At 41.8% G+C, this 72,089-nt stretch overlaps 4 protein-coding genes and 2 non-coding genes across 8 annotated transcripts; 2 read left to right on the top strand and 4 right to left on the bottom strand.

Moving 5' to 3' along the window:
- Positions 1-1,136: 1,136 nt before the first annotated feature.
- LOC120049352 (40S ribosomal protein S17-like) lies at positions 1,137-5,762 on the bottom strand (the record flags this gene model as incomplete). Its single annotated transcript, XM_038995619.1, has 4 exons — positions 1,137-2,642; positions 3,160-3,225; positions 3,735-3,840; positions 5,596-5,762. Coding segments are annotated over 4 exons (417 nt in total), but the record flags the coding sequence as incomplete, so codon positions are not given.
- On the bottom strand, positions 3,313-3,440 carry LOC120057263. The gene has a single exon (XR_005477892.1). It is a non-coding gene; the product is annotated as a small nucleolar RNA SNORA71 (small nucleolar RNA).
- A 15,253-nt stretch (positions 5,763-21,015) lies between the features above and the next one.
- Positions 21,016-24,263, top strand: LOC120049347 (40S ribosomal protein S17-like; the record flags this gene model as incomplete). The annotated part of the gene is made up of 4 exons (XM_038995604.1): positions 21,016-21,182; positions 22,948-23,053; positions 23,561-23,626; positions 24,144-24,263. Coding segments are annotated over 4 exons (417 nt in total), but the record flags the coding sequence as incomplete, so codon positions are not given.
- On the top strand, positions 23,346-23,473 carry LOC120057256. The gene has a single exon (XR_005477891.1). It is a non-coding gene; the product is annotated as a small nucleolar RNA SNORA71 (small nucleolar RNA).
- A 7,849-nt stretch (positions 24,264-32,112) lies between the features above and the next one.
- Positions 32,113-43,335, bottom strand: LOC120049316 (cytoplasmic polyadenylation element-binding protein 1-like). Of its 2 annotated transcripts, XM_038995568.1 has the most exons (12): positions 42,956-43,335; positions 42,465-42,636; positions 40,335-40,571; positions 38,585-38,817; positions 38,053-38,317; positions 37,852-37,965; positions 37,596-37,685; positions 37,028-37,164; positions 35,091-35,289; positions 34,484-34,578; positions 33,972-34,052; positions 32,113-33,742 (listed from the first exon to the last, which is right to left on the bottom strand). In XM_038995568.1, the coding sequence occupies exons 1-12, from the start codon at positions 42,968-42,970 to the stop codon at positions 33,632-33,634; spliced, it is 1,749 nt and encodes a 582-aa protein (XP_038851496.1). In that variant the 5' UTR covers positions 42,971-43,335; the 3' UTR covers positions 32,113-33,631. The 2 variants fall into 2 exon arrangements, with proteins under 2 accessions (XP_038851496.1, XP_038851504.1); XM_038995576.1 differs by lacking the exons at positions 40,335-40,571; positions 42,465-42,636; positions 42,956-43,335 and adding an exon at positions 38,993-40,114.
- On the bottom strand, positions 40,467-62,232 carry LOC120049334 (RNA-binding protein with multiple splicing 2-like). Of its 2 annotated transcripts, none has more exons than XM_038995593.1 (8): positions 61,806-62,232; positions 58,430-58,507; positions 57,008-57,046; positions 56,486-56,548; positions 55,121-55,271; positions 54,286-54,434; positions 52,000-52,072; positions 40,467-40,571 (listed from the first exon to the last, which is right to left on the bottom strand). In XM_038995593.1, the coding sequence occupies exons 1-7, from the start codon at positions 61,863-61,865 to the stop codon at positions 52,007-52,009; spliced, it is 606 nt and encodes a 201-aa protein (XP_038851521.1). In that variant the 5' UTR covers positions 61,866-62,232; the 3' UTR covers positions 40,467-40,571; positions 52,000-52,006. The 2 variants fall into 2 exon arrangements, with proteins under 2 accessions (XP_038851521.1, XP_038851515.1); XM_038995587.1 differs by lacking the exon at positions 40,467-40,571 and adding an exon at positions 50,864-51,891.
- Positions 62,233-72,089: the final 9,857 nt, after the last annotated feature.

Genomic DNA, 72,089 nt, shown 5'->3' with positions numbered 1-72,089 from the left:
CTTCCCTTGCCTTCAATGTTATAGGTGGCAAAAATGTCAGACTCGTTTGTCTCTACTTATAGGCCAGCTATCTGATCGAGTGGCACTTCTTCAGCCTCTTGTGAATTGAAGGAAAATGATGAAAAAGAGCAAAGATACATTTTATTTTTATTGGTAAATTTTTGGGGAAGCCTGGCATCACTTGGTATCCATGACTATTACACAAGAGCTGTGCTTGGTTTTGGAGCTTTGCATTGAGGCCTAAGTGTTACATTGCTAGTCTCAGACCAGTCTTTTGCCTTATGAGCTGTCTTTCATGTGCCTTTTTGGAAACCAAGCGTATGGTCATGTGCCTTTTTCTCAGGAGTGACTTGTCTGGTCACTCTCCCATCAAGCCCAGATTGGTCAAGTGCTGTAGACTTGTTCTCCCATCTCAGCCAAGGAACTCTGTAGTGTTGTCATTGGGTTGTTGGTTACCTCACTGACCAAGATCCTCCTTGCCCGGTTGCTCAGTTTGGTCGGACGGCTAGGCAGTCTGAGTAGTTCTATTTTTTTTCAATTTCCCAATTATGGAGAACACTGCTCTTGGAAACTTTCAACAACAGAAATTGTTTTATACCTTTCCCCAGATATGACTATTCACAATTCTCTCAGATCTAGGGACTTGGACTTCACTGTAGTTTCTGCTCTGACATGCGCTGTCAACTGTGGGACCTTATACTGTACAGACAGAGGTGTTACTTTCTAAATCATGTCAAAACAATTGCATTGGCTACAGGTGGAATCCAATCAAGTTGTAGAAACAGCTCAACTATGATCAAAGGATTGGATGCTCAATTTGGAGTGTCATAGTAAAGGGGTGTGAATATATTTCTGAAAACGTTTTCACTGTCATTATTAGTTAGTGTGTAGATGGGTGAGGGGAAACTTTTAATTTAATTCAGGCTGTAACAATGTGGATTAAGTCTGAAGGCCCATCCTCTTCTAGATAATGAGATGGATCCTCTGAGGGTGTTTTCAGTCCTCTTCAGAGGACTGAGATCAGTTCTTTTAAAGTGAACTCTTGAGGGGGATTTTTTTGGGGGAAAATAGCTGTTCTCTGTATTCACACTGCCCTTGACATTGAATTAGGACAACTCTTTTGCCAGTTCACTTTATTTTTTTTTAGGTCAGTCCTCTTTGCATTCACACTGCTATGTTTAGAAAGGAACATCCACTCGTGGTTTTTACAAAGTGCAGGTCAAGTCATTCCATCAGAACGTGTTATCGGACAGCTATATATAAACCTACTTATATGTTGCATGCTAATAGATTCCAATCAGAAGATACTATTAACATTGGCAACAATAAATAGAATAACTGCAGATGCTGTAATTTGGGTATACAATTTTCAATCTAGGCTACTGCCCCTTTAAGAGCTAGAATTGATTTTGTAGCCTGTTCTGATTCTCACCAAATATGTTGTCTTCTCACACTACTCAAACCCCACAATCTAATCAGCTTATGAAGCTCTCAGCCAATAGATCAAATATTCAAACCATTTTGGACAACAATTCTGCGTGTGAGGGGAAGCAGTGTTGTAGTAGTCTATTCCCACACCACCCACTAATGACAAGCCAACCTGGTGAGCTTTGTGTTCACATTGCCCTAAAAAAGGGAACTGGACTGAGGAATTCAAGATGGTCTCAGTTCGGTTAACTTTTGAGAGGTCGGAGTTCCTTTGGCGTGTTCACACTGGACAAAAAAATTAAGGGAACAGGCAGAGTTCACAAATTGTCTGAAAGGGACCCAGTGTGAAAACACCCTTAGACAATATTGAGATGGAGGCAGGTAGTGTGATTGTTTTAGCCTGGGATTCAATCCGATCACAGGTAATAGACATTGCAGCTTTTAGGTAATGTAACCACGGTAAACGCTGCATAGTTCAATTGGAAATTGCCTGTAAAAGCTGCAACGTCTATTACCCACAATCGGATTGCATCCTGACCCCTAGGGCTGTATTCAATCAGATCCGCTTTAGCCGACATCCACATAGCGGTTGTTTTGGCGGTGTCGGAAGTGGAACTGCTTTAGAGCTGTCAAATCCACAAGCGGCTCCTGGCATTACACCTAAAGCGGACATTGCTATTGGCCTGTACGGAGTCGAATTAACAGAGATCCCATGAATCCAAATTTTCAATGTGAGTAATTATTTCTATGTATCCTACACTTTCTCGTTCTGAACTTAACGACAGTGGGGCGAAGCGTGACGATTGCAAGAGCAGCTGCTCAATGATTTGACGGCTCCAACACACTTCTTCCTCCCGACCACTATTTCTATTATGAGTCATTTAACAGACACTTATCCTGAGCATAATGATTTGTTTTCCCTTTTCATACTAGTCCTGTGTGGGAATCAAACCCACAACCCTGGCATGGCAAGCACCATGCTCTACCAACTGAGCCACAAGGGAGGTCTGCTATTGCTGGTTAACATTTGTTCTGATTGAATCCCAGCCTTAGAGTAAGATATTGTGACCTTGCAAAAGAGACCGCTACAGTGCTTCCTTTCCACTTCTCTTTATTGACAGAGATATGAAACGTGTCTAAACTCCCCTGGGTGTTTTGAAGTTCATTCCAACGGTAGGCTGGGTGACCTGCAGGTTCGACAGGTTGCCGAAGTCCTAACAGAGGAAAGATTTCAGATTTAGTCAAACAATTCCTCACCTAGCTCTAATGAGCATTACATTCTGAGGTCTATCATAGGAAGGTAACACTGACTGTGCACAGCAAAGACGGGAAAGCTTTCCAGTGCTCTACTTAGTATTGGGAAAGCTACCAATTACTTGGCAGCAGAAGAAGTTGAGCTACAGCAATATTAGACACTATCAGAGAAACAGTGCTTAACTAAAGTAGCTCACTACATCAAAACTACAGCGTGAATAATGATCATATCTAATAGATGCATTTCTATTGGCCACAGACGATCTTGTAGTGGTGTTAACTCAGCTACAACAGAAAATTCAGACAAAGTAGTTTTTAGGTCAGTGTGTTTACATTCTGCTCTGTTAAGTTATGCCCAGTGTGAGATAGGAGGCTACATCATTGCTGGATGAAGTCAGAGTACTCAAACCACAAGCACACATCTCGTTTAGACTGTAGATAGGCAGTGAGATCTGAGAGGGAAGGTTTTGAACATACCAACAGCTTCAGCATCTCCTTGGTGTCGGGATCCACCTCAATGATCTCCTGGTCCAGAGCAGACACCTACAGACACAAAGACCATCAGCTTTACAGTGGATCTCATAGGAACCTATCAGGAGCCAGTGTTCTCAAGATAGACCCGAGCACGAGTGTCTGAAAGATACAGGGTTTGAGAGGGATAGACGGCCCAACAAACACAGGGAAAATCTGTCAGTTCCATCTTCCTGCATTATCAATGACCTGGCAACAACCATGCCACAGCCACTTTCGATACAGGTAGGCACCAAATTACAACCTTATAGATATCATCACAATCAGCAAGGACATTTCTCAAGTTATCTGAAGCAAGATGAAGGACCAAACTGCAAGGTAAATCTGAGCCATATATTCAGAGAGTTGGGCCAACTGCTCTTAATTGTAGACATTCAGTTAGATAGTATTGTTTAAACATCCCTCATGTAATATTATTAAAGCAGAGGCTAACGTGGCTACCATAGAATGTTGTAAATGCATCGTAACGCAGGAATCTAAATGCACGGCTCGGAGGTAAACCACCGAGGAACCCCACTGACCTCTGGGACATAGTTGTCCCTCCTCTCCCTCTCCTCCTCCTGCAGCTTGATGGAGATGCCTCTGACGGGGCCCCTCTGGATACGCTTCATCAGATGGGTCACATACCTAGGGAGGGGACACACATGGGAGAATACAGACCATATAAAAGGGGCATTTTACACAGACAATACAGTGAGATTTGGGCTCATATATGACTATTTATGCGTGGGAAAAGATTTCCTAAATAAAAAAATCACTCTGGTGATTTATGTCCAACAATGACAGAGATAAGCACTTGAGGGTGTACTGTACACAGATGGGTACTCAGAACAGTATAGAGTAGACGGAGGTCAGTAAACCAGCGCATGGATTTAAGCATATTTTTTATTTTAACTTTATTTAACAATGCAAGTCAGTTAAGAACAAATTCTTATTTACAATGACGGTCTAACAAAAAAGGGATGGGGGTTGGGGGCTAGGATTAAAAATAAAAATATAGGACAAAACACACATCACGACAACACTACATAAAGAGACCTAAGACGACAACACAGCTTAACTCCTGGCCTTGAAAACAATACAACATCTGACTCTAATAAACCCTTAATCATAGTTTGACGAGTGACATAACTAAGACCCGAGTCCGTAAAACAACCTGAACATGTTTCATGATGTTTGATTAGACAGGGAGGCGTTGCAGTGGTTTACTGACATTGTATCAATCAGCTTTGAAAATAATCTGATGTGAAAAAGACCAATTAGTGGCAAAAAGATCAGAATTGGGTTGCCCAAGTGGGCACCAACAGACACTACAATTTGAGCGTCTCTTTCCAATCCCTTTTATTGGTAAGTGGCAAAGATCACTGACTATGGTCAACAACCACTAGGTCTACACCTACAGCACAGGGACAGTTCTCAAGCAGATGAGGAATGAGGAAGGGGCTCATGTTGTCCAGACAACCTCTCACCCCAGAAGCAGGCTGGGTCAATTTGAGAAAACAAACAAAACAATGCCACAAACACTCAGATAATCAGAAAAAGACTTCAATCAGAAAGGCTTTTACCTACTTGTATATTTGCAACAAGAAAAAAGCCAATTTCTACATGATGGCTCAGGAAGCAAATAACCTACATTGGGATCAGACAATTATTAAATGTGCAACAAGCCCAATATTGAAACACCACTTGTCTACAGTCAGGCCAAATATCTCCAACTTTGACATGGAGACTAGAGGTCAACGGTCATTGAGAATGAACTGAGCACAAGTGTTCAACTATTGAGCCAATACTAGTCCTTTAAATAACAGGACTATACTTTTAACAGCTTAAACCACTGAACAACCGATGTGCACAAACATACAGGAACACAACACATCTATTACAAAGAGTTCTTCAAAGTAGTTCACAACGAGAATATTATGTTTAAGATATCCATGCAGGAACTGAATCCACAACCTTGACATTGCCAGCGTCACGCTCCAGCTCCAACCAACTGAACCAAGAATAGGAGCTTACCCTTTCTTTACATTATTCTATCTGTAAGACAAAGCAAAAAAAGCCCCTGATTTAACAGACAGGAATGTTGGACGTGGAGCTAAGAAGCCTGCCGTGGTTCAGCAACACAAGCTCCTTGAAGCGACAAAATAGTAAGCCTTCATTTGGTCAGACTTGCACCCTTCTAAAAGTACTGAGCGTAGCCGTACTGCACTGGCCTGGTTATGGATACGCCACAGACGCTGGAACCATGCTGGAAACTACAATGTGTTAAGAAAATATCTGAGCAAGCACAGTATGATTTGGGTCAGCACGATCATGTGACAGAGGTATTGGGTGGTCTGAGGCCTGAAAGTGACCCAAGCTTGTATTGGTGCATTCACTCACCCAGAAATCTTGTTGCGCAGCTTCTTGCTGGGGATGATGGCTATCTCCTCACACACCCTCTTGTTGACGTGGAAGTCACTGCCCAGCCGGGTGTAGTACTTCTCAATGATGACCCTGGCGGCCTTTTTTACCGTCTTGGTCCTGACTCGTCCCTGTTGGGAAGACCATCAGCTTGTTAACGGCAGAATCACACCAGTTTCTTTAGACAATACCTCTAAATTGCCAACATTCTCTCACATATCTGTAATTACTACACATCACTGCAATTATTCATGTTCACTTGGAATTGTTTCAACCTCTGACAACTGGTAGTTTAATGCAAACTAGCCGCGCAAAGCACAACTACAGGAACAATATTCAACAGAATATGCATAGCTAGTTAGCTAGATGCATAGTGCCAACTGTTTCTTCTTGACAGCAGATAGCTAGAACTCCTTGAGTGACAAGTAACTGAATTTGACATCAACCAACATTAATTCCTGGCTGGCTAGCAGACCACCACAAGACCATTGACATAAAATAACGTTAGTTAACTACACTGGTCTGGATGGCAAGATAGCTAGCTAAGCAGCTAGTTAGCTAATAACATTTCTAGCTAAACAATCTTAGCTATATCATTCTTACCAGACGCGAGGAACAGATGAACTACGTACTACACGACCCGTAAACACAACTAGCCAGCTAGTTGATATTGTGGTCCGCTCGATAGCAGACCAGTGACAAGATTGAAAGATCTTGTGCTAGCTACCGGCAAGCTAGCTTGCTACATTCACAACATAGCTAGGGAAACGACACAATAAACTGGTAAATAAAATGCAACAAATCACAAATAAATATCTGTGAAAATGTGTCGTATTTGAATTAATATTTGATATGCTTGTAGACGTGTCTGGAACTGATAAAAGGCAAGGATTGAAACAGATTGTGATGTATTCAATTTGGTAAAATACCCACCATGTTGGCTTGGGCTGGCGGAAAAGAACTGGGGAAGTTGTGACCGGAAGTTTATCTACGAAGCAGGAAGAAAATGCTGCAGACATTTGTTTTTGTAGCTTTGCAACACTGCCCGCTACTGGTTGTCTACCTTTGACACACTAAAAACATTTGGTGCATTGAATTTTATACAAAAGGTACTGATCCAGTCCACTTCGTAGTACAATAGGCTCCCGAGTGGCACCTCTAGCATCTCAGTGCTACTACAAGACCCTGTTTCGATTCTGGGCAGTATCACAACCGGCCGTTTAACGCCAGTCCCATAGGGCGGCGCACGATTGGCACAGCGTCGTCCGGGTTAGGGGAGGATTTGGCAGCGGTAGGACGTCATTGTAAAATAATAATTTGTTCTTAACCGACTTGCCTAGTTAAATTACATTAAAACAAATTTGATTTAAAATTCACTGAGTGTAACAATGTATTCTTACTGGTGTGGAAGAAGTAGGCTGGCTATACATTATGTTCAACGTTTTGTCAACACTTAATAATTACGTGAATCACATGTGGTTGTTTCCTCACGTTTAGGCCTACATAGCATGACATTGCAGGAACTTTTGCAAAAATGTATTGTATTAAATTATACAGTTTAGTAGTAATGTATGATCAAGGGTACGGCCCACGAAACCTTGAAAACTGAAGCAGTGCAGCTGCAACCTAGCAGGGAAAAGTCACAGGGAGATCAATTGTGAGTCCTCTCTCCTCGCCTCCTCAAACCCCATTGAAGAAAGTCGGAGGGGATGAACTCTGGCTCTCTCTCATCCAATAGGTTTTAGAGGAGACGAGAGGATGTAAGGAGTACCCAATTGAGATTCTCCCATAGGTTGAACGTGACCTGAGAAGATGTGACCATAAAAATATCATTTTCTATGGGTGACATGCTTTCTCAGCAATTCTAAGATGGCTCATTATAATGTAATGTGACACTGTACGGGAATAAAAACAGACCCATACTCACAAGAAAAGGTTAAGAGATTTTTTTTTATTTTTTCCAAAAAAAAGGGTGAAAACTTGTGTTTCCCCTTTAAAGCGTGGAGGGAATAAAAAGTGAATTTTTAAGGATACATGTGACACGTCTCACATGAATCCCTAGGAAAATAGGCCTTCAGATAAAAGTCTGGTGTCATTATCTTTCTGTACTAAAAATTAAATTATAATAAAAGAAAGAAATCAAAAGATGGGTCCTTCATTCATGAAGCCCTTAACTAGGGTAAACCATTCAAATAGATTTGAAGTAACATTCATATTTCAACACAATATTCATAATACAGTTGTAGGATTCATTTCTTAAATCATAGCTTTGAAAATATTGCCAGAGCAAGAGTAGGGGAATAAACTTGTGGTACTGTACAATTCTACTTTCCACAGTTTGAAAGAAAAAACATCTTTATATTCTTTAACAGAATCCAACTGACAAAAACAAAAAAATATATAATGGTGAACTCTGTAAAACTTAAAAGAATTAAAACATTGCAGTCATGTGTCACACCCAACTTCTCTCCCAGACATATTATACAACCAACCCAAGACAACTCTACAAGAAAAACGACAGGAAGAAAGTGCCGAAGAACCCCCCTCCCCCAAAAAAGACTCGCCATCTCTTTCCATTCATTCTCCTCTACGCTGCTATAAGGATTTACATGCCATTTGGACATGCAGGAAATAAAATGGTGATTAACACAGACCACAAGTCAATTGAAAGCAATGAGGTCTGACTGACAGGCAAGGTGTAGTACTGTATAAGCAATGAACACCTGAAATTGGAATGTGCTCTGGGTAGGACTTATCAAGCCAATGGGAGGACTTTGTAGAGCTCCATTATGGCCAAGAGAATAACTTTTTACGGGTGGCTTAGCTTCATACATCCACCTCAGGAAGCCTTGCCATTAAACAGGCAGACATCTGCTCCAATAAGCCATGCAAATACACACTATAGCAAATATCCCTCATTCAGACAGGCCGTGGAAAGGCTTGAGGAAACTAGAATGCACATATCAATTTGTAGTATTCATGTTGATCAGCTGTAAAGCCAAAATTGCAGGAAGGAAATGAATTTCAACAGTGATACAACACCTGCATTAAGAAGACCACTGTTAACAGTAGGATACAGATACATCAAAGTATACAAGTGACGTTCCACTCCAAAATAAAACGTTCCACTGAAATGGAAATGTACGGTTGAGGAGTGAAAGTTAATTAAAACAATTAGTAATTGACAAGTGGTTCAATATTATGGTATTACTCTCAACCACCTTAAGAACACAATATAGACTTTAATCGCAAAGTTCTCTTTCAACATTACAGGTGGGTGAAACAAATATAAAAAAAAGGGCAGTGGGACACGAGGTGGAATTCCATCAGAGTTCTAGTTGACACTTTCCTGGCACAGGTGACGGCGGCGGATAGTAGTCCATAGGATGGCATTAGGAACAGAAGGGACCATTCAAGGCCATTCTCTGGATGTCTGTCTCACTTGGTTCAACAATACCTTACACTTTCAAAGTGAACTGGTATGTCACAGTGTAACTGTAATGGCTAGTCCACTGTGGGTCAATTAAAAGTAGTGCTTCTCAAAACATCCTCAGGAGACAGCCAGGGATGCACATTATTGTTCCAGCCCTGCACTAACACAAAATGACTCCAATATTCAAGGAGTTAGTGATTGGCTGAATGAGGTGTTAGCGCTGGGCTACAACACCCCACCCCGAGAACAGACTGAGCAACACTGGATTGAACTCCTGACAAAAAGCCTTCATACACCCAGCAGGTGGAGCCATTCTGCTGACATGTTTGACATGAACCCCGACCCTGTTGTGCAGCAGCGACTGATGTCCCTGAAAGACAGAATGCCAATCCAACCCTAGGCTAACCACAAACCCAGAGACATCCAACAGAGGCAAGCTGGACAGCAATGCCAAATCCCTCCCTCAAAACACCCATTCAAGAGGCACTATGAGGAATACCCGTCATTCAAAAACACCTTTTCCTCACCAGTCGTACTGACCTCTAAAATGTAAAAGACAACAGAAGAAGTCCAATAGATGTATCATATTCGAGTACTCTCACACAATAACTTAGACCCCAGAGGACTAGTTCAAGTCACAATGGGGAAAAAGAAAACATAAAAATATACAATATCATTATGCACATACAAGCATGCCTGCTCATAGAGGTCTGTTGAGCCGTTTGGCGTCCCCTCAGGATTGTGCCTCCATATGGGACGACCAACCTGGGTCATGTTCAGCAGGGAGAAAAAAAGTTTCCAAAACGGAGGAGTACTACCTGACCTTGTACAATAACACAGTTTATTGATTACAGTTGCAAAACGTTTGGCAACAGTGTGCCCTACTGAACACAACCATGGTCACCAGGACATCAGTATCCACACCCCACCACCAGGAGGCGACATCCCATCATACATTAATGTCTAGGGTGTGCATGTCTGTGTGGGTTTACATAGTCATGGCACAGGGGTTAAACGAGGGGGGGGGGGGGGGTTAAAGCCAGAATTGTTTAAGTGTATTGTTAGAACAAACTAGCACACAAGGCCGCTACAATTAAGTATATTGAGCACATCCATCAATACAGTACGGGGAAAGCAAGGTCTTAGGTCATAACAGTGGGTCAACAAATGTAGTGCAGTCAAAAGTCTAGCTTTTGTCCCTCTGTCCGTTTCTCATACTTCATGGCTATTTGAAAGAGAAAAATACATTTGCTCACATTTGAAATTCACATTAGCTATATATTTAACAAAAAATCTACATAATTACATAAAACCCAAAAGTCACTCCTATGGAATTAATGCTGTGAAGAGGATAGGCATGGTGACATTGTCGACGTCCAGTTTGTTGTTCAAGGCAATCCTCCATGACACTTGCAAGGAAAAACAAAGAGATATTGAAAAAAACACCATATAGACAGATTTTCACCAGGTACTTCTTCTTAATATCCTTTTGAGGCAATCCATGTTTTCCATTTGGGACTTGGCATTTGGTCATCATCATTAATGGTCTCACAGATGATGCTTTGCAGCACAGGGCATATACACTGGAAACAGAGGGGCAGAAAATGTGAAAGAGCATTCCCTCAACGACACAGAACATGAGATCATTGTAAGAGACCAGGGGCTTACACAGTGTGTTGCACCGTTATGAACATTGCAGATAGAGACTGAACGCACAAAGCTGACATGGCACTAAAATTTACATGACGGTTCACTGACAAACATCCAAATTAACCTTAAGTGTTGCCCCTAGTCGACATTATTTCTGAACCACCTATTCTACAGATACTGTACCACCAGTGGGGAACTGAACTCCACATGGGTGGTATGTTATGTCATTACATTAAGCAGGGACCATAGATATCCTCTCAGTATGGAGAGCCTGGCCTCCTGTATCACCCTCTCCTGGCTCTGTGGGGTGCTGGTTTGGTTAAGGCATTGGACAGTAGCAGTAAAGACGACACTCAAGCCACCACCTCCCTCTCTTCTCTCCTTAGCGTGCAGTGTGAAGGAAAGCCCACTCGGTTGCTACCATGTGGACATTGTTACGCTGAAGTCCAAAGCGTTTATAGAAGTGTATCAGTTCCAACTGATATTGGTCCATTATTTACATGTAGTCAGTCAGTAGCCAACAAGCTTTCCTCTCCCAGGACTTGTCCCATCTACTAAATTCTCGCATAGACATTTAACTTCCCGCCCATACATTCAGTGTGTGTTTATGAAAGAGCAGGAGGCTGACAGACAGTCTGTTGTGTTTCCATTGTCCAGCTCATCAATCAAGCTTAAACTAATTGCAAAAGCCAAGATCCCAATCCCGGCAACAACGGGGCCCGCCAAATATTCCCAAGCATCGTGGAGGAAAAACGACTCAATTCAAAAAGGAATTCCCATCGACAAACAGCCACACTTGTTTGTGTTTGTGTGTATGTGTGTGTGCGCGCACATCGCCTCTCATCACTCTCCCGTGGTCTTCTTCGTTGGTCTGAATGGGACTTCATTGATTTTCTCGATTAAGAACCTTATCGAGCAAGACTTTGAGCGATCTAGGCGTGCTGCTGATCATTTGTGTCGCGGGGTGTTCTTCTTCCGTTTTCTTTTGAAGAAGCAACAGCACCTTTAGATGGGGAGAGAGACTGGTTAGAAGCAAGCCAACACCGGATACTATGACTGGGTCATGTCCATTAGGCACCAAACGGAAGAAAACAGACTAAAGCAGTGATGGGTCTAACCTAAACTTGTACAAAACTTTGTTTTAAAACGTGCCCGAATGAACACCACCCTGGTAAACTGTTAAAGTGAGAAGTAATTTCATTTCAACATCTAGAGGACAAGAGAAGAAATGTGTCACACACTAGCTGTGTTTACACAGGCAGCCCAATTCTGATCTTTTGCCCAATTATTGGCAAAATATCTGATCTGATTGGTCAAAAGACCAATTAGTGGCAAAATATCAGAATTGGGCTACCTGTGTAAAGGCAGCCAATGACCATCAGTGTACACAGATTATACTGGCCTCAAGGGTTAGCAACAATAGCCAGGTCCCATGCCTGTATGTGCCGTCTTCTGACTAGCCTTGCCATGCCTGTATGTGCTGTCTGTCTTCTGACTAGCCTTGCCATGCCTGTATGTGCTGTCTTCTGACTAGCCTTGCCATGCCTGTATGTGCTGTCTTCTGACTAGCCTTGCCATGCCTGTATGTGCTGTCTTCTGACTAGCCTTGCCATGCCTGTATGTGCTGTCTTCTGACTAGCCTTGCCTGAATGGAACACTGCAAATGGCATCGCTAGACAGAGGAACTGACCTGAAGCCAGGTTACAAGAACATAGATGAGTAAATGGATGCCATGAGATGTTAATTTGTTAGATCCGTTCCTTCTAACCAACATCAGAACATCTCTAGGAGTAGAATCAACATGAAGAGACTGACTCGGGGCATTAGAATAAATAAGAACTTCGGTGATGGTAGAAGAAAAACACATTATGCCAAGATCCCTGACAGAGTGGAGTCAAAACAGTTCTAAGAAGAACCTACAGAGGGCATCTGAGGTAAAAGGACAAGTGTGTTTAGTACAGTGGTGTGATTAACAACAGTGGTGGAGACACAGAGCACAGGACAGAGTGAGCCTAATGAGATGATTATTACAGCATGCAGCGAGTGGCCATAGGTCAGCCACTGCTCTACAAACAACACAGTGACTGGCTACAAAGAAAAAACAAGGATGTCTTTTTAAAAGGCACAGCGTTGAGATGAACCCTAAGGAAGTCATTTGCTATTCTCAGGTGCCCTGTCAGTAGGTTTTAGTAGATATTAAAAGGTGCCCTGTCAGTAGGTTTTAGTAGATATTAAAAGGTGTCCTGCTAGCTAGTAGGTTTTAGTAAATATTTAAGGTGCCCTGCTAGCTAGTAGGTTTTAGTAAATATTAAACAAGTTGCCCTGCTAGCTAGTAGGTTTTAGTAAATATTTAAGGTGTCCTGCTAGCTAGTAGGTTTTAGTAAATATTTAAGGTGCCCTGCTAGCTAGTAGGTTTTAGTAAATATTAAACAAGTTGCCCTGCTAACTAGTAGGTTTTAGTAAATATTTAAGGTGCCCTGCTAGCTAGTAGGTTTTAGTAAATATTTAATGTGCCCTGCTAGCTAGTAGGTTTTAGTAAATATTTAAGGTGTCCTGCTAGCTAGTAGGTTTTAGTAAATATTTAAGGTGCCCTGCTAACTAGTAGGTTTTAGTAAATATTTAAGGTGCCCTGCTAGCTAGTAGGTTTTAGTAAATATTTAAGGTGCCCTGCTAGCTAGTAGGTTTTAGTAAATATTTAAAGCCTCTATTAGAGGGTTAAATATTTATACCTGCTACTAGTAGGTTAAAATATTTAAGGTCTCTAGCTAGTAGGTTTAGTAATATTTATAACTGCTAGTTAGAGGTAGTAAATATTTAAAGGTGCCTCTAGCTAGTAGGTTTTAGTAATATTTAAACCTGCTAGCTAGTAGGATTTTAGTAAATATTTAAAGGTGCCTCTAGCTAGTAGGTTATGTTTAATATAGTTAGAGCATGTTAATATTTATAACCTTCTAGCTAGTAGGTTTTAGTAAATATTTAAACGTCTGCTAGCTAGGTATTTTAGTAAATATTTACAAAAGGTGCCCTCTAGCTAGAATACATGGCAACTTGTTTACTATTACTAACCTACCTAGCTAGCAGGGCCACCTTAATTTACTAAAACCTACTAGCAGCAGGACACCTTATTTATAACCTATAGCTAGCAGGACATTAATCTCTAAACCTACGACAGGGCACCTTTTAATTCTACTAAAACCTACTGACACGGGCATCCTGAGAATAGCAAATGACTTCCTTAGGGTTACATCTCAACCTGTGCTTTTAAAAAGACATCCTTGTTTTTTTCTTGTAGCCAGTCACTGTGTTGGTGGTAGAGCGTGGCTGACCTATGGCCCATCGCTGCCATGCTGTAATAATCATCTCATTAGCTCACTCTGTCCCTTGCTCTGTGTCTCCACCACTGTTGTTAATCACACCACTGTACTAAACACAGCTTGTCCTTTTACCTCAGATGTGCCCTCTGTAGGTTTCTTCTAGAACTGTTTTTGACTCCCACTCTGGTCAGGGATCTTGGCATAATGTGTTTTTCTTCTACATCACCGAGTTCTTATTTATTCTAATGCCCCTGAGGCCAGTCTCTTCATGTTGATTCTACTCCTAGAATGTTCTGATGTTTGGTTAGAAGGAACGGATCTAAAATTAACATCGTCATGGCATCCATTTACTCATCTATGTTCTTGTAACCTGGCTTCAGGTCGTTCCCTCTGTCAGCGATGCCATTTGCAGTGTTCCATTCAGCAAGGCTAGTCAGAAGCAGCACATACGCATGGCAAGGCAGTCTGGAAGACGCACATACAGGCATGGCAAGGCTAGTCCAGAAGACAGCACATACCGGCATGGCAAGCTGTCGAGACAAATAGGCATTGCTAGCTAGTAGAAGCAGACAGCACATACAGGCATGGCAAGGCTATGGTCAGAAGACGGCACATACAGGCTGGACCTGCTATTGTTGCTAACCCTTGAGGCCATATAATCTTGTACACTGATGGTCATTGGATGCCTTTACACAGGTTAGCCCAATTCTGATATTTTGCCACTATTGGTCGTTTTGACCAATCGAATCAAATTTTTGCCAATATTGGGCAAAAGATCAGAATTGGGCTGCCTGTGTAACACAGCTAGTGGTGTGACACATTTCTTCCTCTTGTCCTCTAATTTATAATGAAATTACTTCTCACTTTTAACAGTTGTACCATGGTGGTGTTCATTCGGGCACGTTTTTAAACAAAGTTTTGTACAAGTTTAGGTTAGACCCATCACTGCTTTAGTCTGTTTTTTCCGTTTGGTGCCTAATGGACATCTACCCATCATGTATCCGGTGTTGCTTGCATTTGAACCAGTTCCCTCTTCTCCCCATCTAAAGTGCTGTTGCTTCTTCAAAAGAAAAACGAAAGAAACACACCCCGCGACACAATGATCATCAGCACTCCTAGATCGCTCAAAGTCTTGCTCGATAGGGTTCTTAATCGAGAAAATCAATGAGAGTCCATTCGATCCACGAAGAAGACCACGGGAAGAGTGTGAAGCGAATGTGCGCGCACACACACTACACACAACACAAACAAGTGTGGCTGTGTTGTCGATGGGAATTCCTTTTTTGAATTGAGTCCGTTTTTCCTCCACGATGCTTGGAATATTGCGGCCCCGTTTGTTGCCGGGATTGGATCTTGGCTTTTGCAATTAGTTTAAGCTGATTGATGCTGACAATGAAACACACAACTGTCTGTCAGCCTCCTGCTCTTTCATAAACACACACTGAATGTATGGGCGGGAAGTTAAATGTCTATGCGAGAATTTAGTAGATGGGACAAGTCCTGGGAGAGGAAAGCTTGTTGGCTACTGACTGACTACATGTAAATAATGGACCAATATCAGTTGGAACTGATACACTTCTATAAACGCTTTGGACTTCAGCGTAACAATGTCCACATGGTAGCAACCGAGTGGGCTTTCCTTCACACTGCACGCTAAGGAGAGAAGAGAGGGAGGTGGTGGCTTGAGTGTCGTCTTTACTGCTACTGTCCAATGCCTTAACCAAACCAGCACCCCACAGAGCCAGGAGAGGGTGATACAGGAGGCCAGGCTCTCCATACTGAGAGGATATCTATGGTCCCTGCTTAATGTAATGACATAACATACCACCCAATGTGGAGTTCAGTTCCCCACTGGTGGTACAGTATCTGTAGAATAGGTGGTTCAGAAATAATGTCGACTAGGGGCAACACTTAAGGTTAATTTGGATGTTTGTCAGTGAACCGTCATGTAAATTTTAGTGCCATGTCAGCTTTGTGCGTTCAGTCTCTATCTGCAATGTTCATAACGGTGCAACACACTGTGTAAGCCCCTGGTCTCTTACAATGATCTCATGTTCTGTGTCGTTGAGGGAATGCTCTTTCACATTTTCTGCCCCTCTGTTTCCAGTGTATATGCCCTGTGCTGCAAAGCATCATCTGTGAGACCATTAATGATGATTGATCCCAAATGCCAAGTCCCAAATGGAAAACATGGGATTGCCTCAAAAGGATATTAAGAAGAAGTACCTGGTGAAAATCTGTCTATATGGTGTTTTTTTCAATATCTCTTTGTTTTTCCTTGCAAGTGTCATGGAGGATTGCCTTGAACCAACAAACTGGACGTCGACAATGTCACCATGCCTATCCTCTTCACAGCATTAATTCCATAGGAGTGACTTTTGGGTTTTATGTAATTATGTAGATTTTTTGTTAAATATATAGCTAATGTGAATTTCAAATGTGAGCAAATGTATTTTTCTCTTTCAAATAGCCATGAAGTATGAGAAACGGACAGAGGGACAAAAAGCTAGACTTTTGACTGCACTACATTTGTTGACCCACTGTTATTGACCTAAGACCTTGCTTTCCCCGTACTGTATTGATGGATGTGCTCAATATACTTAATTGTAGCGGCCTTGTGTGCTAGTTCTGTTCTAACAATACACTTAAACAATTCTGGCTTTAACCCCCCCCCCCCCCTCGTTTAACCCCTGTGCCATGACTATGTAAACCCACACAGACATGCACACCCTAGACATTAATGTATGATGGGATGTCGCCTCCTGGTGGGGTGTTGGATACTGATGTCCTGGTGACCATGGTTGTGTTCAGTAGGGCACACTGTTGCCAAACGTTTTGCAACTGTAATCAATAAACTGTGTTATTGTACAAGGTCAGGTAGTACCTCCTCCGTTTTGGAAACTTTTTTTCTCCCTGCTGAACATGACCCAGGTTGGTCGTCCCATATGGAGGCACAATGCCTGAGGGGACGCCAACCGGCTCAACAGACCTCTATGAGCAGGCATGCTTGTATGTGCATAATGATATTGTATATTTTTATGTTTTCTTTTTTCCCACCATTGTGACTTGAACTAGTTCCTCTGGGGTCTAAGTTATTGTGTTGAGAGTACTCGAATATGATACATCTATTGGACTTCTTCTGTTGTCTTTTACATTTTAGAGGTCAGTACGACTGGTGAGGAAAAGGTGTTTTTGAATGACGGGTATTCCTCATAGTGCCTCTTGAATGGGTGTTTTGAGGGAGGGATTTGGCATTGCTGTCCAGCTTGCCTCTGTTGGATGTCTCTGGGTTTGTGGTTTAGCCTAGGGTTGGATTGGCATTCTGTCTTTCAGGGACATCAGTCGCTGCTGCACAACAGGGTCGGGGGTTCATGTCAAACATGTCAGCAGAATGGCTCCACCTGCTGGGTGTATGAAGGCTTTTCTGTCAGGAGTTCAATCCAGTGTTGCTCAGTCTGTTCTCGGGGTGGGGTGTTGTAGCCCAGCGCTAACACCTCATTCAGCCAATCACTAACTCCTTGAATATTGGAGTCATTGTGTGTTAGTGCAGGGCTGGAACAATAATGTGCATCCTCTGGCTGTCTCCTGAGGATGTTTTGAGAAGCACTACTTTTAATTGACCCACAGTGGACTAGCCATTACAGTTACACTGTGACATACCAGTTCACTTTGAAAGTGTAAGGTATTGTTGAACCAAGTGAGACAGACATCCAGAGAATGGCCTTGAATGGTCCCTTCTGTTCCTAATGCCATCCTATGGACTACTATCCGCCGCCGTCACCTGTGCCAGGAAAGTGTCAACTAGAACTCTGATGGAATTCCACCCCGTGTCCCACTGCCCTTTTTTTTTATATTTGTTTCACCCACCTGTAATGTTGAAAGAGAACTTTGCGATTTAAAGTCTATATTGTGTTCTTAAGGTGGTTGAGAGTAATACCATAATTATTGAACCACTTGTCAATTACTAATTGTTTTAATTAACTTTCACTCCTCAACCGTACATTTCCATTTCAGTGGACCGTTTTATTTTGGAGTGGAACGTCACTTGTATACTTTGATGTATCTGTATCCTACTGTTAACAGTGGTCTTCTTAATGCAGGTGTTGTATCACTGTTGAAATTCATTTCCTTCCTGCAATTTTGGCTTTACAGCTGATCAACATGAATACTACAAATTGATATGTGCATTCTAGTTTCCTCAAGCCTTTCCACGGCCTGTCTAGAATGAGGGATATTTGCTATAGTGTGTATTTGCATGGCTTATCTGGAGCAGATGTCTGCCTGTTTTAATGGCAAGGCTTCCTGAGGTGGATGTATGAAGCTAAGCCACCCGTACAAAGTTATTCTCTCTGGCCATAATGGAGCTCTACAAAGTCCTCCCATTGGCTTGATAAGTCCTACCCAGAGCACATTCCAATTTCAGGTGTCATTGCTTATACAGTACTACACCTTGCCTGTCAGTCAGACCTCATTGCTTTCAATTGACTTGTGTCTTGTGTTAATCACCATTTTATTTCCTGCATGTCCAAATGGCATGTAAATCCTTATAGCAGCGTAGAGGAGAATGAATGGAAAGAGATGGCGAGTCTTTTTTGGGGGGAGGGGGGTTCTCTGGCACTTTCTTCCTGTCGTTGTACTGTAGAGTTGTCTTGGGTTGGTTGTATAATATGTCTGGGAGAGAAGTTGGGTGTGACACATGACTGCAATGTTTTAATTCTTTTAAGTTTTACAGAGTTCACCATTATATATTTTTTTGTTTTTGTCAGTTGGATTCTGTTAAAGAATATAAAGATGTTTTTTCTTTCAAACTGTGGAAAGTAGAATTGTACAGTACCACAAGTTTATCCCCCTACTCTTGCTCTGGCAATTATTTTCAAAGCTATGATTTAAGAAATGAATCCTACAACTGTATTATGAATATTGTGTTGAAATATGAATGTTACTTCAAATCTATTTGAATGGTTTACCCTAGTTAAGGGCTTCATGAATGAAGGACCCATCTTTTGATTTCTTTCTTTTTATTATAATTTAATTTTTAAGTACAGAAAGATAAATGACCAGACTTTTTATCTGAAAGGCCTATTTTCCTAGGGATTCATGTGAGACGTGTCACATGTATCCTTAAAAATTCACTTTTTATTCCCTCCACGCTTTAAAGGGGAAACACAAGTTTTCACCCTTTTTTTTGGAAAAAATAAAAACAATCTCTTAACCTTTTCTTGTGAGTATGGGTCTGTTTTTATTCCCGTACAGTGTCACATTACATTATAATGAGCCATCTTAGAATTGCTGAGAAAGCATGTCACCCATAGAAAATGATATTTTTATGGTCACATCTTCTCAGGTCACGTTCAACCTATGGGAGAATCTCAATTGGGTACTCCTTACATCCTCTCGTCTCCTCTAAAACCTATTGGATGAGAGAGAGCCAGAGTTCATCCCCTCCGACTTTCTTCAATGGGGTTTGAGGAGGCGAGGAGAGAGGACTCACAATTGATCTCCCTGTGACTTTTCCCTGCTAGGTTGCAGCTGCACTGCTTCAGTTTTCAAGGTTTCGTGGGCCGTACCCTTGATCATACATTACTACTAAACTGTATAATTTAATACAATACATTTTTGCAAAAGTTCCTGCAATGTCATGCTATGTAGGCCTAAACGTGAGGAAACAACCTTATGTGATTCACGTAATTATTAAGTGTTGACAAAACGTTGAACATAATGTATAGCCAGCCTACTTCTTCCACACCAGTAAGAATACATTGTTACACTCAGTGAATTTTCAATCAAATTTGTTTTAATGTAATTTAACTAGGCAAGTCGGTTAAGAACAAATTATTATTTTACAATGACGTCCTACCGCTGCCAAATCCTCCCCTAACCCGGACGACGCTGTGCCAATCGTGCGCCGCCCTATGGGACTGGCGTTAAACGGCCGGTTGTGATACTGCCCAGAATCGAAACAGGGTCTTGTAGTAGCACTGAGATGCTAGAGGTGCCACTCGGGAGCCTATTGTACTACGAAGTGGACTGGATCAGTACCTTTTGTATAAAATTCAATGCACCAAATGTTTTTAGTGTGTCAAAGGTAGACAACCAGTAGCGGGCAGTGTTGCAAAGCTACAAAAACAAATGTCTGCAGCATTTTCTTCCTGCTTCGTAGATAAACTTCCGGTCACAACTTCCCCAGTTCTTTTCCGCCAGCCCAAGCCAACATGGTGGGTATTTTACCAATTTGAATACATCACAATCTGTTTCAATCCTTGCCTTTTATCAGTTCCAGACACGTCTACAAGCATATCAAATATTAATTCAAATACGACACATTTTCACAGATATTTATTTGTGATTTGTTGCATTTTATTTACCAGTTTATTGTGTCGTTTCCCTAGCTATGTTGTGAATGTAGCAAGCTAGCTTGCCGGTAGCTAGCACAAGATCTTTCAATCTTGTCACTGGTCTGCTATCGAGCGGACCACAATATCAACTAGCTGGCTAGTTGTGTTTACGGGTCGTGTAGTACGTAGTTCATCTGTTCCTCGCGTCTGGTAAGAATGATATAGCTAAGATTGTTTAGCTAGAAATGTTATTAGCTAACTAGCTGCTTAGCTAGCTATCTTGCCATCCAGACCAGTGTAGTTAACTAACGTTATTTTATGTCAATGGTCTTGTGGTGGTCTGCTAGCCAGCCAGGAATTAATGTTGGTTGATGTCAAATTCAGTTACTTGTCACTCAAGGAGTTCTAGCTATCTGCTGTCAAGAAGAAACAGTTGGCACTATGCATCTAGCTAACTAGCTATGCATATTCTGTTGAATATTGTTCCTGTAGTTGTGCTTTGCGCGGCTAGTTTGCATTAAACTACCAGTTGTCAGAGGTTGAAACAATTCCAAGTGAACATGAATAATTGCAGTGATGTGTAGTAATTACAGATATGTGAGAGAATGTTGGCAATTTAGAGGTATTGTCTAAAGAAACTGGTGTGATTCTGCCGTTAACAAGCTGATGGTCTTCCCAACAGGGACGAGTCAGGACCAAGACGGTAAAAAAGGCCGCCAGGGTCATCATTGAGAAGTACTACACCCGGCTGGGCAGTGACTTCCACGTCAACAAGAGGGTGTGTGAGGAGATAGCCATCATCCCCAGCAAGAAGCTGCGCAACAAGATTTCTGGGTGAGTGAATGCACCAATACAAGCTTGGGTCACTTTCAGGCCTCAGACCACCCAATACCTCTGTCACATGATCGTGCTGACCCAAATCATACTGTGCTTGCTCAGATATTTTCTTAACACATTGTAGTTTCCAGCATGGTTCCAGCGTCTGTGGCGTATCCATAACCAGGCCAGTGCAGTACGGCTACGCTCAGTACTTTTAGAAGGGTGCAAGTCTGACCAAATGAAGGCTTACTATTTTGTCGCTTCAAGGAGCTTGTGTTGCTGAACCACGGCAGGCTTCTTAGCTCCACGTCCAACATTCCTGTCTGTTAAATCAGGGGCTTTTTTTGCTTTGTCTTACAGATAGAATAATGTAAAGAAAGGGTAAGCTCCTATTCTTGGTTCAGTTGGTTGGAGCTGGAGCGTGACGCTGGCAATGTCAAGGTTGTGGATTCAGTTCCTGCATGGATATCTTAAACATAATATTCTCGTTGTGAACTACTTTGAAGAACTCTTTGTAATAGATGTGTTGTGTTCCTGTATGTTTGTGCACATCGGTTGTTCAGTGGTTTAAGCTGTTAAAAGTATAGTCCTGTTATTTAAAGGACTAGTATTGGCTCAATAGTTGAACACTTGTGCTCAGTTCATTCTCAATGACCGTTGACCTCTAGTCTCCATGTCAAAGTTGGAGATATTTGGCCTGACTGTAGACAAGTGGTGTTTCAATATTGGGCTTGTTGCACATTTAATAATTGTCTGATCCCAATGTAGGTTATTTGCTTCCTGAGCCATCATGCAGAAATTGGCTTTTTTCTTGTTGCAAATATACAAGTAGGTAAAAGCCTTTCTGATTGAAGTCTTTTTCTGATTATCTGAGTGTTTGTGGCATTGTTTTGTTTGTTTTCTCAAATTGACCCAGCCTGCTTCTGGGGTGAGAGGTTGTCTGGACAACATGAGCCCCTTCCTCATTCCTCATCTGCTTGAGAACTGTCCCTGTGCTGTAGGTGTAGACCTAGTGGTTGTTGACCATAGTCAGTGATCTTTGCCACTTACCAATAAAAGGGATTGGAAAGAGACGCTCAAATTGTAGTGTCTGTTGGTGCCCACTTGGGCAACCCAATTCTGATCTTTTTGCCACTAATTGGTCTTTTTCACATCAGATTATTTTCAAAGCTGATTGATACAATGTCAGTAAACCACTGCAACGCCTCCCTGTCTAATCAAACATCATGAAACATGTTCAGGTTGTTTTACGGACTCGGGTCTTAGTTATGTCACTCGTCAAACTATGATTAAGGGTTTATTAGAGTCAGATGTTGTATTGTTTTCAAGGCCAGGAGTTAAGCTGTGTTGTCGTCTTAGGTCTCTTTATGTAGTGTTGTCGTGATGTGTGTTTTGTCCTATATTTTTATTTTTAATCCTAGCCCCCAACCCCCATCCCTTTTTTGTTTTTTGGTAGACTGTCATTGTAAATAAGAATTTGTTCTTAACTGACTTGCATTGTTAAATAAAGTTAAAATAAAAAATATGCTTAAATCCATGCGCTGGTTTACTGACCTCCGTCTACTCTATACTGTTCTGAGTACCCATCTGTGTACAGTACACCCTCAAGTGCTTATCTCTGTCATTGTTGGACATAAATCACCAGAGTGATTATTTTTATTTAGGAAATCTTTTCCCACGCATAAATAGAGTCATATATGAGCCCAAATCTCACTGTATTGTCTGTGTAAAATGCCCCTTTTATATGGTCTGTATTCTCCCATGTGTGTCCCCTCCCTAGGTATGTGACCCATCTGATGAAGCGTATCCAGAGGGGCCCCGTCAGAGGCATCTCCATCAAGCTGCAGGAGGAGGAGAGGGAGAGGAGGGACAACTATGTCCCAGAGGTCAGTGGGGTTCCTCGGTGGTTTACCTCCGAGCCGTGCATTTAGATTCCTGCGTTACGATGCATTTACAACATTCTATGGTAGCCACGTTAGCCTCTGATTTAATAATATTACATGAGGGATGTTTAAACAATACTATCTTACAATGTCTACAATTAAGAGCAGTTGGCCCAACTCTCTGAATATATGGCTCAGATTTACCTTGCAGTTTGGTCCTTCATCTTGCTTCAGATAACTTGAGAAATGTCCTTGCTGATTGTGATGATATCTATAAGGTTGTAATTTGGTGCCTACCTGTATCGAAAGTGGCTGTGGCATGGTTGTTGCCAGGTCATTGATAATGCAGGAAGATGGAACTGACAGATTTTCCCTGTGTTTGTTGGGCCGTCTATCCCTCTCAAACCCTGTATCTTTCAGACACTCGTGCTAGGGTCTATCTTGAGAACACTGGCTCCTGATAGGTTCCTATGAGATCCACTGTAAAGCTGATGGTCTTTGTGTCTGTAGGTGTCTGCTCTGGACCAGGAGATCATTGAGGTGGATCCCGACACCAAGGAGATGCTGAAGCTGTTGGTATGTTCAAAACCTTCCCTCTCAGATCTCACTGCCTATCTACAGTCTAAACGAGATGTGTGCTTGTGGTTTGAGTACTCTGACTTCATCCAGCAATGATGTAGCCTCCTATCTCACACTGGGCATAACTTAACAGAGCAGAATGTAAACACACTGACCTAAAAACTACTTTGTCTGAATTTTCTGTTGTAGCTGAGTTAACACCACTACAAGATCGTCTGTGGCCAATAGAAATGCATCTATTAGATATGATCATTATTCACGCTGTAGTTTTGATGTAGTGAGCTACTTTAGTTAAGCACTGTTTCTGTGATAGTGTCTAATATTGCTGTAGCTCAACTTCTTCTGCTGCCAAGTAATTGGTAGCTTTCCCAATACTAAGTAGAGCACTGGAAAGCTTTCCCGTCTTTGCTGTGCACAGTCAGTGTTACCTTCCTATGATGGACCTCAGAATGTAATGCTCATTAGAGCTAGGTGAGGAATTGTTTGACTAAATCTGAAATGTTTCCTCTGTTAGGACTTCGGCAACCTGTCGAACCTGCAGGTCACCCAGCCTACCGTTGGAATGAACTTCAAAACACCCAGGGGAGTTTAGACACGTTTCATATCTCTGTCAATAAAGAGAAGTGGAAAGGAAGCACTGTAGCGGTCTCTTTTGCAAGGTCACAATATCTTACTCTAAGGCTGGGATTCAATCAGAACAAATGTTAACCAGCAATAGCAGACCTCCCTTGTGGCTCAGTTGGTAGAGCATGGTGCTTGCCATGCCAGGGTTGTGGGTTTGATTCCCACACAGGACTAGTATGAAAAGGGAAAACAAATCATTATGCTCAGGATAAGTGTCTGTTAAATGACTCATAATAGAAATAGTGGTCGGGAGGAAGAAGTGTGTTGGAGCCGTCAAATCATTGAGCAGCTGCTCTTGCAATCGTCACGCTTCGCCCCACTGTCGTTAAGTTCAGAACGAGAAAGTGTAGGATACATAGAAATTACTCACATTGAAAATTAGGATTCAAAGAATCTCTTAATTCGACTCCGTACAGGCCAATAGCAATGTCCGCTTTAGGTGTAATGCCAGGAGCCGCTTGTGGATTTGACAGCTCTAAAGCAGTTCCACTTCCGACACCGCCAAAACAACCGCTATGTGGATGTCGGCTAAAGCGGATCTGATTGAATACAGCCCTAGGGGTCAGGATGCAATCCGATTGTGGGTAATAGACGTTGCAGCTTTTACAGGCAATTTCCAATTGAACTATGCAGCGTTTACCGTGGTTACATTACCTAAAAGCTGCAATGTCTATTACCTGTGATCGGATTGAATCCCAGGCTAAAACAATCACACTACCTGCCTCCATCTCAATATTGTCTAAGGGTGTTTTCACACTGGGTCCCTTTCAGACAATTTGTGAACTCTGCCTGTTCCCTTAATTTTTTTGTCCAGTGTGAACACGCCAAAGGAACTCCGACCTCTCAAAAGTTAACCGAACTGAGACCATCTCGAGTTCGGTTCGCTTGAATTCCTCAGTCCAGTTCCCTTTTTTAGGGCAATGTGAACACAAAGCTCACCAGGTTGGCTTGTCATTAGTGGGTGGTGTGGGAATAGACTACTACAACACTGCTTCCCCTCACACGCAGAATTGTTGTCCAAAATGGTTATAATATTTGATCTATTGGCTGAGAGCTTCATAAGCTGATTAGATTGTGGGGTTTGAGTAGTGTGAGAAGACAACATATTTGGTGAGAATCAGAACAGGCTACAAAATCAATTCTAGCTCTTAAAGGGGCAGTAGCCTAGATTGAAAATGGTATACCCAAATTACAGCATCTGCAGTTATTCTATTTATTGTTGCCAATGTTAATAGTATCTTCTGATTGGAATCTATTAGCATGCAACATATAAGTAGGTTTATATACAGCTGTCCGATAACAAGTTCTGATGGAATGACTTGACCTGCACTTTGTAAAAACCACGAGTGGATGTTCCTTTCTAAACATAGCAGTGTGAATGCAAAGAGGACTGACCTAAAAAAAATATAAAGTGAACTGGCAAAAGAGTTGAGTCCTAATTCAATGTCAATGGCAGTGTGAATACAGAGAACAGCTATTTTCCCCCCCAAAAATCCCCCTCAAGAGTTCACTTTAAAAGAACTGATCTCAGTCCTCTGAAGAGGACTGAAAACACCCTCAGAGGATCCATCTCATTATCTAGAAGAGGATGGGCCTTCAGACTTAATCCACACTGTTACAGCCTGAATTAAATTAAAAGTTTCCCCTCACCCATCTACACACTAACTAATAATGACAGTGAAAACGTTTTCAGAAATATATTCACACCCCTTTACTATGACACTCCAAATTGAGCATCCAATTTCCTTTGATCATAGTTGAGCTGTTTCTACAACTTGATTGGATTCCACCTGTAGCCAATGCAATTGTTTTGACATGATTTAGAAAGTAACACCTCTGTCTGTACAGTATAAGGTCCCACAGTTGACAGCGCATGTCAGAGCAGAAACTACAGTGAAGTCCAAGTCCCTAGATCTGAGAGAATTGTGAATAGTCATATCTGGGGAAAGGTATAAAACAATTTCTGTTGTTGAAAGTTTCCAAGAGCAGTGTTCTCCATAATTGGGAAATTGAAAAAAAATAGAACTACTCAGACTGCCTAGCCGTCCGACCAAACTGAGCAACCGGGCAAGGAGGATCTTGGTCAGTGAGGTAACCAACAACCCAATGACAACACTACAGAGTTCCTTGGCTGAGATGGGAGAACAAGTCTACAGCACTTGACCAATCTGGGCTTGATGGGAGAGTGACCAGACAAGTCACTCCTGAGAAAAAGGCACATGACCACACGCTTGGTTTGCAAAAAGGCACATGAAAGACAGCTCATAAGGCAAAAGACTGGTCTGAGACTAGCAATGTAACACTTAGGCCTCAATGCAAAGCTCCAAAACCAAGCACAGCTCTTGTGTAGTAGTCATGGATACCAAGTGATGCCAGGCTTCCCCAAAAATTTACCAATAAAAATAAAATGTATCTTTGCTCTTTTTCATCATTTTCCTTCAATTCACAAGAGGCTGAAGAAGTGCCACTCGATCAGATAGCTGGCCTATAAGTAGAGACAAACGAGTCTGACATTTTTGCCACCTATAACATTGAAGGCAAGGGAAGCCAGCGAGTATCTGGCCTTACTTGACAATAATTTTTATTTTTAAACCAATCAGCATGGAGCTAAACTGAGCGAGCTCAACTATGAATGGTCCTAGGGCATCAAAAAAAAGTGTCATGGAAAACCATCTTGGATATGGCGTCACTCGTCAAATCCCATTAAGAGCATACGTCACTGACATTACTTGAATTTTGCATCTCGTTGTGTTGTTTAGATTACATTTCCATGTCTGAATTTCTCTGCAATCCAGTCCCTGTCTACTAAACAAGACGCCACGCTCTCCAAAGTGTCCATCATAGAGCGGGCTACCGAAGCAACATCAAAGAAGATCGATAATTTGGCAGCAACACAAAATTGTGAGCGAGAACAAGGAAAAGAACGTTCCTAGAGAATGAGTTGAAGTAACTGCAATCCCAAAATAATGAGCTGTGTGAGAATGTAGCTGAACTTCAAAGGTACTCTCGCAGGTGGAATCTGAAAATCCAAGGTGTAAAAGAGGGAGAGGATATTAGGGAAGCAGTCATTAATATCCTGGGAAAGGTGGCTCCGTGCATCAAAGACAAGCTAAGAGACGTGATCGACTTGGGAAACGAAGTCGCAATATCATTTTGCGCTTAACTATGCGCCATTACAGGGACATCTGGAAAGTGTCCACGGGTAACGTTTCTGGACGAGAAGCTCAGCATCAAAGAAGCTTTGATACCGCAGGATCAGACTGCCAGGGAGAAACTGTGGCCGCGTATACGGAAGGCACGACAAGAGGGAAAGAAGGCTGGGTTCAAGGGCCCACACGCGTTTATCGAAGGAAGAATGATTACTGGGTAACTGTTGACATTAATCAAACGGGAACTGTGAGTACTGCCACGAGTTAATGTACCGTTCGAACTACAACTGATGAACACTTGCCAACTAAAAAAAAATAGATTTGTCATACTGTTAACCACCGCTACCTCAGCTGTGCGTAGTTTTCCGTCGGAGTAATCCTCAAGGTTCACTGTTTGTTTTGTTCACGTTACTACTTCTGTTATCTAATTTGTGTTCTTTTTCATGCAGGAGTTCGTTTTCAACTCACTCAATATCGTCAGTCTGAATGCTAGGAGTTTGAGAGTTCTTACGAAAAGGAAAGTTATTTTTATATTGTGAACGCAGTAATGCAGATTTTGTCCTTCAGGAAACTCATTCGGGTGAAAGTGATTTGAAATTTTGGAAATCACAATGGGGAGACATGGCCTATTTCAGTCATGGATCAAATCATTCTGCTGGTGTTTTGACACTTATTCACAAGTTTAAAGGTGACATTCTAGAATCCACATCTTCACAAGATGGGAGATGGGTCATAGTAACTGTTAAACTTGACAATGCTATTTTCATCATTTGTAATGTATAGCGACAACTCACATGCTCCAAATTAGACCCGTTTTACCCAATTTACCAGGAAAGTACAGGATTTAAGCAACAAATACTCAAAGGCTTTTCTAATTATTTGAGGGTATTTTAATGAAACACCTGATGCATATGTTGATCGTTTTCCTCCTAGAACGAGTCAAAGCCTTAAATAGCAATATCATCACTACATTATGCAAGGATCTCTGTTGATGATGCCTGGCGTTATTTCAATCCAGATGCAAAGGGTTATACCTGGACCAACAAAACTGTCAGGTAAATCTAGAATGGATTTATTCCTAATTTCCCCCATTTTGTTACAATTTGTTATAGATGTAGATAATCAGTTGGCTCCCCTTTCTGATCACTTAATTTTCCTGAATTTACAAGCTACTAAAAAAAATCAAGGTACTCGAGGATATTGGAAATTAAACACTTCTCAAAGATCCTACTCTCATTGGAAACATCAAATCGTTAGCCAAAGATATTCATGGAAGTAGATGGGAATTTTTCAAATATAAAGTCAAGAGTTAGCCATTAGCCATTAAACATGCCAAAGAGCTGATGCACTTAAAGAACCTTAGAGAAAAAGAGTTGATGAGCAAGCGTGACAGTTTTCTAAAGAAAGATAATCTGAAGAAGTCTATTTAAGTCTTTACAACTATAATTAGAACAGCTTTACACAGATCTGGCAAAGGGTGCCTTTGTAAGGTCAAGAGCAAAATGGATTGAAGAGGGGGAAAGAAACACTAGTTACTTTTTTGCACTTGAAAAGAAACGACAAAAGAAAATCTATAACTGCACTCAAAATTAACAATGTTTTATGCAAAGATCCCATTACAATAACATCCTTTGTCAATTCCTTTTATGAAAACCTTTACATCTCTCAATTTCAGGAAGATGGTTGTGAAAGCTACATTTGCCACATTCGGAATTATGTCCCTGTAATTGAGGATGATTTCCACTCAGTTTGCGATTCACCGGTGTCAATTGAAGAGGCTCTGAATTCAATGAAAAAAATGGAAATCACCTGGCCCTGATGGCCTGTCAGTTGAATTCTAGACAGTTTTGGGAGTTACTAGAAGAACCGATTTAATATGTTTCAAGATTGCATCAAAAGTGGGGAAATGGTCTCCACTATGAAACAGGGCCTTATTTCATTGATTCCGAAGCCCGATAAAGACCCCTCTCTCATTCACAATGAGACATATTACTTTATTAAATATTGATTACAAATTGATTGCTCTGGTTTATGCCAAAAGATGGAAGATACCATTATAAATGAGACTCAAACAGGATTTATGAAGGGCCGTCACATAAGCTCTAACATTCGTTTAGTCTTAGACCTTATAGATTATTCAGATGCAATTGACTGATGCAGTTGTCTTATTTTTGGACTTCTGTAAAGCCTTTGACATAATTGAACATGAATTTCTCTTTAGGTCACTTAAACTTCTTGGATTTGGTGAAAATGTTGAAATCTTTTGCATGTTCTACAAAGATATAAATAGTTGGGTTACTAAACCTTAATACTTCCAAATGATTCAGTATCAACAGAAGTGTACGACAGGGATGCCCAATTATGGCTTAACCATTTTTAACCAAGAAATCAAAATTTCCCAACTGGCTGATGATACTACTCTTTTCTTAAGAGACAAAGACCAGGTCGCCCATGCCCTTAATGCTATAACATCAGGATTAAAACGGAAGGTTTCTAAGTCTGACATCTTGTTTATTTGACTGATGATAAATAGAAAATATTCCTGTAAAGGACTGTTAAATATTTAGGAATACATCTGTCAAAAAACCACAGTCAGACATTAATTTCTCTCCTAAAATTTAGAAAACCAAACATATAATAATTGGCTACAAAGAGATCTTTCTATACTTGGGAGAGTTCTTCTGTCAAAGGCAGAGGGACTGTCTCGTTTTGTATATCCCTCATCTTTATTTGTAAATCCTGCTACTTGTAAAGAGATCAATAAGACCTTTCTTGACTTCATCTGGAAAAATGAGTCTCAAACTAAAAAAGTCAGTCCTTTCTAATAAAAGCTGAAAGTCTGGAAGTGTTGGACTTTGTTGACATAACTTAAGATCAACTGGTTGAAAAGATGTTTGATTTATACTAAATCAATATGGTATTTAATTCCAAATAATGTTTAATAAGTTGGGAGGTCTTCAATTTTTACTGAAATGTAATTATATTCCTGAAAGATTACCCGCTAAATTGGTTAGGCGCGCAACCATATTAGCCAGGTAGCCTAGGACAAATAAAAATAATTGTGTACTGTATGACAGTGATAAACCGTTTAGACATGGCATTGGCGTTTCTCTACAAGTAGGGTGGGTCATGTTTTTCTACTTGCATGAACTGAAATCAACCATGGACAGCCACATTTAGCTTACGTTGATTAGACTAAATAGTTTACGGTATCTTTTACTTGTCACTATTAGACTGATTTGATGTTGAAATGGTGATGGAAGCTCCTGTTTTCTTTGAGACTTGCAGTAACTCATTCTAATTCAAGTTGTTTAGTGGTCTGAAAATGTCAAACATTAACTTGCTTGACCATGCTGTAGGTCATGTAACTCTTACTATACATGCAATCTGCTTTGTGGACTACACTGAACAGAGGTTGCTATCCGGTTTTGTGGTTAAAACAAAGCTGGTATTCTGCCACATCGCTGGCATTAGAGGCATATATCACGGTCGCAAGGCATATGAACAGGTTCGCGCAAACGCAATTATCACAACACCGATTATATGGCTTTTTTGGGGGGAGGGCCTTGGCTTCCTCAGTGATTTTACCCACGCACCGCTACTGCACAGCTCACCCATCTAACAAGATCCCTACCCCATGTATGGTGGTGGCAGCATCATGCTATGGGGATGCTGTTCTGCAGCAGGGACTGGTACGGACAAAGGGAACAATGAGCCAAATCCCTGACTTGAAGCTGCTTCAGAGTGCAAAATGACCGACTGGTGCGAAGATTTACGTTCCCGGAACAATGACAAACCTACAACCAAGGCAACAAAATGTGAAAGTCCAAGAGCCCCAGCCAAAGCCCAGACTTGAATCCCATTGAAAAATCTGAAAGATTATCATTCACCACAACTCCATACAATTTTCTCAAGCTCTTAAATTCGAAGAAAATTCGCAAATCAAGATGTGCAAAGCGGATTACATACCCAAGACAACTCAACGCTGTAGTTGCTGCCAAAGGTGCTTCTACAAAGTATTGACTCAATGGTGTGAACACATGTAAGATATCTATATTTCAATTAATAAATGTACAAACATATTCTCAATGTCATTATGAGGTAGTGTATAGACTGGTCAGAATCTACTTTTTTTTTTACCCATTTGTGGTATCCAATTGGTAGTTAGTCTTGTCTCATTGCTGCAACTCCCGGACTTGGGTGAGGGGAAGGTCGAGAGCCGTGCATCCTCCGAAACAACCCAACCACACTGTTTCTTGACATGGGTCTCCCAGTCGTGGCCGGCTGCGACAGAGCCTGGACTCAAACCCAGAATCTCTAGTGGCACAGCTAGCACTGCGCCACTTGGGAGGCCGAGAATCTACTTAACCAAAAGAATGTGGAATAAGGGGTATGAAAACTTTAACAATCATTGTTATACCTGATGAAAACCTCTTGTCTGTCAAAACGTTGGTTATTAAATTATTGCATCTGAGCTCCTACTGTGTGCGGCTCTCCTTCAGCTTGTAATGGCTCATTGTTACGCTACTTGCATCATGAAACAGCTGGGGGTGGTGATCTGAGGTAAATGATTGCCTTGAAAAAGAACTTCAAGAAAGTGCTCCATCCCTTTAAATCTACTTATTTCTAAGGTCATATCATCCAAGAGCTATGCACACATTCATGAAATCACCACAAGATTAGTGTACAAGTAAGACCAGAAGCAACAGGTAATGCTTAAACACCTTTATTGTGCCCAATCTGAACATTATCCACATCAGTAAGTAGCAGCAAAGAGACCACAGTGAGGTAGACTTTCAAAACTCTAAAAAGCAGCTGGGCTAAGACAAGCTCAGCATGAGTAACTTGATGGGGGAAAGACACTTAGTCTTTGGCACACAGCTTAATATGCATATATCCAACAGGAACAAGGAAGGCGATGGAGTAAGAAAGCACAGGGAAAGCTGTGTTAGGTCTACTCAAGCTCTTGGTACGGTTTTAGCAAAGTGGAAGTTCTACATTCAACAGGAAACAAGCAGCGGTTCATATCTGGGCTCAGATCTGAGCTCTGTTGATGTACAAAAACAGTGATTACAAATCACTGCCACCCTCTCCTAAAGTGCAAATTAAAAAGTGCAACAATAAAACTATGTAACTTACAATCAAAACGTCAATGTCCGTTCGTCTCAGTAAAGATCCATCCAATTGATTGAAAAACATGGAAACCCAGTTGAAGCAGTGTCCAGTAACGTTGGGCTTTATGAACTTGCCCAACAATACAAGAAAAGTAATGCTTCAACACCTTAATCTGTGCCCATTCAGTAGAACAGGGGGAAGGCAACCCTGGTCCTGGAGTGCCACATGCACTTCATGTTATACATTTTAACCAACCTGGAAGACCAGGTGTTGAATTTAGGAAATCACTGAACAGATCAATTGGTCAGGTGTGGTGCCTAGTTGGAACAAAATCCTGCAGACCTTGCGACACTCCAGGAACAGGGTTGCATACCCCTGCAGTAGAACATCGTAGGGAGAACAAATCTACCACCAGCCCCAGACTAATACTTCGGGGTGAGGAAAAACCAAGGGGAGGGGAAAAAATTAAAAAGCCGCCAGGTAGAATTCGGTTCCAAATTTCCTTGTCATGACTTAAAACCGTTTGTGTACAAATTAGTAAAAAACTGCGTAAAAATGTCTGAAATGCGACTGGTTAAATGAAGCCCAACTCATCTTCCAAAGTAAAAAACACCAGCTGGCTTGCACAGGAAAAACAGTAAGCCAACTGGGGGTGGGGGGGAAGGGGTGGAACTATTTGAAGGCACTGTATGGTATCTACCAACGAAAGGCAATGAGACGTGCATGCTCTCTCAATATGCAACGCATGTAAAACAAAATCAAAAAACTTAAGGATAAGAAGGAAAAAAAAATCAAGGCGTTTTCATCTACTTCTGAACCCTGGCCTGAATCATCCTCGTCTGGCCACAAGTCAGGGAAACTGCATAAGGAAGTGTGGGGCCCCTGACTATCCCAACAAGGTCACTGTGCATAGTGCCAACGTGAACAAGTAAACAGCAAAAAGTAGCAAGTGCAGCAGTAGACTTCTCTACAGTGTTTCTCCCCCAATCCTGGTGGGAGTGCCATGGTGCCCCTGGTGTCGGGGCAGCTGGACACTCGTGCTCTGCGGACGCCCGCTGTGTGTCCTCACCCGTGAGGTGTGGGGTTCTCCGCCCCCTCGCTGGACTCCTCTGCTCTAGCTGGACTCCCTGTTCTTCTGGTTGCGCATCAGGGGCCGGTGGTTGCTCAGAAGGTCCATGGAGTGCTGCCAGTGCCAGCAGGAGCGGCAGTAGTACTTAAAGCAGGCCTGAGGAGAACACAGGTAGTAGTGAGCTTACCTTGTGCACTGTGGTTAACATACATGTGTGTATCATTGATGTGCCTAAACATTAATACCATAAAACTTAATTTACACAAATGTTTGCTTCTTGAATAAAGGCTTAGTAGGAGGCCTTAGTGGATAGATACATACTTGAACATGATTAGACCAGATAGTTGTAATCCTAGATTCACATCAACCCAATGTCATAACACACCTGGTCCCTGCAGAAGAACGGCCCGGGTTGGCGACTGCACACTTGGCACATGGAGTCCTCCAGGTAGGGGTCAATCTGAACCTGAGAAGGGACATCACAGTGCTTATATTCAGACCATTGAGAGAAGGGCAGAATTACCCTTCATTACAATTCCTCAATGAAACGTGTTGGTCCCATGTTTCATGAGCTGAAATAAAAGATGGCAGATATTTTCCATACCCACAAAAAGCTTCTCATTTTGGCCACAAATTTGTTTACATCCCTGTTAGTGAGCATTTCTCCTTTGCAAAGATAATCTTTCAATGCACAAAAATATTGTGACGAGATCCAGATTTTTTTAAAGGTTTCTGACCAACAGACTCATCTGTATTCCCAGTCATGTGAAATCCATAGATTAGGGCCTCGTGAACTAACTCAGTAAAATCTTTGAAATTGTTGCATTTATATTTTTAGTTCACTATAGTTGAAAGCAGTCAATGCTGGTCACGTGTTTAAAACCAGACGGCTCTTACCTTCTTTGTAAACTTGGGGGTTTTGATCTCTACAAACGCTGCACACACAGCCTTCAGGTAACTGCGCTGGTTGTTGAAGGTGACGCGCCCAGAACCTGTACATCATGAGATTAAGGACGAAAAGGATTGATACCATTACACCTCTACAGGACCCAGCCAGTCTACAGGACCCAGCCAGTCTACAGGACCCAGCCAGTCTACAGGACCCAGCCAGTCTACAGGACCCAGCCAGTCTACAGGACCCAGCCAGTCTACAGGACCCAGCCAGTCTACAGGACCCAGCCAGTCTACAGGACCCAGCCAGTCTACAGGACCCAGCCAGTCTACAATGTAAGGTCAAACCCAGACAGCAATAGGCTACTTCTCAAATTTGTTAAAATCTTTACCTCCACAGTTATCGCTAAATGCTCTACAGATACCCAGCCGAAAACTCAAATGGCAAGCAATGCAGAGGCAGTGCCTGTCAACGTACATTAGACCCTTAATGACTGCTGCATTTCAGACAGTTACAGAACACACCCCATACATTCACAATAAAGCTACATTCACCAATATAATTCCACAGTCATGGCTAGTCGCCGCCAGTCTTTCAACAGTAATATCTCACCTATCGGGTACTTATGCTTGTCGGTGTCAATCCCAGCGTACATCACGCCGCCGAACAGGTCATTCATGATGCTGGCCAGGGCCTCTGCGTTGAGCATGCCGTGCAAAGCGCCCACAAAGACAGTCTTGCTGGGGTCCAGGCGCTGGGAGGGGCAGCGCACATAGTTACTGTCAGAGATCACCCAGGGGATCACCTGCACCTGTGAGATCAGAGAGGAGGGTCAAGGGGTGTGTCGCAATAGTCTAGCAGTGTTCTTTCTTTAACCTCTTTCAGCTAGGGGGCACTATTTTTATGTTTGGAAAAAATAACATTCCCAAGGTAAACTGACTATTTCTCATGCCCAGATGCTAGAATATGCATATAATTGACAGATTAGGATAGAAAACTCTAAAGTTCCCAAAACTGTCAAAATATTGTCTGTGAGTATAACATAACTGATTTTGCAGGCGAAAACCTGAGGAAATCCAACCCGGAAGTGCCTTTTATTTGGAAAAATCCCTGTTCCATTGCCTGCCCCTCCATTTAAAGGGGTATCAACCAGATTCCTTTTCCAATGGCTTCCTCAGGCTGTGACCAGGCTTTAGACAGTTTCAAGCCTTTATTTTGATTTATCAAAACGCTTCAGGTGTCCTTTGATTAGTTCATGCGCCCGAGAGTGGTAGCTCGACATTTTCTCTGTAGTATTGAATAGTTTACCGTCCGGTTGAAATATTATCGATTATGTATGTTAAAAACAACCTGAGGATTGATTATAAAAACATTTGACATGTTTCTGCGAACATTACGGATACTTTTTGGAATTTGTCTGCCTTTCAGGACCGGAACGAGCCTGTGGTTTTCTGAACATAACTCGCAAACCAAATGGCGGTTTTTGGTTATAAAACTAATCTTTATCGAAAAAATAACATTTGTGTAACTGGGAGTCTCGTGAGTACAAACATCCAAAGATTATCAAAGGTAAGCGATTAATTATATATTTTCTGGCTTTCGTGACCAAGCTAATTTGCGGCTAGCTGTTCTTACTGTTTTGTCTAGTGACTGAAACTCAAACGCTTTGATTGCTTTCGCTGTAAAGCATATTTTCAAAGTCTGACACAATAGGTAGATTAACAACAAGCTAAGCTGTGTTTTGGTATATTTCACTTGAGATTTCATGATAAAAAAAAAAAAAAATTATTTGGCGCTCTGCAATTCAGCTGTTTACGGAAATGATCCCGCTAAAGGGATCCGTGCGTCAAGAAGTTAACATTTCAGATATGTTAAACGTTTGTGGATATCCTGTTAACATTAAATATTTACCTCCAAGCTCTTTTCCACTAAACCAGTGGTTTTCAGAACCTCTACAGGAGACCCCCCCCCAGAGGTTTCATTATTTTGTTATAGCCTTTAACTGGCTCATCTACTAAGCTAACATGGATTTTTTTTATGATTGGCTAAATTATCCATGGTATAACATTTGATTTAAGACTCCCTGAAGAATTTAAACTATTAACACAAATTATTTGAATAAGCATTCCTACCATTAGCCCATAGAAATGCATTGAATAACAGATCCACTACATGGGACAATTCTCCCTCCCCCCCCAAAAAAGGAAGTTTGTTCTAAAGTGTGTCCTGTAGAGCTATTTTTTTTTTTACATGCATTTAACCTCATTTTAGGAACTAAACCATTTCCATATATACTAAGTTTATTTTAAAACTTCTAGGTACCTTCAGATAAATCTTGTGAGGCTTGTGGGTGTACATGTTCAAGAGACTCAAATTGTTCAGACACTACAGACAGAAGTTGCCAGATCTCTAGTTTAAAGACATCTTGATTGGGATTTATTATGTTTTATTGAGTCACACTTCTGAGAAAATGGTAGAGAATTTGAACACAGCAGTTGGTCAAAACCCCCTGGGTGCGGTCACCAGGACACACAAGCATCCCCACTCACATCCTTGCAGCGCATCCTGCGGCTGGACATCTTGAAGTAGTATTCTCCGTTCTCCTCGGGGTGGAGCAGGTCCTGGGTGCAGGCCTGGAGCAGCGCACGAACAGACTTCTCGTTCTCAAACACAAGGTAGACGTAGCCTACAGCAGAGCACAGCAGAGCGTAAACACCAGGCTAACTGACAGAGTGAATTTGCTAGTCTATTAATGGTCAAGAGTATTAGTATGGTGTATGTGAACAAAGACATTCCAATAAGTGTTGCTCATTGTTTATTCTGAATTGTTAGTGAGTCCTCAAGTGGTACGATCCACTCCGACCTCCATTCTGAAGACGGCAAGGTGAGCAGTATTCTCAAACTCATTATCAACATGGTAGACAAACAAAGAATATTCCACTTCTTGCACAAAACACATGTTTGTGTGGGGTAGGGTTTGTGGGAACCATTGAATGACCAAGTACACTTGTGTCTAAACTCATCATCCCACTGCGTGCCCAGTGCCCACCACTGTGCCACCTTAGAACCATAAGAGTAAATATCCTACCAGCCTGTCATTACCTTTGGGCATATTACCTTTGGGAGGGCAACGAGGATGCTTGCCATCCTTACCGGGCCACTCCACACTCAGAGGGCCATAGCCACTGAATGTGTTGATCAGACCGGCTGGAGAGAAAAGGGTCAGCAGTCAGACCAGTAATAGGTCAGTTAAACAGAAACAGTGTACTATGAACCAATTAGATTCAAGATTGTTTAACATTGTTCCTCTCAAGGTTTGCGTCTAAAATAAGATAGACAATTTAATGCCATGGAAACGGTGAAGCAGCTGTACCTTCAGTGATATCCCAGGGTACTCCTCCCAGGAAGACCTTGTATGAGTACAGAGGGTTCTTGTTGTTGCGGGGAGGAAGTTGTCCACTCCAGGTGAAGGTGGCTTCATTTACAGCTGAAGGGAAAGTCAAGACTGAGCTGTTAACAGCAGTAGAACATGTAGATTCAATAGAAAGCTGAGCGTGTTAGCATTGTCCCATACCGGCTGCCTGCCTGTGCAGACGGGCCTCCCTCTCGATGCTGAAGGGGTCGTCGGGCGTCTCCAGCAGGTCCAGGCTGGGCCATATTGAGGCCCCGGGCCAGCGGCGGGACAGGGCCGTGGCAGAGCTGGTGGCGCTGGGCGGTGGGGTGAGAGGGGAGCCGTGGTCCTGGTAGTTCAGCCTGGAGCCCAGAGAGCTCAGCCTCATAGAGTCCTTCTGCATGTTGGACATGAGGAAAGGTAGGGGGGGAGAGATCCTCAGGGAGGACTGGTTGGGAGGGGGTTAGAGACATTCCTTCAGTTCAGCAGAAAGGGCAGAAATCTCCATTAACTACTCTACAGCAAAACATATGACATGACCTTGAACAACAAACTAAAAGTCCGCCCCTAAAAATAAACATGAAATCTAAACCATGACAATCATTTGAGTGGAATGTAAATTTACAGTGACATGCATTTGACATAAATCAATTCAAAAACCACTTCAAGTTTACAACCACCCCCCCCCCCCACACCCAAGTACACAGATACTTACGAGCAGGTCTGAGAGGTGGTCCGAGCCGGAGCTGAAGCCACTGGTTTCAGAGTCTACAGGGCTGCTGGAGCGCGAGTCTAGGAAGGAGCGCGAGTCCAGGCGGCTGGTCATGCGAGCCATGCCGGGGAACTTTTCCAGGAATTCAGCTGCCGTGCCCATGGGCTCACTGGGGGGGTTATAGCCAAGGGGCTTGCCCAGGATCTGGCCCAGGGGACTGCCCAGCATGTCCAGCACTGAGACCATAACAGAATTTTAGTCAGCTCTTACAACTAGCAGCATCAGAGGCTGAAGCTGGGATAAGGCTATATTCAACCAGCCCTAACACTTTTCTACCTGTTAATCAATTTCACCAAATTGGTCAGAGTACACAGCTCCCAGATTAGAGCATAAAAACCAGCAGATACTTACATTAATCTGATATATCCACACTGTTGTCAGGCCCACACTGTCAATAACAGGAAAATATTCTGGGAGCCCATTTGTATCTACGAGTTACAAAATGGCTGCTTTCGAGTGAGCAATGGTGACTGATAAACCATCAGGCCTTAGCATAGTGGCCGTCTGTCCATTCCAGATTAGAATTCTGCCACACTGCCAGTTTCTTAGACTATGACTAGACAGACTCATTAGCCAAGCACAGCCATATCAAAATTCATGACTAAATAGTTTCCATTGAACTCCTGGTACCAAGATGTTGAAAGGATAGAGAACGCACCATAAGGCAAAAACCAGAGAACAAGGTTAAAACACCATCACATCTTGTTATAGTTGCTATGCAACCTTCCATAATGAAACTATAGGTCCAACGCACAACTAGTACGGTTACCATCCTACAGCATTAGAACTTCATTGGTTGTAAGGAGCTAGGCAAGCCCCGCTCATTGGGCTGATCTGACAATGCAGACTGGATCAGCTGACAACCACACAAATTACTTACTGTGGGTCTAGCTGTCCCAGTGGGCTGAACATGAGGCACCAAGGGAATCTGACTCTACTGGCCCACTTCAGAAGCCCCATTCAGGGCAGTGCTGTTAACAAGTTTGTGTCTGGGATGGTATGGATATGTTGTGACAATCTCATCACAAGAACTGGGTCAGTACAAAGTGAGATGGGAGGCGACACTGTGGAGGCAGGGTAATGTCATTAAGCTAAAACATGGAATGAGATATTCCACAAAACAAATAATTATGTACAAGGTGCTTGAGGGAGGTATAGTCAACCTCATCCTGATGGGAAAAGGCATTATTTAAGTCAATTAAGTAGGGACACTATTGAATATCTGAAAAACAAGTTAAATACGAGTTCACCCTGTTCGGGGATATAAATAGCAGGTCCACAGACAACGGACAAACTGCCACATCATTCTCTGCAACAGCCAGATGAAAGCTCTAAATCTAAGGATGACAATAGCTCAGTATACCTAAAATACTACAGGACCAAACCCAAGAGAAACCTCCAATGCCAACACCTGAACAGAAGTCATTACTGATAATGCAGCATACTGTCTCAAAGCCAGAGCAAGTTACATTGACACAATGCCACACAAAACCTAAGTAGGCTTTAGCACTCATTAAATCCAATGTGAAGTACCAGACTAGCAAATAGCAGTTTATTCCCAGCACATTGGAACATGTGGTACAGTAGACTAACAGGACAGCCAAAGCCTTTATGTTAATGTACTTCGTCTTAAATGTACACTGTCAACAGTATAGTTCAGTATTCACTACAAAGGAAATATTCAAGTACTCACTGGAGGTAGAGCTGGTGTGGGCCTGGGAAGCAGCGGTGGTGTGTGTGTCCGTGTCATGGCTGCTCCAGGGGCGCTCCCAGCCGGACAGGCTAAGGGACTGGAGGCCCAGGCCCAGGTCGTTGACATCTGGCAGGCCTCTGGAGGCGCCCTCGTGGAGAGAGCTTCCGCTGCCACTGACACTGCTACTGGGGAAGAGCATCCTGCTTCCCACTGCAGACAGCTCCGATTCCTGCAGGTCTGTGGACGAACGAGGAGAGATGAGCTAATAAACAGTTAAGCACCCTGCATCTGCCCGAGGGAAGAGGACATGAGAAGGGAGGGGGTGTCGAGTGAAATGGCTTCGCTTTCCCAAAAACAAAATCTTACTGGTAGAAATGAAGTCAGACTGTAGCAACCCTTCCCTGCATGTTGATCAGGTGAACCTGCTGCGACTGTGCCCGTTGCAACTGCCATGCATTTCCATCTGAATCACTGACCGACTTAGAATGTGACCAGACTGCTGATTCACTCGCACCCCCCTGCTAATGACATCAGCTCCACCGCCACCCCCCCTTCCGTTTCCTCTAACTGGGTAATGAAAAATTCCTGTTGGAGATATTCTCAGACTCCCCCGGCACAGCGTCTGTCAGCGATGGCAGCCAGCCGCTGCTGCTGCTAACAGTAGCTCTAGCCTAGTTTCCTGAGTGAGCTGGCAGAGAGAGATGCAGCAGACAGAGGGAGAGAGTCATGAGCAGAGAGAAGGTGGGGGACCGGCAGAGAGAGAGAGGGGTGTGGTAGTATTCTAGCTGCAGGGTAGGAGGGGGCACAGAGCAGAAATCCCTGGTGTATTGAGCTGGCTGGCTCACCCTCCCAGATTTGCCAGTGTCACAGACACACAGAAGCTATAGTTGCAGCAGCTGCCTGATCAGAAGGAGGACAGAGTGATTTGCACTGCCAGCTTGCCCCATTGCACTTCAGGGCTGGACAGCCTCCAACTGCTATCTACAGTCCTGATTCAGCAACTCAAGGCAGAGGATTAGGGTGGTGGTTGGGTAGAGGAGGATAGGTCATCATTGAAGCTTTGTTTCTAGCTGGATTAACATTGCCAGATTTATAATGCGTCATTCACACCCAATCTCAAGGAGGGATGATTGTTGTAATTTTTGTAAAATGTGAGTCATAATCAACATTGTAAATCATTATGTTTCAGCATAAAAAACAATCATACTAGCCTATGATAAAATTTAAATATGCCCCAAGTCTGGTTACACAGTTGTATGGAAGGTTCATAAGGGATGACAAGTTGGTCAAAAACCATTGGTGCCAACTGAGTTGAAGCCATACAAATAAAAATGTAAGACGTTTTGCAGCCTGGTCTCAGACTAGACGTAACATAGTAAATGTAAATCCTGATTGCAAAGAATATTATGTCACGTTTGGTAGTTACATAAAACCAATCTAATTTAAGGTGGTTGGTCGGGGTGGGCGTTTAACATGAACGTCTAGCAACCCAAAGGTTGCGAGTGAATCTCACTGACAACTTTAGCATTTTAGCAATTTGCAACGTCAACTACTTCCTACTTTGCAACTACTTAGCATGTTAGCTAACCCTTACACTAACACTAAAATGATCTCTTCGATAATTCTTTAACATAACTCATAACATATAATCCAAAAGATGTGATGACGAAAAGTAATATACTAAATGGAGTGTCTCGGATTTACACAGAATACCAAATGCTCTGAGACCAGGGTGCATTTTGGCATTTCTTATTTTAAGAACTTTGAGCATAACAATGTTACAAGTTATACTCCAATTATCTTTTCAATTCATTAGAAACTACAAAGTGGACAAGCTGGGTGGCCTAGTGCATGACTGAATTTAAAATAAATATATCAGGTTAAATACAGAGTAGAATTGCAGTGTCTGAGAGTCTTGGCAAAGACCTCAAGCTCAGCCTACAAGTGCTGCAATGCTGCAGCATGAATCAGCTGTTCCCACAATTATGACAAAGAGCTGTGTAGACTTCAAAAAGCCATTAAAAAAGGGAAATTGTATGTTTAGTATGCTAATAGTTTCCCCTTTACTGCCATTGATTACAAGCATAACGATGTGTCATTCCAAAGTACACGTGCAGCGAGAAAGTTTACCGGTCAGGAGCATGTCTAGCTTTCCCTTGGTGCCGGACGTGGTGCACACACCAGTAAAATCCAGAGAGTTGCCCAGCATGGTGTTCATTCTACGATATATGTCCGCGTTACTGCAAGTGGACAAGGCCGCAGATTCTGGTGCCCAATTGTCATGGGGTCGAAGTTCGTCTCTCTAGAAATGAGAACAAACTTGTTAAAATATCAGTTGGATGTAATTCAAGTAATGTATGTTAACATTAGATTAAAATGTATGGCTTCGTATGCTACATCGATCACCCTGGATAATACATATTCTAGGTTCATTTTTCAGGCTTAAAAGTCACGATATTGGCTTGTCCATTTTACATAGATTTAGGCCTAAACCTATTAGACTAGCAGCAGCAGATTACTTTTAATTGTAGCCTAGGCCTATATGCTTTTCATGTGCTACTGTTGTTTGAAAGACAAAAACCATTGAGCGAAATACAACTACTCGTTGGTGTTTTTCTTACCAATGAAAACGCCATGGTAGGAAATATCTAACAGAAATGTTTCAAACAACCGCCACTTACGTCGAGGTCATACTTATGAATGTAGTCGGTAGACAATTATCCACATTGATTAGGAAAACGTATGCCTATCCAATCAGGTGATTTGGGCGGTACCATTGCCAAGTACTTTGCCTGCGTTTATAACCAAGTGGGAAGATGGTATTTACCGCATATGGCCAGGAGAAAACACTGCCCCCCTCTCACAAGTCTCGATGTCGGCCACTCTTCTCTGCCTTGGCAAAATGGCAGTCTTCTCATCGAACCACATCTCATTTTGGAGTACCCGTTTTAAAGTCTAATTCACTAATTTGTCATGCCTCTGACATGCGGTAATGATAAATAATAGTGTAGTAGCCTATAGTTTATTGTGGTAGGTTCGTGTTTTACCGGAACGGCGTAACTCTATTTATTTTGCTGGGGCCGCCTTACATGACCTTACACCTGAGGCTGCCATTAGCAACTAAATTATCCTTATAAAGCTTCTTCTATGTGCTATTTTAAAATAATCGGTTCAATGACATACATCTGTTGTATTAGAAGCAATTATTGGCACCATGACTGTCTTTGAAAAAATATTTTATTTACACGAAGATTGACCACAAAGATTGACATTTTTACATTCACTTATAACGGGGATCCCGTTTTCTGCTAACAATGCATGAGGCACACTGGCTTCAATGACTTGAGCAGACAACAGTGGACGCATAAATTCTGTCCTAATGACAATCGCCAAATGTCATTACCCTTTATGGTGTTTTGTGTAAAAGATGTCTCGTTCTATTCACCACTGTTTGGAGGCTGGAAATATGTTGCGAGTGGATGAACGTGTGGAGGTAGCCCAGTAAAGGAGCCCTTTGAAGTTATTGATAATCCGATGAAAACATAATGCCTGCTTGTGTTTATGCCACAATAAAAAATAGCACATTTTAGAAATTCAATGACAAATCTTTACGACTTGGCCCACATCGATTATATTGAATTAATATAATTCTATGATTAGGCCCATACAAATTGGTGGTGCACGCGCAGAGTGTGCACACATATGAGACCCCGTACTGGGAAGAAATGTAATCTACTTTCACCCCTGGGCAGCCTGCAGTACCCCGGTTGTCTTCAATTTGAGTTCGTCAATGAAAGGGGGCAGCACTGAGCTAGCCTGTAACGTCACTTCCTGGAGTAGCTCAAACTGCGCATGTTAATTCCGCGTTCAAAACAACTGGGAAGTCGGAATTGGGAAATCGAGCTCCGGTTGGGAAAAATCTATTTGAAGTGTCATCCAATTCGGAAATCCAACTCTGGAACCCTGCTTCTTTCCAGAGCTCAGACTTTCCGATCTGAAGATCACTGACGCCATGATTTGACATCGTATATTTCCGAGTTCCCAGTTGTTTTGAACGCGGCATATGACTCCATTTTAACCGACTTAATTTGGCTTCAATGCATTATCGAGTCTTCACAGGATGAATGGTGTCACGTGATCGATGGCTTTGTCCGTTCATATTTACAGTCATTGCATACGACTGGGAAAAATCCACTTGAACTAGTAATTACTAGTGGGTCACTCATCTATCATCCATGAAGGCCGACTTCTCTCATATCTGACGTCACCTACTAAGGAAATTACCTAGATAACAGCAGTTAAATGCAACAACAACACATTATTTATAAAAAGCTATATATTAATATGTTTTTTAAACAATATAATTGGTTTGCGAGCATGATAGCTGTAAGTTTTGTTTATGGTTGACGCATCTTGTTTGCCATTAGCCAATCGGCGTATCTCAACGACTTCAAAGCACATGAATACGGCCAACTAATATTTACTACTTCACAACGGAAAATTACCACCTTCCCACTTGGTTATGAACACAGCATTTGACTGGCGTTTTTCACGCGTGAATGCTGGAGTGAAACAGTTGCAAGTTATTGGAATGTGCTGAAATAAATGGCGAGACTTCTGCAGATAAATGTGACAGGTAGCCTAGCGGTTAAGAGCGTTGAGCGCGTAACCGAAAGGTCGCTCGTTCGAATCCCTGAACTGACTAGGTAAATCTATCAATGTGCTCTTAGAAAGGGACGTAACCCCCAATTGCTCATTTAAATCTGTTAAATTATTCAAATGTTACATAGCATCATCTATCAAACTCCCTCATTGTAATTTGATACATTTTAAATGTATGAGCACGGCAACATTTGCTCACTTGCACTTCAGTCACCATGTGACCCCCTGGCATGAAATTAATGCGATGTTCCTTTTTAGGTCAGTTGATATGCAATTCCATGAAAAACCTCGTGTTTCTAGCACAGTCAAAAAACGTAAATGTCCACATATAATTATTGAAACTAAATTATGTATAATTGATAGCCATTTTAAATTGATATTGTAAAGCTCTCTTTTTTGTAATGAAATAATGTCACTATCATTTTATTAGCCTATAGCAACACCTTGTAGGCTACAACTTGGCCCATAGGTATGTCTTGACCATAATAAACCGTATCTAATGCAATATTTTTACAGAACTAAAGAAGTATCCTCGTCCTAATTGAATGGTTAAACGTGGTGTTATATTCTCAGAGCCGGACGGCCCTATACGCTCACTACGCAAGTTTCGTAGGGCCCCGCCTCCCATCGTGTCAAAGCGGGTGTCAATGTTTACAACTTCGATGAGAGGATGAAGAGGAACTATGTGAGTGAATTGCGGGAACAGCAATCAGGTAAACCTGTGTTCTATCCTCTCCAAGTTTGATGTCAGCAAATAACAGTAACGTTAAGTAGATGTGCTAGCTTGCATTGCATCTCTCTCTAGTCTGTCTGTCTTGCTAACCTAGCTGGGCAGTGCATCTCTTGGTCTGTCTGTGTCTTGCTTGCTTGCCAGCCACTTCCAGGGCTGTTCTGTGACTTTGTGCCTAACAAAAGTGAGAGCGAAATACAACTATTTATTACGTTTGATAAACGCCAACGGGCAACGGTGTTTATAAACTGCAGCTCGGAAAAGATAACCGCGTCGCGCGTGAACATGCGTTCATATGCGCGTGGACGAAATGAAACTCGCACTTTCCAGCAGCAACCTCTGTGGGGACCAGTCCAGACAATATATGGGCGTGATGGCACTCCTCACAGGCGCACATCATTTTAAAACAAGACAATGATTATCTAGTCTCTCAATCAAGGTTTAGTTACAACTCTGGACTAATGCAAGATGGAAAGCAATGGATTGACTATTGATTTATATATTGGATTTAAAATGTTGATTAGCTGGGTGTACTGGGCAATATGGATGCACATCTCTCAGTAAATAATAACCATCAAGTATTCAGCCAAGCCATGGTATAAATAGTATTTTATACTTGAAAATGTATAAAAGGAAATCTGGGGGAGCCAGTTTGAATGGGCCTGATGCAGCTGATAAAATAGTATTGTTATCTATAATTTACAGGTGCTGTGCTTAAGTTTGTCAGTAGAGGAGATGCTGGATCATCAGCCAGTACAAGCACAGACTCAGTTGATCCACATCCAGCCTCAGCCAGTACTAACACAGACCCAGTACATCCAGCCTCAGCCAGTACTAACACAGACCCAGTACAGCCGGCTTCAGCCAGTACTAACACAGACCCAGTACAGCCAGCTTCAACAAATACTAACACAGACCCAGTACTGGCAGCCTCAGACAGTACTAACACAGACCCAGTACAGCTGGCCTCAGCCAGTACTAACACAGACCCAGTACATCCAGCCTCAGCCAGTACTAACACAGACCCAGTACAGCTGGCTTCAGCAAATACTAACACAGACCCAGTACATCCAGCCTCAGCCAGAACTAACACAGACCCAGTACATCCAGCCTCAGCCAGAACTAACACAGACCCAGTACAGCCAGCTTCAGCCAGTACTAACACAGACCCAGTACAGCCGTCTTCAGCAAATACTAACACAGACCCAGTACAGCCGGCTTCAACAAATACTAACACAGACCCAGTACATCTGGCTTCAGCAAATACTAACACAGACCCAGTACATCTGGCTTCAGCAAATACTAACACAGACCCAGTACATCTGGCTTCAGCAAGTACTAACACAGATCCAGTACAGCCAGCTTCAGCCAGTACTAACACAGACCCAGGTGAAGTACAGGCAGCCTCAGCCAGTACTAGCACAACCAGAGGTGTACAGCCAGCATCAGATACAAACAGCTCAGACCCTAATAGAACAGTTGCTGCTCCACCAAATGACCCAGCAGATTGACCCCCAGTCTTCACAGACTTTATGAGGACTGAGTTAGAGGTCCATTCAAACCAGGACTGGGTTTTTCTTACCCTAAAGACAAGTCTAGAAGAGGTTTCCATTCAGGCTTATTGAAGAGACAGCTGTCAAATGGGAAAAGATTATCAAAAACAACACTGTGTATGTTTTTGCTGTAAGCTATTTTCTACCAAAGACTACAAAATAATAAAGTAAGGTGTGAATAACTGGTCAAATATCAACACCATTCTGAAACACCACGAGGGTAGTCCTGAACACAAACAATATGATTAAGTGGAGAGAACTTGATCTGCGCCTAAGTCGGGGACAGACTCTTGACCAGTTACAAATGACAGTTTTGGAGGCTGAAAGAAAGAGATGGCGGGATGTCCTTACACATTTAATAAGTATCACCCAATCTCTGGCTGAAATAAACCTAGCATTCAGGGGTTCATCAGACAAACTCTTCCAACCAGATAATGGAAACTTCCTAAAAGAGGTTGAATTACTGGCAAAATTTGACCCCGTTAAGGAAAATCATCAGAACAAAATGAAAGATGGAGAGACGCACGTTCTTTACCTTGGGAAGCGCACACAGAATGAGCTGATACAGATTGTGAGAGACAAGATTCTGGAAGCAATAGTGACTCAAGTAAGAGACTCAAAGTACTTCTCCATTATCTTGGACTGTACATCTGACATTAGTCACCAGGAGCACATGTCCATTATTCTGAGAAGTGTGGCTTTAAAAGGAAAGCCAGAGATCAAGGATCACTTCCTCGGCTTTGTGAATGTTGAGGTCACAACAGGCTTGAATCTGTCCACTGTCATCTTAGAGAAGCTGGACGAGCTGAAGATTCCATTTGAATATTGCAGAGGGCAAGCTTATGATAATGGGACCAACATGAAGGACAAGCACCAAGGAGTACAAGCCAGACTGCTAAAAAAAAAAAATCCCAGAGCCGTGTTCATCCCATGTGGAGCACATACTCTAAACCTTGTCATTGCAGATGCTGCCAAATCTTCAAAAGAAGCAGTTGGGATTTTTGTGCATTAGCGAAAGTTCTTCACCTTCTTTTCAGCTGGCACACAAAGATGGAGTGTTTTGAAGAAACACGTGAACATAACCGTGAAGTCACGGAGTGACACAAGATGGGAGAGTAGGCTCCAAAGTGTTCATGCAATCAGGTATCAGGCTTCTGAGGTTCGGGAGGCATTACTGGAAGCCAGACAGACGATCAACGATCCTGTGGCCAAAGTGGAGGCACGAGCACTTGCAGAGGAAGTTGGATCCTACCGCTTGTTGATTTGCTGTGTTCTATGGTGTGAGATACTGACAATGACAAAGAAGGCGAACAAGCTCCTCCAATCCGCCTCAATGCAGTTTGAGATCACAGTGAATTTAATCTCAAATGCAAAGGCCTCCCTCACTACATACCGGGAAACTGGATTCTCTGAGGCCCAGACAACAGCCAAAAGCATTTGTGAAGAAATTAATGTGGAGGCTTTTCTGAAAGAGAAGAGACTGAGAATCAGCAAGAGGCATTTCAGCTATGAGGCTCCTGATGAACCAGTCACTGATGCACTGAAAAACCTTGATGTCAACTACTTCAACATTGTGGTCGACTCTGCTGTGACATCCATGGATGAGAGATTTGAAACACTCAACCAGGTGAAAACCAAATATGGAGTATTGCTGAACTTCAGCACTGCCTCTCAGATGTCCAGTAAATCTTTAAAGGCTCACTGCATGGAAGTTGAAAACACTCTAACCTTCAGAGATGACTGTGACATCAGTGGAATGGATCTGGCACACGAGATTCAGAATTGACCTGATCTGCCATCAGACAAGATGACTGCCTTTGAGCTGCTTTCCTTTCTCTGTGAGAAAAACCTGGAGGAACTCTGTCCTAACCTTTTCAAAATGAAAGCTCATCAAAAGCTACCTGAGGTCTTCCATGTCACAGGAACGTTTGAGTGGTCTGGCCATCATAAGTATAAATCATGATGTGGTGAAACGCATGTCCTATTATGACATCGTTGATGATTTTGCCTCAAGAAAGTGCAGAAGAGGAATATTTCGATGGTGAGATTTTAATTCATTCAAATGTTTACACACTTAGTAACATTTAAGATTGTATAGCAGAAGTGCATTTGTGTAAATGACTGCTTAACTATGTGACATACTTTCTCAATTTCTTCCAGACAATCCAGACAGACTGGTGTCCATGCTAATGCTGAAAATGCCCAGGCTGTAGAGGGAACCAAAGTTATAGGTTTTATTTGACTATTTTGAGACATATAGCTCCAGCCATAGCCTATAGGCTTATGTTTACATTGTATAGACAAAGCTAATTGTATAATATTGTGAGGACTGGACTCATAACCAGGGAGCAGATATTAATTCATCCATCATTCAATCATAACTTATTCATCATTAATGGTAAATGGTGAATTATTTGGTTATAGTACTGTATGTCAGTTCATTGTTGCTATTGTAATGGGCTATCAAACGGAGTAAGCAAAACTATATGCACATCAAATACAGTTGTTTATCTGTTGTAAAAGTAATGTTTACAAACACATACTAATTCAAATAGGCCTAGGCTATAAATCTACATAAGACCATTTAATTTAATCATTCACAAACACTAGATTTTGAATGACCAAACATAATTCTGTTCATTGCTCACTGATTACATTGACTTGGAAAGATTTTATTGTAGGATGTTTGACCTGCTCTACCTTTTACTTCCAGATTTGGTTGGTGCCGAAGCACCCATCTGTCCTTAATCCATAGCGTGCATGATGTCACAGCAGGCGTCATCGATATCCTGTCAAATCAAATCTTGCATCAAAGCACAGGTCTTATGCCCGTCCTGTTTTCCTGAAGGTCAAGCTACGGATTCTTTGCTTTTTATCAACTCTGAATGTTCAAACAGAATTAAATCACAAACCACATCCAAGGTTGTGTACAGTATGCTGCTGAAATCATTGTTTCACCCATGAGACAACTATTGTCATTAGAGCAAGAGTGCCTACAACCAATAATTGTATTGACTGAACAGGCCAGGAAAGGCAGTTTGGTACTCTTATTTCTACCCCATGTGGATTAGTTTGTGTTGACAAGTCAGCATCTTTGCTTTAACGTCAAATGATTTCATTGTCTTAGTTTATATTTCAAATGATATATCTAGCCTTCCTGGGGTCCAGAAAGTATTAACTAGTCATTAGCCAAAATTGTATTGAATACTGTAATAAATGCTTATTCTGGCCACAAAACAGACCATGAAAATGGACAGAACCCCAGCAGTGCATCACCCAATGTAAATAAGCAGCTGGTTCTATTGAAAATGGCCACTTAACAATCCCTTGAGAAGCCATCATGCTTGGTTGGGCAGAAACACATAACATCTTCAGAGGTTAGAGTGGGTGGTGTAGGTCAGCTCTACTGGTAATACAAAGAGACTAATACAACAGTATATTTAAAATGAATAATTGACCTGGAAACATCTGAAATGAGCTCTGATGTAGTGTAAAGTTTAGTCAAGTCAGCAAAACCATAGCTTACGCATAACACTCAAAGTACATGTATAGTTTAGACCTGGTTAATTCAATCAGAAAACAAATGCATTCACTTTGTTTAATTCATAAAACGGGAACATTTGTACATCTCATGTTCAGCAGATACAGAGAAACTTTTTCTAAACTGCAAACTTAAATTTCTCCATCCACCTAATCCTGCTAGGCCATTAAAAAATGGCTTCCAAAAGCAACCCCTTCATATTTGTAGTACAGTTTCACATTCTGAATAATCAACATTTTACAGCAATCAATTTCTTAGCAGTCCAAATGGCACATGGGCCACTGTTAGAATTCTTGAATATTTCAGTAGACCAAACAAAAACAAAATGCACTTTTTTAAAGTACTTACAGGATTATAGATCAAAATAACACCAAAACACAAAATACTCCTAAACAAACATACACGTTCATTATTTAGTAGCACAAAATGCATAAATATACATTAAACAAAAGTACAAAAATACTTGTACTTTGCATTTGCTCAAATATACTCTTTATAGACATTGATATTTTGGGAGAGACTGGGATTGTCAGAACCTAGGGGTGCATTCTACAAGGTCCATGCAAGAGGAGCCATCTACACAACAGTCCATCTTTCACAGGTAAGACCAGGAATACACAGGAAGCAAAGGGGATTCATCGTCTAGACTTCAGGTCCAGGTAAAGAGGCAACACAAGCACTAAGAAACACAAGGACACAGAACTCTGCTTTCTAATTCATGCCAAAAATACTTCAACATGCAATGACTGAGCTCTGAGCTCTCTAGGCCATAACCCAAGGAGTCGCTTTATAATGTACAACTTCAGAATGTTATTCTCTTCAGCAAATAATGACCTGTGGCGTTTACTTGGCTCACGTGAGGTTTGGAAGTGCTAAGGTGGTACCGGAATCATTGCCAAAAGGAATCAGCTCAATCTGTCAATGGCAAGGTTGTCAGTTCAGACCCCTCCAGAGAACATGAATAGGTCTGTAATGCACATTTGTCCATTAAATAAACCTGATTAAATTAATGACGAGCTCAGTTAAACCTCCCTTCAACTGGACGGAGAAGGTATGGTTCCCAAAATACATCTGAAGGGGGAAATTGGACAACAAAAGTCAATTTCAATCATTTTAATGTAATCCATATTGTATGTTCTGAAAAACCTTTGATGAAAGCACTTGTATAAAGATACTCACTAAATATCTAACAGAACTGCCGGGACTTCCATCCTGGCTGGTTAGTTTCAGATGGAGTAGGGTACCAGCGCATCTAGAGAGATCAAAGAAACCATAGTCAGACAAAATAACAATTGATCACATCCTGTGAGATTTCCCAACAGGAGGAATGTAGGAAACAAGACTTTAGACAGAAAGGGAAAGAAATTAACATTATCCTAATTGTGGACTGAAGTCTTGTCACCTATTGAAAAGCTCTAAAAGGATAACACATTTAAGAGATGTGGATGAACTGTCCCTTTAAGCACTGGTCATTCAAAGACCATAGGAATGTGGGTCATAGCTGCCCTATGACAATGAACAGTATCGTAACACGACATTCATGGAAATGAGACAAGCAAGCTATTCCATGTGTTCAACATTTCCATCTTAAAAGCAACTGATTGACAACTACCTTTCCATACCTCTGGTCCAACTAGTTTGGTTGGACTAAATGAGGTCAAACGGGTACCCCATGACAGTACAAATTGACAGGAACAACAGTTCATACTTTGTATACGAGTTATTGCCTTAGGACTTCAAACAAAAGACAACTGAAATTTGACCACGACAGGGTGAACTACCGGTAAATGTAAGGTAAGCTTTGGTTTTAGAGACTTACAATTCATTGGTGGTTTGGCAACTACACGAAGTTCAGTGTATTTCCTCATTCATTCGACGGAGGAGTGTTGGCGGTGGCAAATTCAGAGCATTTGAGGGATCTTTCATCAGATGGCAATTAGGAACTCTCCTCTCCATTTCAAACAGAAAAGCTTCTGTTCCAATCAAGGACGTGGACAGTAAATTATCACCGCCAAAGAAGGTCGTCAAGACCGACAGTTTTCTCCCAGTAAATACCACACATTTCTGAGGTTGTTTTATCCAATGAAAAACACAATCGCTGCCCATTTCACAGGGTAACACTCCACCATGTTCATACATTACACAAGTGAGCTTGGCGCTGAACTTCAAATGACCCGTGGCAGAAAGTTTCCATTATTCTTGCCGGGCCGGACTACTGCAGTGTAGCCCATTGTACCATAACACCAGCACTTAGACAGCAATTAGCTAGCAATGGCAGGACTTCAGTGTTTCCTGCCTCAGTTTGCAGTGAGAGCATTCCTACAGCACACCGATGGAAAGGCTGGTTGAAGGGTCCTATAGCTGGCTTCTTTATCATGGGCTAGTTTCCTCACAAGAGTCTCACTTGAAGGGAGAAGCAGTGGTGGAATTGAGGGGGAACCCATTTAGAACAGGTTCACGTTCAACAGGGGACAACATTGTTGAAGGTTCGGATAGAAAAATATAAAGAATAAACATGTCTCTGACATCTAGCCGAATTACATCTGTTCATTTTATTTCTAGCTGCAACATTTCAATGCTTTCCTACAGATTGTGGCCCCTGGATTCCAGGTATAAACTGTGTGGCCGGCGATACGTCCATCAGTCTGTCCCCAGACCTCCCTACTTGGGTAGTCCTGAGTCAAGTCCATTTCCACCACTGGGTAGGAGTGTCCTCCATAGATTTAGAAAAGGTAATTTAATATGATCTCTATGGACGCCTCTCCCTAATGGCCCTACAGTGTGAGGCTGGATACAGACTTAACAGGAAGGAAGTGAACTCTGAAGGTGGGGATGCATTAAAGCCTCCAGTCACACTTGCAGCTTTCAGGCCCAGACACCTAGGAAGCAGTAGGGCTCTTCCCTGGTGAGAATCAATGAGGGGCTGTGAGGACATGCTACTAGTGTAGAGAACAGAGAAGGGGATGCTACTAGTGTAGAGAACAGAGAAGGGGATGCTACTAGTGTAGAGAACAGAGAAGGGGATGCTACTAGTTCAGTGAGTCAGAAATAACTTCCTCTGTGGTATAAGTCGCTTTGAAGCTTAACAGAGCGTTAAAGGTAGACTATACAATATTATACACAGCGGGGCAATTTCCTGTTCACAGAAAACAAAATTCAGATCTGCCAAGGCTGCAACTAACAGCTCATCCCAGTGGACATGCCTCAAGGAAGTGTGTAAAAGAGCCAAAAGTTCTGTTGGGGTGACTTCCCACTTGCAGACGTCAATGCCAACGTGTTTGATGGCGTTGTATTGCTGAGTCGACCTTTAAGGATGGCGGCAAGGCATTGAATTGGCACTGGGCTAATGAGTCTGAGAGGATGTCAAGAGCACAAGGGCGGGCCTATTGGCTTCCATTCTTACTGAACTACAGTGAGTGGAGAGATGGAAGGATAAAAGGGAAGAGAGACCGGTTGGTCCCGTACCTGGGCGTGGAGGGCTGCAGCAGCAGCAGCTGCCGCTGGATAGGCGAAGGCGCCGTGAGGGAGCCCGGGAGTCAGCTCCGTGGTGTACAGGGGGTACGGGGTCCACGTGTCCGGGGACGCTGGAATTAATGCTGCCCCCGTCATGTCATCTGGAAACATGCAGGAGGTAAAAGGGCCGAGAAAACATTACAATTATCTGTTCAAATGGCCCCATTGACATTATCAGTAGTGTTAACTGAATGAGCAGAAATAGACGTCAACTAGAACATAGCACTCAAAACCCTACGGAATCCTCTATACAGTACATGAACTGTAAAGTTAAAGTAGGAACGTCATCATTGTCTTGCTTTCCTCTGTGTGAATATTCCTGATAAAAAGTATTTACTTTGGGCTGACTTAGTCGGCAAAGTTAAGCAATACAGTCATAACATTGTAGACCTTTAAGTGGAAACAATATAACTAAACCCGGTAGAAGTCATCCCAGTACCATTTAAACATCACTAAGGTCATTAACGCTAGGGTCATCCAGTGCCACCCCTCCCACCCAGGGGCAACAAGCAGGTGCCTGGGCAAGAGAGGGGGCACCTGCAGTCTAGGCCGAGTCAGGCTAGCACCATTACTGTAGAAAATCTGGATTGAAGAAAAAGTTTTATAAATTATCTCTACAGTCCGATGACTCATGCATGTGGCGGGTGAGTTAGTCTTCAGTTAGATTATTCCACCCAATTGTGGGGTTTACTGCAACGCGCCAAGCAAGAGAGAAGGCGGGAATAACTGGCACAGTGGTGAGAGTGTGGGTAGAGGCTAGTGGTGTTGTGAAGCCGTAACAACTTACATGGGTCCCGTGCAATGAAGTGAGCTCCTAGAGCAGGGTGGATATTAGTGGGATTCGGTGTGCCCATCAGCTTACTCTTTGCCATCTTCGTGTTGGCTTTAGCAAACTCTAACCGCAGGGTCTGGGGGCACTCTGGGTCAAAACGGATGCCCTGAGAGGAGAGACGGGACGGGGACACAGTATTGTAAAGGTGGCCTAGGTGAGTCTAGGCCTAGGGCAAGTGTCAACAGCCTTACATGACCCCCTCTCCATTGGCCCCACTCCAATACTTGTCCAAAGCATATTTTTTCCCCCCACCTTCATTAAGGTTACCACTGATCTTATACGTGACTGGATAAGAAAACTTAAGTTTCCCTTTTGTCTTGACCAATCCAACCGCATCAGATCAGTGACAACATCAAAGAGGAAAAGGATGCATGCTTTTTTAAAGTAGTCTCACAGGGCACTAGTAGTCTCCTCTCCATGACTACTTAAGGACACATGGTTTGGATAGGTACTCAGCACATTACTTCCACCATATTGAGCCCTTTCATGATGGAGAGAAGGAAACGAGGAGAGGAAGCTGTGAAAGACTTGGCCTTGGATGTGGTTGACCCTGGTTGTGTTTCTGTGCCCTAAGCATTGTGCCCACATGCAGGTGAGTATGTTGGTGTGTGTGAGTGCGAGACTGCTTACGTGGCTACAGGCTGTGATGTTCCTATAAGGAAGACTATGCTATGAGAGCTGTGTTAGATACAGCCAATGTGGCTACGTAGTGACAGAATAAGAAGTTATATTACAGAAGGTGTTCAAAACACTACCAATGTAGCTCTATAATTATATGGCTAAGCAGTGATATGCAAATTAGGAGAGCTATAACGTATTACGAAAGATGTGTCCAATTATACCAAAGTTAGCTACCGTAAGTCTACAGGATTCTGGTCTCTGTTTCCAAAAATGGCCCTGCCCTTGAATTGTAAGAGACAAAATGTTTTGTTTGAGTGAGCAGAGGAACTCCGTTAGCCCAGCAGTGAACCCCCAACCATACCTCATAGGTTAGAAACAGGACAGAAGAGATTGAGTCAAAAATGTAGCGTAACTCTTTAACTTAAAGCCTGCATTATTACAGTTCTGTTTGGTATGACTTGATTACATCATGATTGTGTATGCCACCTTTAGGCCTAATCTTCTAATGATAGAAGACTTTGTAAAAGGCTTATACCACGTTATAAAGCACAATGCAGGCTTCACTTAAAGCATTAGCATGTAGCTAAATACCACAGAAAGAAACACATTTTGGGGCAAAATCCTTGTGTTCAGGGAGGATGAAGACACTGCAACTATTCACGGCTACTGTCAAAACGGTCCGCCTGGTCTGATGCTTACGTTTAATGCGTTTTTGGCAGCTTCGGCTCCAGTCCGATTGTCAAAGGTGACAAACCCAACTGGCTGGAAGAGAGGAGAGAACACTGAGACAAAGGGCCCCTAATGTCCACCTCAACAGGTTAGCACAGGAACATTGCCCAAGTACACTTCAGGTAAATGGTCAGAATACAATGGGACTGAATCATGAATGCATTAGACAAGGCGAGCGTAGATGGATCACATAAGTAAATAACCTTTTCAATAAGTTTGAAAACAATTCACAACAGAAACTAAAACACATACAGGTTTAATATTTTAAGATAAACGCATGGCAACTGCATGGGGAAGGTTGTTTCCTATTGAACAATTATTAACTAGACCAATGTTAGCAATCCTACGTTAATTAGCCACAAACCACTTTTTGATTACCAAAATGGTGGTAGGAAAACTGAACAATGCCACTCTCCATCCAAGGTGTACTCCTCATATAGCCCTCATTCGGGGGCCATGAGTCCCCTACAGTAATAACAGAAAGCATCTCACCTGTTTTGAAGTCAACTTAATCAGTGAACCCTCGTAACCCTGTAAGAAGAAAAGACATCCAATTAACAACGATGAAGTCACATGCAGGAAGCCAGACATGCACTCCACTCAGATATGTTGAAAAAAGAAAATGGAGAAATCCACAGACCTGTAATTAGGTATTTGTCTCATTTTAAAGGAAACCATTATTTTTACTCTGTAGGTCCAACTATTTAATGTTAACTGATGCTCCAGCCTTCTCCTGAACTAATCCGTTTGTTGACAACTTTCAACCAACTTCATAGGCTGTTCAACAACCAGTGAATTACTCATGTGAATCATTCTTAGTCCTTTTAAATGGGCCAAGAAATCTTTGGTTTGGATGTCAGTATGAGTCAGATTCCTGGGGAATGTAGGGGATTTTAGCCTGACTGGTATTGATGGATGAGAAGTCTTCTAATCCTGATATACAGACATGGGGAAACTAAACAACTTAAGACGATGCGAGGTTCGGAGAGTCAGAGTCCAGTCAGGAAATGCAAACCACCTTCAACAGAAATGGAACATTAAATGCATACAACTAATAACAGAGGCAGCTGAATCCCATCTACTTTGCTTCATACAAATCACTAAAAAGCATGTGGGCCTGTGTTTTTTCAACAACCTGTCTACCATATCTTTGCGTGTAGAAAAAGCAAGCTGGAAGGGTTGGGAGGTCCTTTGCCAAAATAAAGCTTCAGATCCAATATACAGAATGATACAACAGCAGATAGGCTGGCTATAGTCTATACTATGACAAACGATATATCCAATGGAATCTAAATCTATGAAAACAGACCGGTTTCAGTGATTTCATAGAACTGCTTTGAAAGCTTGGCCTGAATCACACATGAAAGGAAATGGAAGAATCCTAATCTTCCTGACCTGGAGGGGAGTTGGGTCACCGGGATAGTTGGCCAATAGCAGTGCTATTCATTTACACATTCCACAAGACCATCCATGTGAGGGATACCACTTCCATTTTGGTCAGGGAGGGGGGTTAATGAAACTATACATGTTGATTAATAATATACAATGTAGTGTAGATGAACAGTGATGTAGCATTACTACTTTCAATATTTCTTGAGTCCTCTGTGGTATTGTAAGATGATAATCACAATATATAATTAACCATATGGGCAGTTGATTTTGTAAAAACGTCAAAGGTAGCTACATTGGCACCCGATGAAGCTGTCCGTTAAAACGTTCTGTTACAAAGACAATACTACTGATATGTATTTTGTTTATTCTCATTGTGAAATGTTTTAATATAAAAATGCAGGGAATTAGAACAGAAGAGCCAATGACAGGAGTGGACTGTCTCCCGTCTCCGTTGCAGTGGACAATGAGTTAAATATGGATGCCAAATTCTTCCATCGCCTCGGAAATTAATCTCATGCTTACCTTAAATGGTCTGAACAACAGATACAGTTCACGAGGTTTGATATCCACCGGCAGGCCACTAACAAAAAGTGTTCGTACCTGGAAAACAAAACAGTATAGAGTATCTCCAGGGACCCGTTTTTTCAAAAGTTATCGATCCGGATTTCGCCTATCGGACAGGGTTAAATGCATAGAAACGGAATGAATAGAATGGACTAATCAGCATTCTATATCTGGGCATTTAATGCGATCCGATAGGTGAAATACGGCTATATATATATATATATATATCTTGAAAAATCTTCTAGAGCATAGGATTCAAATGCCATTTATTTGATAGGAAAACCCATATTTTGACATTAATAGAATCAAGCATGACAATTAGAAGACTATGGAAACGTGGTCCTGTACAGTTCAGTTGGTAGAGCATGGCGCTTGAAACGGGTCACCCATACATTAAATATCAGGCACGCATGACAGTCACTTTGGATAAAGGCGTCTGCTAAATGGCGTAATGCATTCATGCATATATGAATCGTGTCTGAAGGACATATTCAATGGCCAGGTTCTACTCGTTTACATATTATGGGATATCGTGCACACAACCTTCCCCCTGAAAATGGAGCACCATCTTGATTTGAAGAATTAGCGGAATCAGGTGTTACTGCTTGGCTAAAACAAAAACCTGCAAACAGAAGGTCGTCGGCAGGGGAGGATTGTCCACCTCTGATGCAGTATGAAAAATCAACACTAATTCTAAATGTCTCTGTGCTGGACAAATGACAGTTCCTACATTCATCTCCTATCAGACTAACCTATTCCTAGTTGACTGAATAAAGATCAATACCACTTGCTTACATGCTGACCACACTGGTCACGTGCGCGAGCGTTGCAAAATAAATTCACACACGTTATTCAATCATTGCAAGAACACTGCGCAGAATGCGCCTCAAGTCCTGCCACTCCCATCTCCTCATTGGTTTTTAGAAGCATATACCCACGTGCCTTCTCATTGGTTTTTAACATATGCCCACATGGGTGATTGAAATATGAACTGAGGTCGGTTGTGGTAATGCACCTTATGAAAGTTAGCTGCCAATCGCCATATAAAGTCCAAAGAAAAAAAGAAGCCTGGAAGGAGGAGAGATGACTAGAAATGATTCGGTTGACCGTTTTATGTGTGGATTGTCAGAGTAGAGGACCTTGTGCATTTCAGGTAAAATAACTCCATGTTTATATCCCAGGACAAATTAGCTAGCAACAGCAAGCTAGCTTGCCATAAATGTTTAATGCTTTTCAACCTGTCCCCAAATTAATATAATTGGTTCAGAGTTTGTTTTGCTATTTCAACCTGTGCGTTGTGATCGCATTTGGAGTGGTGGGACAAATCAATTTGCAACACTACTCTACCTGGTACCATACCACAACACCTCAATGACTAGGATACTGTCCCTCTACAAGCCCCCCCAGATGTCAGCCCAAATCCTTGAACATGCAGTATAAAAAACAAAAGGATGTACTATGGCGACAAACACCACCTAAATTGTGAGGACTGGAGGAATGTCAAATTTGAGACCATCTAAGTACAAAGTAGTGATGTGCAGCCCCTCATGACTCAGGCTGCGTTTACACAGGCTGCCCAAATCTAAAAAAAGGTCCACTAAATTATGTTTATACATCAGATATTTTTCAGAGGTGGTCTGATTGGTCAAAAGAACAATACATTTTAAAAAAATAATCAGAATTGGGCTGCCTGTGTAAATGCAGCCATTATTTAGTGAGGGGGAAAGGGTTGGATTTCCACATGCAAATTCAACAAACATGGGCCTGTAATGTTGTCCATTGGATCCTGCAGTGGCTGAGGAAATAAACAGGCCTACAGAAGGGCCATTGGGTCCCACTCTGTGGGGAGGCCCGTGCAGCACAATGGACTGCCAGAGGAACAGCAGCGGACAACAGTGCACAGTGTGACACCATTTCCTTCCTTTGACCCGCGCCTGCGAACCACAGCCCGGCTCCAACATTTCAGGTGATCCGGCGACAGAACTCGCATGCAAGTTTAAAGCACGTACTGTAAGCCACATCCCATCTAGACAAATTCATTGGACTAATTAGAAAATCTGACTAGGGAATAGAAGATAAGCTTCACTGTAAACAGATTTCATGTAATGATTTTAATTGGATTAAACTCAGAACAATATGGTTTCTTGGACAATTGTGAATGTTGAAGGTTAATAAAAAAAATGCATCAAGTGTGTGTAGGCCTAAATAATACAAGGCAATAAAACCATACCTAAAGGAATAGGGCGGAAATCTGGATCAAAATTAAATAAGTGATTGGGATAAAGACTCGCGAGTGGCGCAGCGGTCTTAGGCACTGCATCTCGGTGCTAGAGGCATCACTACAGACCCCGGGGTTCAATCCCGGGGTGCATCACAACCGGCCGTGATTGGGAGTCCCATAGGGCAGCTCACAATTGGCCCAGCATCTTCCGGGTTATTAGGGGAGGGTTTGGCCGGGGTAGGCAGTCATTGTAAAATAAGAATGTTCTTAACTGACTTGCTTAGTTAAATACAAATAAATTAAATTGAGTCATTTTGGCAATTCATCAATCCACTTGCTGTAGGCCTACAGAAGAAATGTTAAAAATTACACTGCAAGATTAAAAATACATTTAACATTTCTTTACTGACCACAGATCAGATAAGGATCGGAAATGTGTATTATGGCATAAAGAGTCTCAGGTTCTGTTAGGTGCCGATCGTGTGAGATGAAGTTGATCCGCAGTATATGAAATTAGGTGGGTCTGTCCATACTGCGACAGGACAGAAACCTGAAATTCTTAGGCCTAGTGTGGATTTGAAAAATGAATGTTAAAAGTATAACCTATAGATCTACAATTGTAATTTTATAGATTTGGGAGTTTAAAAGCAAATAAAATCGTGAAATTCAGCACAAATGTCATTGCAATTAGGCTATAGTCTAAACCAATATTTCACATGGCCATAACAACAATCTACTGTAGGCCTAATTTAAAGACAGCAAGTCTCGCAAAAAAAATTAAATACACAATCCTGTGTTACTTGCGATCACAAAATGTAAACGTCCATTTATAAAAACGGAGGCACACCCTTTTCAGAGATTCCAATGGACTCGAACGACTTTGTTTAAAAAACCATACCTAAAAAGGGAACGTCACATTCACACCCTTATTCTCGTGCAATGGGCTTTGAATCAGTTGATCATTAATTAGCCTACAATTTTGGGGAGCAAAACTATTTGCAGGCTACTCTACATCTCTTCCAGACTAGACTTCGTAGCCACGCTCACAACCGGTTCCAAACAAAGACATTATGATACAGAACTTTTGACAACAAAAAGAGACCATATTCTTACCTCCTCTTCTATGGAAACGTTATTCGTCTCGGAATCAGACTTCAGACTTGTGATAGACATGTTGAGGTTTACTTCAGCGTCAGTTAGAAGAAATGTGAAGTTCAGAGTATTTTCCAAGTGCGCTTGTGGTTGAATAAGTCTTGGTGGCGTTTAGACTTCAAGAAAGATGTGCCGAGGTGAGTTCGTGGTGTAGCCGAGGTATCCAAAGATGTATTGCGAGAGATAATCATTCATAAAAATAAACTTAAGGTGGATAAGTGCAGTGTGAAGGTGCGACAGTGGGAAAGAAGTGCTCGAATGCACCTCTGCTCACATCAATTGCGTTTGGTTGGGGAATCTGGTGGGAGAACAAGTAAACTTTTTCAGTGGAGCGCGTCTCCGCGGTCGTTCCCCTGTTTTGCAATTAGGTCATCAATTATGTTCCAGCCCTGTGTGTGCTGTAATCATGTTGGAGATCCGCCTCAGCTGGTGTCAAACCCAGCCCCTTCATAACTGCATCACCGTTTCTATGGGAGACCATGAGCCAATAGAAAATATTTTATCAACCCATACGTTCTCTTTTTGTCTGCCTATAAAATGAGCATCCCACACGTTTTATTATAGACCTATACATCTCAAGGTATGGTTGTTTGACATGCATTTCGAGTATCTTATTTTCTTGTCAAATCAAATTATCCTTTAAATAATGACTGAGATTATTTTCATTATAAAAAAAAGAAGATTATTTAATATACAATTTCAGTGTTGTTTGATACCAATTGACTTAACTTTTTTTTTTTTTAACAGCCATCGAATTACAGAAACATCGAATCTAAACCTATTATTTGTGCCATTTATTTGAGATACTTTAGTATTTAATACCAAATGAATAGGCCTTTTATATTTAATATTTGTGACATTATAGGCCATTTTAATTAGAAAAATATATTTTTGTGTATCATTGGCTAATATTATTTAATTGTGAGTTGTATATTTGTTTTATATAGCCTAATACGATTGATTATCACTGATAAAACATTCTCTTTTATTAGCCGAATTTAATTTTAGAAAGCTGATATTCAATATAAGCCTACTTTAGGCTAAATATTTCCCATGTCTGTTTTCTTTAAAATACTCTTCTGTATAATGCATAACGGTAATGATTCCATCAGCTGAAAATATTATTCAAGACAAAGATCAGGGATATTTAACTTAAATCCTGAATAAATGCTTAGATAACATCACATTTCGATTAATTTAATTAGATTATGACATATGATCCCAAAGTATTATCTGTTATAGTATATAGTGAGCTTCTATTCACATTTTCAAATCAATGTACATGTTTTCCTTTTTTTATAACATAGATTGCTACTACTGCATTCTTAAACTGCATTAATGACTAGTCAAATGTTTTAATCAAAGTTAATAGTACAGAATCAATACAATTATTCTGTATCGAAGTATACAGAATCCTATACATATTTTTATGTTTTATGATATGCATTTTATGTTGAGCAGGTCTTTATGAAGAGATTGTGATGAACAAATATTGAAATTGTTTAAAGCAAAACTACATCAAGTTTATGCCAAAGCATGATGCTGGAGAAATGCCCAGTGGCCGGTGTATCTCACGTACACTACATGACCAGAAGAATGTGGACACCTGCTCGTCAAACATCTCATTCCAAAATCATGGGCATTAATATGGAGTTGTTCCCCCCTTTGCTGCTATAACAGCCTCCACTCTTCTGGGAAGGCTTTCCACTAGATGTTGAAACATTGCTGCGGGGACTTGCTTCCATTCAGCCATGAGCATTAGTGAGGTCGAGCACTGATGATGGGCGATTAGGCCTGACTCGCAGTCAGCGTTCCAATTCCTCCCAAAGGTGTTCGATGGGCGGGAGGTCAGGGCTCTGTGCAGGCCAGTCAAGTTCTTCCACACCGATCTCAACGAACCATTTCTGTATGGACCTTGCTTTGTGCACGGGGGCATTGTCATGCTGAAACAGGAAAGGGCCTTCCCCAAACTATTGCCACAAAGTTTGAAGCACAGTATCGTCTAGAATGTCATTGTATGCTGTAGTGTTAAGATTTCCCTTCACTGGAACTAAGGGCCCTAGCCCGAACCATGAAAAACATTCCCAGACCATTATTCCTCCTCCACCAAACTGTACAGTTGGTGAAGCGTGATTCATCACTTCAGAGAACGCTTTCCACTGCTCCAGAGTAAAATGACTGTGAGCTTTACACCACTCCATCCGATGCTTGTCATTGCGCATGGTGATCTTGGCATTGCGCATGGTGTGCAGCTGCTCGGCCATGGAAACCTATTTCATTAAACTCCCTACGAACAGTTCTTGTGCTGACGTTGCTTCCAGAGGCAGTTTGGAACTCGGTAGTGAGTGTTGCAACCGAGGACAGATGGTTTTAACGCGCTATGCGCTTCAGCAGTCACCGGTCCCGTTCTGTGAGCTTGTATGGCCTACCACTTCACGGCTGAGTCGTTGTTGCTCCTAGACATGTCCACTTCACAATAACAGCACTTACAGTTGACCGGGGCAGCTCTAGCGGGGCAGAAATTTGACCAACTGACTTGTTGGAAAAGTGGTATCCTATGACGGTGCCACGTTGAAAGTCACTGAGCTCCTCAGTTATGACATTCTACTGTAAATGTTTTCTATGGAGATTGCATGGCGGTGTGCTCAATTTTACACACCTGTCAGCAGCGGGTGTGGCTGAAATAGCCAAATCCACTCATTTGAAGGGGTGTCCAAATACTTTTGTATATATAGTGTTTCTCAACAAGGCCTTACTAAATCTCAAAGGGCAGGCAGCTTCCTGACTTTGTATAGCAACACTTTGTATAGAAACACAATCAGGGAAAGACTGGGCTGAAGCATGAAACGCAGTCATGGAAATATTTAGCCTCTGTTACTCTGTAAAGGCAATATGTCAAACAGTTGCATCTAACTATAGAGCATCCTTTTATCATGCTTTGACCATGTTTATTGTACATCTGGGGTTATAGGCTATATATAGGTCAAATCAATCCCAAGAGTAGTTATTTATATGTAGACATGCACTGTTGCAAAACAAGATCTTTGGATCCAAGGGAGAGGGAGAGGTATCGAAAGAGAGCACAAACTGAGTAGTAGTCCTACTGACTATATTACACTGAGTAGTAGTCCTACTGACTATATTACACTGAGTAGTAGTCCTACTGACTATATTACACTGAGTAGTAGTCCTACTGACTATATTACACTGAGTAGTAGTCCTACTGACTATATTACACTGAGTAGTAGTCCTACTGACTCTATATTACACTGAGTAGTAGTCCTACTGACTATATTACACTGAGTAGTAGTCCTACTGACTATATTACACTGAGTAGTAGTCCTACTGACTATATTACACTGAGTAGTAGTCCTACTGACTATATTACACTGAGTAGTAGTCCTACTGACTATATATTACACTGAGTAGTAGTCCTACTGACTATATTACACTGAGTAGTAGTCCTACTGACTATATATTACACTGAGTAGTAGTCCTACTGACTCTATATTACACTGAGTAGTAGTCCTACTGACTATATTACACTGAGTAGTAGTCCTACTGACTATATTACACTGAGTAGTAGTCCTACTGACTCTATACTACACTGAGTAGTAGTCCTACTGACTCTATACTACACTGAGTAGTAGTCCTACTGACTATATTACACTGAGTAGTAGTCCTACTGACTCTATATGACACTGAGTAGTAGTCCTACTGACTCTATATTACACTGAGTAGTAGTCCTACTGACTATATTACACTGAGTAGTAGTCCTACTGACTATATTACACTGAGTAGTAGTCCTACTGACTATATTACACTGAGTAGTAGTCCTACTGACTATATTACACTGAGTAGTAGTCCTACTGACTCTATATGACACTGAGTAGTAGTCCTACTGACTATACTACACTGAGTAGTAGTCCTACTGACTCTACTACACTGAGTAGTAGTCCTACTGACTATATTACACTGAGTAGTAGTCCTACTGACTATATATTACACTGAGTAGTAGTCCTACTGACTCTATATTACACTGAGTAGTAGTCCTACTGACTCTATATTACACTGAGTAGTAGTCCTACTGACTATATTACACTGAGTAGTAGTCCTACTGACTCTATATTACACTGAGTAGTAGTCTACTGACTCTATATGACACTGAGTAGTAGTCCTACTGACTATATTACACTGAGTAGTAGTCCTACTGACTATATTACACTGAGTAGTAGTCCTACTGACTCTATATGACACTGAGTAGTAGTCCTACTGACTATACTACACTGAGTAGTAGTCCTACTGACTCTACTACACTGAGTAGTAGTCCTACTGACTATATTACACTGAGTAGTAGTCCTACTGACTATATATTACACTGAGTAATAGTCCTACTGACTATATATGACACTGATTAGTAGTCCTACTGACTCTATATTACACTGAGTAGTAGTCCTACTGACTCTATATTACACTGAGTAGTAGTCCTACTGACTATATTACACTGAGTAGTAGTCCTACTGACTCTATATTACACTGAGTAGTTGTCCTACTGACTATATTACACTGAGTAGTAGTCCTACTGACTATATATTACACTGAGTAGTAGTCCTACTGACTCTATATTACACTGAGTAATAGTCCTACTGACTATATATGACACTGATTAGTAGTCCTACTGACTCTATATTACACTGAGTAGTAGTCCTACTGACTCTATATTACACTGAGTAGTAGTCCTACTGACTATATTACACTGAGTAGTAGTCCTACTGACTCTATATTACACTGAGTAGTAGTCCTACTGACTATATTACACTGAGTAGTAGTCCTACTGACTCTATATTACACTGAGTAGTAGTCTACTGACTCTATATGACACTGAGTAGTAGTCCTACTGACTATATTACACTGAGTAGTAGTCCTACTGACTCTATACTACACTGAGTAGTAGTCCTACTGACTCTATATTACACTGAGTAGTAGTCCTACTGACTATATTACACTGAGTAGTAGTCCTACTGACTCTATATTACACTGAGTAATAGTCCTACTGACTATATTACACTGAGTAGTAGTCCTACTGACTATATTACACTGAGTAGTAGTCCTACTGACTCTATATTACACTGATTAATAGTCCTACTGACTATATTACACTGAGTAGTAGTCCTACTGACTATATTACACTGAGTAGTAGTCCTACTGACTCTATATTACACTGAGTAATAGTCCTACTGACTATATTACACTGAGTAATAGTCCTACTGACTCTATATGACACTGAGTAGTAGTCCTACTGACTCTATATGACACTGAGTAGTAGTCCTACTGACTATATTACACTGAGTAGTAGTCCTACTGACTCTATATGACACTGAGTAGTAGTCCTACTGACTCTATATTACACTGAGTAGTAGTCCTACTGACTCTATATTACACTGAGTAATAGTCCTACTGACTATATTACTGAGGTACACACACAAAGAGGATGTTCTCTCCCCTGATGTTATAGAAAGAAGATTGTGTTTATGTGACCTCTGACAGTTTCATGTTCTGTGTCTCAGTCAGTCACATTATACACAGAGTGAGAAGATCTATAGTCATGGAATGGATTTACACAGAGCGTTTCAATGTCTTCACACGACTTGCACTGTATATTTTATTTATTTGACTAGGATAGGCAGTTAAGAACAAATTCTTATTTACAATGACGGCCTACCCCGGCCAAACCCGGACAACGCTGGACCAATTGTGCGCCGCCCTGTAGGATTCCCAATCACGGTCAGTTGTGATACAGCCTGGAATCGAACCAGGGTCTGTAGTGACGCCTCTAGCACTGAGATGCAGTGCCTTAGACCGCTGCGCCACTCGGTAGCCCTATATAGGTCAATCTCACGACTAGTATTAGCTCCCAGAGCTTCTGCAGCGGGCTGACACAGTCTTGTGGTGTATAGCAGAGCTGGGTTTAAATCCAGTCAGTCACAGTTAAATGTTTGCTTTGAAAATCAAACCTGTGTTCAATGACTGTTTTCAGACTCATTCTGTTTGAGTTGTAATGTTCTATAGATCTCTGCCGGGGGGAAGGGAAGAATTCAGCGGCTTTGCTTTTAGCAGTCCTCCAAGGTCCTTCCATCTCACTGCACTGCTTCCACACAGTCGATTCTTCAGCCTCATTACTTTTGCAAAGTTGAAAATACTTTCCCCGCATGATGTTTTTAAAGAGGGAAAATGGATGGGATAAAAAAAGAGAAATGCTGCTTACAATTAAAGGTGCTACACAGAACGTATGGCTCTCAGAATGCTCTGGAGACAAGAAGGGGTCTCATACATGGGCAGAAATATTATCCAGAGGTGATCTCATTGGATAGAAAGGGGCACACCTCCCCCACGCCCATGAGCATGTATACTGAACAAAAATATAAACGCAACATGTGACAATTTCAATAATTTTAGTTACAGTTCATATAAGGAAATCAGTAAATTGAAATAAATTCACTAGGCCCTAATCTATGGATATCACAATTACTGGGCAGGGTTGCAGCCATGGGTGGGTCTGGGAGGGCATAGGCCCACCCTCTTGGGAGCCAGAACCACCCACTGGGTAGCCAGGCTGAGCTAATCAGAATTAGTTTCCCCCTACAAAGGGCTTTATTATAGAAAATAAATGCTCCTCAGTTTCATCAGCTGGCTGGTCTCAGACGACCCTGCAGGTGAAGAAGCCGGATGTGGAGTTCCTGGGCTGGCGTGGTTACACGTGGTCTGCGGTTGTGAGGCCGGTTGGACGTACTGCCAAATTCTCTAAAACTATGTTTTAGGCTTATGGTAGAGAAATTAACATTAAATTATCTGGTGGACATTCCTGCAGTCAGCATGTTAATTGTACGCTCCTTCAAAACGTGAAACATCTGTGACATTGTGTTGTGTGACAAAACTGCACATTTTAAAGTGGCCTTTTATTGTCCCCAGCACAAGGTGCACCTGTGTAATGATCATGCTGTTTAATCAGCTTCTTGATATGCCACACCTGTCAGGTGGATGGATTATCTTTGCAAAGGAGAAATGCTCAGTAACAGGAATGTAAACAAATTTGTGCACAAAATGTGAGAGAAATAAGCTTTTTGTGCGTATGAAAGATTTCTGGAATCTTTTTCAGCTCATGAAACATGGGACCAACACTTTACATGTTGCGTTTATATTTTTGTTCAGTATAGTTTGCCTAAAACTAGAGATTGGTGTGGCTTCATGAGATATTAGCATCCACATTGTATCTTTAATACAACAATATACAGGATTCAAACACAAACGTAGAAGATGGTGTCTTGAGTCAAACGTCTAATGTAAAGCGGTGAGAACAGTGTAAACTCCATTATGTCAGAGGTTTCACTATTGGGGATCGTGGTAAACTAACGGAAAATGGCCAAAAATGAGACAAGCTACTTTCTTTCCGACCAGAGACGTCAATACCATACTCTCAACCAGAGACAAGCTGGATGGTCATCTCTTTATGGCCTTCTCCAGTCTGATTTAAAGGGGACATCGACATCAAATCTCAGAAGTATTTTAAATGATGAGCTCTGAGCTAAATTCAGACCCTGTTCCTTGTCAGGACTAATCTCGGTGCTTTACATAATTTACTATAGAACTTTTTAGACTAAGATCATAGCGAGATGTTTACCCTTCTGGCCTTCAATGGAAGGCAGCCATTTTGTAATATCTTACGCCTTGTACTGTAACTGTACACAGGTAACCTGATGCAAAGCATGAGAAAGCAAAGGAATATCAAAGCGTCACAACCTCCCCCCCCAAAAAAAGTTGTTGTGACTAGATTTCCCCTCAGCTTGAGGTGTTGTTTGACCATGCAGGTGTATCAGGCATGAGCGAGTCTTACAGCTCTGGAGTCTAGAGATATCGTAATGCAGATTAGTCCTGATACCATCCTCAGACTGATGCATTTCAGTTGGCCACTGGCATTTATATGAAACAAAATCTATTTATGATTCTGTTTGTTTTAAAATAGAAAAACATTTACACCATCACTAGTGTGGAGTTTCTACAACTATACTATAGAGTGTTCCACCATTGGAAGAGGGAGAAATGTAGACTACTGTAGACTATACCCCTAATAGTTACAGCTTTTGTTATCATCAGGTCAGATGTCTCCCTGTCCTCTTTTGCTATAGATAAACACCTGACACAAAGCCAAAGTACACAGTGGAGGCTCTTGATGAGCGTTGTGTTTTATTTGTGAAAAGCGGCCCCATTGTCCCACAAGTCACCTCACACAGCACTCTTCTTCTGCAGCGCCTCACTGACTCTGTCCTATTGCGTTAGTGTCACCGGCCGCTAAAGCACTTAGCTTGTGTTCCTGGTGTCCTCTGTGGCTGAGCGAAACATCCACTTGGAAGTCCAAAGGAACTTTGAAGACTTCGCCCGCACAGAGGGATGTGCATTTATATGTATATCCCTTTATGGAGGGTTTATATATAGAGAATCAAGGTATTTTCTAGAAATAACAAAAACATAGCTGTACTGGCTTTACTATTAAAACTGCTTTTACTATAAAAAAATATATAAATCGTATAATCCTAATGTTCTTTTCAGTTATTTTTTATTAATCGTTACATAATATAGTTGACTCTGTTCTTGACCCAATTAGGGTCGACACTGTAGTGGCACATAGCCTTCTGGGAGTCAAGGGGTAGCTTCTGGTGGGCAAGGGGTAGCGTCTGGCAGTCAAGGGGTAGCGTCTGGCAGTCAAGGGGTAGCGTCTGGCAGTCAAGGGGTAGCGTCTGGCAGTCAAGGGGTAGCGTCTGGCAGTCAAGGTGTAGCGTCTGGCAGTCAAGGTGTAGCGTCTGGCAGTCAAGGTGTAGCGTCTGGCAGTCAAGGGGTAGTGTCTGGCAGTCAAGGGGTAGTGTCTGGCAGTCAAGGGGTAGTGTCTGGCAGTCAAGGGGTAGCTTCTGGGAGTCAAGGGGTAGCTTCTGGGGGGCAAGGTGTAGCTTCCGGGAGTCAACAGGAAGAGGGAAGACAGTAGCAAAATGGGTTGATAAATTAAGATAGTTCACTCAGGCCGTTTACCACTGAAATAAATGTGTCAGTTCCGGTCTGCTTAACGGGGTGGTTCTCCCATAGATGCCAATGCAATAGCAGCTGGGTCTAGTAAGATTAGTTCATTGACTGTAATGTATCCAGACTCTGACTGTAGATTACCTGACTGAGCTGTGTTCAGTAGAAAAAAAGTTCATATATTTTGAAAAGGGGAGGTACTACCTGAACTTGTCCAATAACAACGCTCATAATATTGTAAAATGTTTTGCGACGTTGAGTCCTACTGAACATGACCTAGTCTCTGTCCCTCACCGACCGTAGCTTGAGGAAAGAAAACGTGACTGTCATCTCCCCTTGGCAGGTTGGCCTTTAGGCTGGTCTCCAGATTCACAGGTCACAGATAAAACAATGTTCTTAAATGGTGAATCTCTGTTATAGAGCGTCCTCTAGATCACAACATCAAACACTGGTAACATGATCTCTTCTCTCTTCCATCAGCACACTGCCCAGCTGTGGTAGACTGTTCTAGAGACTCCAGTAGTCTTTGACATGTTGGCTGTCATTCACATCCCAGGAAACACAAACATCCACAAAGTTACTCTAACTTCAGTTCATTGCCTCCACCACTTCTTAAAGGCCCATTGCAGTCAAAAACGTGATATTTCTGTGTTTTTTATATATTTCCACACTATGCATTTGGAATAACACTGTGACATTTTGAAAATAATTAGAATGCCCTTTTAGTGTAAGAGCTGTTTGAGAAGACATCCTGACATTTCAGCCTGTTTTGGTGGGATGGAGTTTTGACCTTCCATGGTGACATCACCATGCGGTAAATTAGTTAATAGACCAATAAGAAAGAGAGTTCCAAACCTCTCTGCCAATAACAGCTAATTTTCTGTTTTCCCCTCCTCACTCAGAACACTCCCCGAAGGTCCTAGCTAAATTCTTATCTTGAGAAATGGCACTTTGCTAAGAAGCAATTTTTGTTTCTTTTTGAGCGCTTTAATTGAAAACATCCACAGTAAGGTACTTCATTGTTACCCAGAAATGATTTGATATTGAGATACAAATGGCTGCATTGGACCTTTAAACTCTGGGTTGTTTTTCTTTCTTCCCCACAATGAAAACAAAGTTAGTGCCAATGTAGCCGCTGTTTAGTGTTTTATACAGAACAGAATGCAATAACTTTGAGTT

Source organism: Salvelinus namaycush, chromosome 1, assembly GCF_016432855.1.
Source record: "Salvelinus namaycush isolate Seneca chromosome 1, SaNama_1.0, whole genome shotgun sequence".
NCBI lineage: Eukaryota > Metazoa > Chordata > Actinopteri > Salmoniformes > Salmonidae > Salvelinus > Salvelinus namaycush.
Note: the sequence above shows the minus strand (reverse complement) of the source record. Positions and strands in the feature narration are given on the sequence as shown.

What these genes read in the sequence shown, in the direction of transcription:
- LOC120049334 (XM_038995593.1), bottom strand. Translation starts at nt 61,865, where the DNA reads ATGTCTATCACAAGTCTGAAGTCTGATTCCGAGACGAATAACGTTTCC. An exon ending in CTTCATTGCACGGGACCCAT is followed by an intron (nt 54,435 to 55,120) that starts GTAAGTTGTTAC and finishes GCATGTTTCCAG; the next exon opens with ATGACATGACGGGGGCAGCA. An exon ending in CTGCAGCCCTCCACGCCCAG is followed by an intron (nt 52,073 to 54,285) that starts GTACGGGACCAA and finishes TGATCTCTCTAG; the next exon opens with ATGCGCTGGTACCCTACTCC.
- LOC120049316 (XM_038995568.1), bottom strand. An exon ending in CCACACCAGCTCTACCTCCA is followed by an intron (nt 38,818 to 40,334) that starts GTGAGTACTTGA and finishes TTATGGTCTCAG; the next exon opens with TGCTGGACATGCTGGGCAGT. An exon ending in GCAGGATGCGCTGCAAGGAT is followed by an intron (nt 35,290 to 37,027) that starts GTGAGTGGGGAT and finishes CTGATCTCACAG; the next exon opens with GTGCAGGTGATCCCCTGGGT.